A 72089-nucleotide genomic window follows, 5' to 3' on the forward strand; every position below is an offset into this window, starting at 1 on the left:
TATGACATGTATGCCCTGTGAGGAAGAGGAGAACGTTGGAGGGAGCAGGGTCTAGTGGGGAGTCCTGTCAACTGAACTTACTGTGTGAGATGTGAGGAACAGGTCATTGCGCGTGTCAGGCCAGAGTCACCAACCCTGTATCCCAGGAGAGGGCTGCCATGAATTGAGCTGAGTGCCATGCTGATCTGGCTGGAGCCAATGCGTAGCATCAAGTCAGTGACCCTGTGTGCCAGAAGGGACCAGCGATCCCATGTGCTAGGAGGATCAGCGGTGAAGAATTTCATCAGGCAGGAGCCCGTGTGATGTGAGATACGGTGCCCCTATATGCCATAGAGGGTCACCAGGAGCATCAAGAACTGCCATCTGATCTGCCACCTCCTGCAGGAGAAGCGAGGATGCCATAGGAGCACCTACACAGCAGTACCTAGGTGAGGGACCCTAAAATAGGATCCTCACAGACTATCCTCCCCATTGGGAGAATAACAGAACACATACCCACCTGGGGGAACTGCAGAAAGCCTCCGGTTGCTTCAGGAGTGCAACCACGAGTGAGACTCTACTCCCACTGAGTGTAACCGCATGGGCCATTTGATTCCGACTAACCTGAACACAGTTGCAGCCACTACAAGCACCAGTGAATGGGGTGCACTCATACACTCCAGATGTTTCAGGCCTGCCGGTGCAGGTAAGAGTGGCTTGGAGCCTGTCAGCCATGGGGAACTTGTTGCAACGTAACGCGGTAGCGCTGGAACACTAATGACTTTAAATTAGAGTCAAAGTGGACTCTAGAAATGTGGCCTGCTAGTGGGGCATACCCTGGAGGTTACCGATAGTGAATGGGAAATAACCAAAATCGCTAATTTTAGGAGAAAGTGGGACAGGGAAATGCCATGGAAATACTAGCACTTATGAGTGTTGTAATTCTCTTTTGTGCTGATAGCAGTAGGAAATTAAATACTTCTCTTTTTTCATAAAAGTGACTATTTGGCAGGACAGTGATTTATTGCTGCTGCGGCACACATTCTGAGTTGCAAACCTGTGTTCACTATTAGGTATCCACACCTCCCTTCCCGAAGGAGCCTTCGACTGCTCGTACTACGCTTACCCTGAGAGTCAAGTGCAGAATGGGTACTTGTCCCTGTTAGTCAGGACCCATAGTAAGTTGAGCCCAGGGACATCAGGTGTAAAAGGACTCAACAGACATGGTTGGGCCCAGAAACCTCTCTGAAAGTGGGTCTGGTAGTACTCAATGCCTTTATAAAAAACATGTTTAAAACATTAGACACAGTTCCTATGAAAAGTAATGAACTATGGAGGTAGGATGGTCTAAAGTGATTGGTAGCTGCATCAAGGAATTCCTGAGGGAGATACTCTTAGAAAGTTGGACCTTTTGGCATGAAAGATGGTGTGTTCAAAGTCTCTGATTGTTTTTCATGTCAATTACTTAAAGAAGCGGACTTGCTTTCTAAGTATGTGCAAGCACTCAAAAAACCCAGGGCTGCTAAAACACTTCCACTATTGAAGAGCATATAGGCCTTGAGATATCAGGGTGCTTAACAACACTTATAAAATACACATGCTTGCAATAAAATATGAAACAAGCATTGCAAATGACAACAGACCTTCCTATTTTGGAAGAACATATTTTAATTCTTTGAAAAGTTGCAGTCAGCACTTTTCAAATGCAGGCTCCAAATAGACTGTTACAAGGCAATCTGCTTAAAAACAAAACAAAAAAAAAAGTAAGACCTATTGGTTTTGCCAATGCTTGTTCTCTTTTGTATCGTTCAATGATGTAACTAACACAAATTAATTTAAAAGTGCACTGTCCACCACAAAAATAAATTAAAGAAATTAGCAGCAAATTAACAGTACATACCATGGTAATAAATATCCCACCAGTGCAACATTGTCCTGGCCACAAAAAGAAGCAGCGAAGTAGGTATCAATTGTGCAGCAGGTGCAGTGACACCAGGGCCTGTGGTTCCGAGGAGCCCAACACGCCACAGTTATAGGTGTTTTCTTTCTAGCTTACTTGGGTATGGATACACATTTTTCTTGCTTGCATTATGGCCCATGGCATCCCTGTTACGTCACCAGCAGTGGCCCGTGCAGGTAAGAGTGGAAAGGCGGCGGGGCCAGGTGGGGCGGGTGTATTCACCGCTCTCACCTGCATGGGCCGCGGCTGTACGTCACTGATTCTTTTGGATAACAGTGTTTTTTTATTCTGCTCCGTTAATATTTAACTTCACTCTGGGGCCTATGCACACACTTTACTCAACAGTTAGGCGCATTAGTTGAGAACTGCCGACTTCATTGTTACATTTAATGTAGTGACTTACTTTTGCTTTGTTTTGTTGCAAAATCAGGCCACCCGGAGTCCCATTAGAATTTGACGTTTAAGGTGCAGACCCGATAGGCTCTTCTATCTGTTTAGCATAAGAAGTATGATTTTATCTTAAAATAATCCTCTTCTGAGCCATTTCCATCTGCATTCAATTAATTTTCTCATGCTCTGTGGAAGTGGTCAGTCTGAAAGATGTTTTATTACTTTGAATATAAATGTCAGAACAGGTACAGTTTTATTATGTTCAGAGACAGAGTGTCTGTCTGAAATAATGTGAAATGGGTTATTAATAATAGATAAGTGTCACTTACTGCAGCATGATTTACTTAGTGGGCTCTGTAAATGGTTCATACGAAATTCACTTTTCAAATCTCTCAAAGTAACATCTTTCTTAAGTCTTAATTATTCATGTTAATTGAAATAACGAATTTTCATTAGGACACACAATGTACAGCTCCTAAAACAACAGTATCTGCTTCTGAAGTTTAGTGCCTGGTTGGCAACTCAGCCATATAAGTACAATGAAGTTGCATAAAACAGGCACGTGGGAACATAGGTAAAATTAAGGGTTGTATGAGTGACAACGCATTCCATTACCCCGCATGCCGTTACAACGCATACCTTTACCCCGACTTGCTGTTGGGGTGCACTGGAAGTTGGAATATAATAATTTACTATTCCAACTCCAGTGTGTGCAACAGTAGGGAAGGTGTTGGAGTTAAATCCAACACCTTGTACCCCCTGCAGCCAGCCTTTCACGTAGTAACAACATGCGGGGTAATGGCATGCATTGTAACGCATGCGATGTAATGGTTGTTACCCAAAATTAAGTTGCCCAAATAGAGGCATTTCTAAATTTACAATTGTTCTTGGTTCACTTAATCAATTATGGTGGAATTTTGAACATACAGATGAGATTTACTCACATGGAAATTCTGAGTACATGGTCGGTTTTCTCTGTGAGCAGTTCTCCTCAGAGGGGTGGGTTTTTAGGCATTCCAGTGTGGGTCTCCCTTTACAACATGGACACTCACAACAGTTTCTGTTAATTTTTTTGCAGGTGTTTTCCCAACCTACAGATGTTCATAGATTTAATCTTGCCATGGGTAGGAGTAAAATCCCTTTTCGAGATGTTATTCGCGAGGAACCTCCCAACACTTGGTACTGATTTGAATTGTCCCCCAGTTTGCCTAATAGTTATTTTCACCCACTATTCTCTTGGACTGCTCCATTACAAGTACCAATCTTCCATCGTGGAAAAATATGCCACTAATAAATAATCTGCAGTGCTCAACTGAGGATCTGTCTCAGAACTGATATTCTAGGTCACTCAACACCAAGTTAGTGCCAATGTATTGTAGCCTGTAAACAGGAGCTTTGTTTATGCAGATTTATTGTCAGGAAAAGCACAAAACTCTCTAGCTGAAAACCATGTCTACTTATAGAGGAGCATCTGAAACAGGGACGCTTCCTCTGCTAAGTTGGGGGAGCGTCGCCTCACAAGAAAAATAAAATGATAATTACCATGTTATTATAATTTTATTTTTCACTATTCTCTGGTGCTGTAAAGGTGTGGGTGGGGCTGTGCCAGCCGCAGAGCAGGGGGATGAGTGGTTTGCACACTCTAAAGTGGGCATGACTGCTAGGGCCGGCACAGTCATGCACACTTTGCATGTTCCCCACCAAGCTGCTTTACACAGCTTGGTGAGGAACATGCCCAGGCTAACATTCCCCAACTGAGCACTGAAGACAGCGTTGTGATTGGCTAGGGGAGCCTGGGTGCTTCCTGTTCCTGCACGACTCGTGGACGAAGAGAACAGAGGGGAGCCAGCCACTGGGAAGGTAAGTGCCTTTTTCTTTATCCCCCCTTTTATTTTTTTTTAATATCCCTGCCCCTACCCGCCCTACTGCTAATCTCTGGTAGCAGCTGCTACTGATCTGAAAGCTGCTCTTTCATCTTGTTTTAGACACATGCCAAGCACACAGTCTCCCAAAATTTAATGAGCAAGTTGGGATGTCTCAACAATATCATTATAGTGATTTGTGAGAAATGTATATGCCTGTGATGTTCGGAAGCCTTTTTTCTCAGTGATCTGCAGCCAGCAATTGCTCTGAAATCCTTCTTTTGTATGGTTGTACTGGATGCTGAGGATGGGAGTGAAAATCAAAGACGTTAGCTTATTGAACCATAGAAAAATTGCATACAGAACTACCTCAAGTCCTTTGTTATTAACATATCTTTTATGTTTCAATGTTTTTTTTAAATTTCGACATCTGAAAAGCTTGATTTGAAAACATATAAAAACAGTGATGATCTATTAACAAAATCAGTGTAGATGTCATACATGAGGTTTGTATTTAGCATACATAACATTGGGATTATAAATAACAACCTCTTTCCGTTTTATAATTTATCTTTTTGGTATTCTGTTCTGTTTCTTATCATACAATAAAGTGAGTAGGACTTCCCTTTCTTTATGTGTAGTTTCCTAATCCTCTCCTTCTTGAATTTGTTAAACTGTCTGCCCTATCCACATGAAGGCATTGATGCTATCAGGATAATCTCCCCACGATTCAGTGAGTTGTTCTTTCCTTTCTGTAGGTGTGCCAACCATGTAACTTCTCACTGTGTCCCATGCATGCCTGTTGTCTTCTAGCGACATCGTAGCAGATATCTTGCCTCTAGTGTGGTTGTGATAAGGCTTAATTAGTTAGGTGTTTGAGTTTATGTCAGGTGTAGATGGTGTATATGTTTCCCCTTTATTTTCTCTGTATTTGGTATTCATTACAAATTCAGTTATTTCTTTGAAATCCACGTAATACTTTTTCAAATTTTTGTAGGTGATGATTTAATTTGTAAATAACCTTTTTAAATTCAGCTGTCCTTGCACCCCTTTCGGCCATGTGTGGTACGATGGGATGGTTTTCGTTTTCCCGGATCTCAGAATGTCTTCTTTTGCTGTAACTGGAGACCCTAACAGTAATCTCTTCATGCATGTATGTGTATGTCAGACAAGTCATGTAGTAGGGCACGTTTCACAGTTAGAGTTGTGTTTTCTTTGGCTTCTTTTAGCGTTGTATCTAATACTTTATTCTAGTATGTGGCCAGTGGTTGACATTCCCATTACATATGTACTACATCACTCTATTGTCGGACTTGGCCCTTTTTGCAGGGTTATCCCGGAACTTTTTGCCTTCCTCCTGTATTTTTTCTGACCTGTTGTTGGTGGATTTATGACTCTGGGCACTTTACCACTGCTGATCAGTGCTAAAGTGCATATGCTTTCCTGGTATGTTACTGTTATAGATTGGTGTTTCCATGATTGGCTATTTGATTTACTAATGCAAAAACAACAGTTGATGGACAGAATGCATTCACCCCAGTACAGAGATCTGGGCCTAAATCCATTGTTTTTTTGCTCACCATGCCATTCCAGTTTGAACCCAGCCATATGCAAATCAGTCTTGACCCTGTGCCTCATGGGAACAGTCTAGCCCGAACTGCCAAGCCAGGTCCTCCCTGTACTGGAAACAAGCATCCTAGGACCGGTTTCGTGGTTTCACCACTCTTCAGCCAGGATAGCTTGATTCCAGTCGCATGGAGAGCACAGGACTCACATCTGAGCATACCTGTCCCACTCGGGGTGACAAATGCAAAAACAACAGTTGATGGACAGAATGCAGAACAATGTCATACATTCACCCCAGTACAGAGATCTGGGGCTAAATCCATCGTATTGTTTCTCAGCATGCCATTCCAGTTTGAACCCAGCCATATGCAAATCAGTGTTGACCTTGTGCCTTATGGGAACAGTCCAGCCCGAACTGCCAAGCCAGGTCCTCCCTGGACTGGAAACAAGCATCCTAGGACCGGTTTCGGGGTTTCACCCCTCTTCAGCCAGGATAGCTTGTTTCCAGTGGCATGGAGAGAACGGGACTCACGTCTGAGCATACCCGTCCCACTCGGGGTGACAAATGCAAAAACAACAGTTGATGGACACAATGCAGAACAATGTCATACCTTCACCCCAGTACAGAGATCTGGGCCTAAATCCATCGTTTTTTTGCTCACCATGCCATTCCAGTTTGAACCCAGCCAAATGCAAATCAGTCTTGACCCTGTGCCTCATGGGAACAGTCCAGCCCAAACTTCCAAGCCAGGTCCTCCCTGGACTGGAAACAAGCATCCTAGGACCGATTTCGGGGTTTCACCCCTCTTCAGCCAGGATAGCTTGATTCCAGTGGCGTGGAGAGCACGGGACTCACGTCTGAGCATACCCGTCCCACTCGGGGTGACAAATGCAAAAACAACAGTTGATGGACAGAATGCAGAACAATGCCACACATTCACCCCAGTACAGAGATCTGGGCTTAAATTCATAGGGCCCGATTCACAGAACTAACTTAAGACAAAATCCTAAACTTACTACCATTTTGGTATTCACAGAAGGCACTTACTCATTTTGGTATTCACAGAAGGCACTTACTCATTTCGGTATTCACAGAAGTTAGGAGTCCTAACTTCAGGACTCCTAAATGCCTTCTGTGAATACTGAAAGTCTTAAAATTAGGATTTTTCTCAGTTTAGGAGTAGTATAGTTAGGACTCCTAACTTTAGGACTCCTAAATGCCTTCTGTGAATACCGAAAGTCTTAAAATTAGGATTTTTCTCAGTTTAGTAGTTGTAAAGTTAGGAGTCCTAACCTTAGGACTCCTAAACTGAGAAAAATCCTAATTTTAAGGCTTTCGGTATTCACAGAAGGCATTTAGGAGTCCTAAAGTTAGGAGTCCTAAATTTAGGACTACTAAATTGAGAAAAATCCTAATTTTAAGACTTTCGGTATTCACAGAAGGCATTTAGGAGTCCTAAAGTTAGGAGTCCTAACTATACTACTACTAAACTGAGAAAATGAGAAAGTGCCTTCTGTGAATACAAAAATGAGTAAGTGCCTTCTGTGAATACCAAAATGGTAGTAAGTTTAGGATTTTGTCTTATGTTAGTTCTGTGAATCGGGCCCATAGTTTATTTGCTCACCATGCCATTCCAGTTTGGACCCAGCCATATGCAAATCCGTCTTGACCCTGTGCTTCATGGGAACAGTCCAGCCCGAACTACCAAGCCAGGTCCTCCCTGGACTGGAAACAAGCATCCTAGGAACGGTTTTGGGGTTTCACCCCTCTTCAGCCAGGATAGCTTGATTCCAGTGGCATGGAGAGCACTGGACTCACATCTGAGCATACCCGTCCCACTCGGGGTGACAAATGCAAAAACAACAGTTGATGGAAAGAATGCAGAACAATGTCATACATTCACCCCAGTACAGAGATCTGGGCCTAAATCCATCGTTTTTTTGCTCACCATGCCATTCCAGTTGCCACTGGATTCAAGGTAACCTGGCTGATGAGGGTTATGAACCTGAAGTCGGTCACAGGATGCTTGTTTTCGGTCCAGGGAAGCTATGGCTTGGCAGTTCGGGCTGGACTGTTCCCATGAGGCACAGGGTCAGACTGATTTGCATATGGCCATGTCTGAACTGGGGTGGTGGAGTGAGCTAAAGAATGATGATGGATTAAACCCAGATCAGTTGACTGGGGGTGAGTGTTTGATTTGCTCAAACGCTCCGTCCATCACCCCCTTTGGTATCGCTTTGTTCGCCCTAAGTTGGCAGGGCATGTCCAGACGTGGGTCCCTTGCTCACTTTCCCACTGGATTCAAGATAACCTGGCTGATGAGGGTTATGAACCCAAAACCGGTCCCAGGATGCTTATTTCCGGTCCAGGGAAGCCATGGCTTGGCAGTTCGGGCTGGACTGTTCCCATGAGGCACAGGGTCAGACTGATTTGCCTATGGCCATGTCTGAACTGGGGTGGTGGAGTGAGCTAAAGAATGATGATGGATTAAACCCTGATCAGTTGACTGGGGGTGAGTGTTTGATTTGCTCAAGCGCTCCGTCCATCATCCCCTTTGGTATCGCTTTGTTCACCCTAAGTTTGCAGGATATGCCCAAAGGTGGGTCCCTTGCTTACTTTGCCACTGGATTCAAGATAACCTGGCTGATGAGGGTTATGAACCCGAAACCGGTCCCAGGATGCTTGTTTCTGGTCCAGGGAAGACATGGCTTGGCAGTTTGGGCTGGACTGTTCCCATGAGGCACAGGGTCAGACTGATTTGCATATGACCATGTCTGAACTGGGGTGGTGGAGTGAGCTAAAGAATGATGATGGATTAAACCCAGGTCAGTTGACTGGGGGTGAGTGTTTGATTTGCTCAAACGCTCCGTCCATCATCCCCTTTGGTATCGTATTTGATTTACTAGTCAGACCCTAGTACAGTGCACTATGTGTGCCCGGGGCCTGTAAATCAAATGCTGCTGGTGGACTTGCAGCACTGATTGTGCCACCCACAGACGCAGCCTGTAAAATGTAACTCTGGCCTGCCATTGTAGAACCTGTGTGCAGTATGGGACTGCCATGTCGACTTGGCAAGTGTATACACTTGCCAGTCCATAAACCTTCCATTTTCTACATATTAGTCACCCCTAAGGTAGGCCCAAGGTACCCTTGTGGGCAGGGTGCATTGTATGTGAAGGTCGGACAGACCCTGATGTGTGTAGCATGTCCTGATAAGGAAATACTGCCAATTTAGTTTTTCACTTTTGCAAGTCTACCTGTTCCCATAAGAGAGAATGGGGAGTTTGTTTAAAACATCTTATAAACATAGCTGGCCCTGGGAACAAGGTAGAAAAATAATGTTTAGTATGGCTGAACTCAGAATGTTAAAATGCATCTTTTAGTGAGGGTGATTTTTACATTCTGTGTTTGAAAATACCACTTTTAGAAAGTAGGTATTTTCTTGCCTAACCATCCAGTGTGCCTCTGCTAGGTTTGTGTGTTGCATGTCTGGCTTTTGGATGACAGGGGCTGGAGAGGGGCAGTGGCTTCAGAAGTCTGATGAGTCAGGGCTGGGCTGAATAGGCCTGGTCTGCATTTGGACTGGTGGGAGGAGTAGCACCTTCACCTGAATAGGGCTGTGCCTGCCTTCCACAATGACGGCTCCGCCCCTCTGCGGTGTGTCTGTAGCAAGGGCTCACACTGACAATGGAGGATGTTGTGCACTTGCAAAATGCCCCACAGAACTGGTTTTGGCTGGGTACAGACACTCTCTGCCTTCAGAGAACAAAGGATTTTGGGGTAGAAAAAGAGGGGCCCAGACCACAGACTTTTAGATCACTTCTGGGAAATCATGAGGAACCTTTACCAAGGAGAAGTACCGGATAAGCTGAGGAGGAATACTGCCCCTGTGCTGCTTGCTGTCTGGGGTTGGCCTGCAGTGACTGTTTGCTGCCAAGGAAAAGAGAAAAAGTACTTAGCTGTTTGCTTTGTCAACTGCTTGAAGAAAAGATCTCCAAGGGCTTGACACTTGGCGTGCTTCCTGTTCTGAAGTCTCATGGACACAAAGACTTCACCACCAGCTTCCCTGAATTCCCTTACTGGGAATTCCAACCTGCAAAGAGGAGCCTGCCGCTGTTTTGGACCTTTAGAGACTGTTTGTTGCTGGGAGCAGGAAAATCGACGCAATATTGAAGAAGCATGGCGCATTCGCACCTGTTTCCGACGCATCAACGCAGAAACTGTTGCAGCACCTGTCGCGGCTTGAGAAATTGCTGCACGACGCATTGGGTGCTACGATTTCCGAAGTCCGAGATCACGGCACCGATCCCGATGCAAACCTGCTGTGTGGCTGCACGGAGCCATGCATCATACCAGATCGACGCATCGCATTGAGGCACCAAGACTGTTTCATTGTTGGGGGACGCAGTAAGAAACAAATGCATCAACTCACCATGCAGTAAGAAAACAACGCATCACCTCCTCTCAGGTAAGGAACCGACACATCACCTACCCTGCGCTGCAGTAAGGAACCGACACATCACCTTCCCTGTGGCCATTTTGTTTTTTTGCGTGACGCATCTAAGGTACTTTGCGAAAAAAGTGTTGCATTTACAACTTGCATTGAACTGAACTATTTCTACCATTTGAAAGCCTTATTTTTAATACTGTATTGTGGATTTTTGTTGTTAGGTCTTGTTTTGGTTTAGATAAAGATTACTTATTTTTCTAAACTGGTGTGGTGTCCATTTTTTGTGTTTTCACAGTGTTACTGTATGTGTTCACAAATGCTTTACACACTGCCTCTGAGATAAGCCTGTCTGCTCGTGTCAAGCTACCAAGGGGGTGAGCAGGGGTTATTTTGGAAGTGAATCCCCCTTACCCTGACTAGAAGCAAGGGTCCCTATTTGGACAAAGGTACCTACCTCTGCCAACTAGAGACCCCAATTTCTAACATCTATTGATTGTTGCCCCACCACCACTTAGGACTCGGCATCACATGGACGTTATATAATTATCTTTGTGACTAACTTCACCTCTGAATTTTTTTTAATCAGGTCAATTTTAGTCTAGCTTTCCTGCAATAAGCTGTTGTATTCATATAGTATTGTATCCCATTCTTGCTATGAAAATTCTGCCATTAATCGTGTATTCCACCAGTAACACAGGCCTAATGATTGGTATAAGCTTTATTCGATATATAAAAAAATATCATAAAAGCAGTACAGTTTCGAATAAAAAGAGAGACATATTTACAGAGTTATTTTAAAAAACAATTAAACCATAGCCTAAAACAGCTGATACAATACAGTTTCCAATACATATCTTGTTCTTATTTTGTTTTAAAAACCATAAAAATATAAAACTAAGAGTATTGGCTAAAACCCTATGTAAAAAGAGAGACCTGGATTTGTTACCAGCAAATAAATGGACTCTAGTCACAATTCGTGTCTGGACTAATAAAGCAATTTGTCTTCCTTGCCAAAATCTTGCTTCTTATTGATCAGGCACAACCCAGAAATTTGGCCACCCCACATATCAGAATGAGTGATGACGTATCTGTGCATAGAATGCGGAGTGTATTGCAACGACTCATTGGTCCCAGTGATTGGCAAACCGGCTTTAGCCACCTGTTTCTGGCAAGCCTGTATGCCGGGCAGGCGAATAAGAGATGTGCAATAGTCTCATTGTGGTAAGCACAACCCGGACAGGGTATAAGTGTCGTGTTTGACCCTTTCCAACCTGCAACTAGACTGTTGGTAGGGAGTGTCCCAAATCTCATCTTCATAAATAGTACCCTATCTCTGGGGGTCTGGATAAAATCCAAATAAGGTTCCATTATGCAGGTGGTTGTTTTGTGCTGGAAGAATCCCTCAGTCAATTTCCCCAATCCGGGATTTTGAATGACCTGTGTCTGCACCCATTTCCAGTACATTTTTTTTAAAACCTGCTTTGTTGGTGGGGTCTGACTACACCATGCCTCTTTCAGTCCGATGGCAGTTAAAAGTTTCCGAAGATCCGTTAGCCATTTGATCTTACTCCCAGTGTCGGCTACTAACAATTCAACGAGAGCTGCCGCATAATTGGACAATTCGGCAGTCCTTCTGATACGTGCCCAAAAAAGAAGAGGGCGCAGGCGTGCTATATCTTGGATAGAGTGCCTACCTAGGTCAAAGAATAAAGGCTTCAGAGGCGTCGAGGTAGGTAGGGAAGTCATGTCTCTCATGAACTTATTTTCAGATATAGCAAGTTCACCAACATTCTGAAAGCCCCAAAGCTCAGATCCGTACAGGGCCGACGAGAGCGCTTTGCCAGCGTAGACGGCAAGCACCGGGGCCACTGGCCTGCTCCCAGAAAGGCGCTGTTCTCTCAGAATAGCACCAGAGATCCTCTTATGATTTAAAAGCATCTTGGCATGGTGGGGACCCCATTTCATGTCCTTTGCAATGCGAATCTCAAGGTAATCAAAACCCTCCACATTCTCCAACGGGACATCATCCAGGGTGAAATGGTTTTTAAAACGTTTGGCCGGGTTGATGCTCATAATCTTAGTTTTAGTGGTGTTGATTGTCAGCCCATGCAAATCACAAAAGATACCAAACCTATTCAAAAGCCTCTGGAGTCCCCTCGGTGATTTTGACATCAAGAGAGTATCATCTGCGAACAGGAGGGTCGGAGTCTTCTCCCCAACCAGGGAAGGAGAGTCTGCTGGCTCCTGTCGCAGGAAATCAACCACCCAGTTGATATATAGGGAGAACAGGGTAGGTGCCAGCACACATCCCTGGCGGACACCCCTGTTCACAGCGATTCTCTTGGACAATTGCCCTTGGGACCCCCATCTTATTTTAGCATAATGTGTTTTGTTTGGAGATGTTATTCAGTAAAATGAAATAACACCCTGAGACTGTTACTTGTGTTCCCCAACTTCCATAAATGTTTGTAAATAGTTGAGATAACTAAAGGTTGCTATGAGTAGCTAGATTTAATCTCATGCAATATGATATTTGGAAATTTCTCCATTCCTGTGTGTTTAGTCAATCAAAATCCTGTTGAAGTGTCTGGAACAATTTCATTAGACCCTCTTTTATTAAGTGGCCTATGTGTCTTATTTATTTTTCTTTCCATATTAACAAATGTATTTCTCTAACATTGATTAATGTTGAACTGTTCCGCCACACCTGGGCTTTAGTATGTATATCTCCTGGGACTTTCAGTAATTTATTTGGGGAGTTCCAAAAAATTCCACAAAGAGCCAAGTTTTTTCTCTCGAGCAGCTCGCCATCGGTCAGTTGGCGAGCGCTCGCGAAAAAAAATCATGCGCTAGTACTCCCAGCAAGATTTCTCATCACAGGCGGTCGCAGCAGCTCGTGACAGCTCGTGTGGAGAAATCTGCCATTTGCGTTGCGGAAGCTGCTGCTCAAGTAGAATTTCTACTTAAGTAGCAGAGCGCAGCAGCCCCCTCTGGCTTGAAGCGTAATGCGGTTTGTGCTGATTTTACAACTCCTGTTGCTAAAAATCAGTGCAAGCTGCGTGACTTGACAGACCCTGCCACTGGCCGAACTCCGTGGAGCGCACCACAGTTTTTCTGGCACTTCGCGGAATTCTGCAAACTCTGCCCAGGCCTATCATTTATGGACTTTTTCCATGCGTGTTATGTAGAATTTAATTGTTATTTGTGTCTGATTTTTGGTCTTTTTTATAGTCTACAGTTAGGTCGTCTTTGGATTTCAGAAGTTGCTATTTTAAGGCCATTCGCCCTGGAGTTTCTATGTGTGTTTTAAAATCTTAAAACATGAGCTAGTTAATTTGCCAGCCATTAGTCATAGTCATAGAACTCCTGCTGCAGCCGGTGCACAATTTGGACCTTTCAAGTCTCAATTTCTGTCTACTCCAATAGAAGACCTTACTGGTGTTAATAACTGCCTGTATGGCCTCTCCTGTTAAATTTAGGCTATCATACCAAACAGATAACAAAGCCTAGGCATTATATTCATTTTTACAACTTGAATTTCACCCCATCGTAACAATTCTAATGTTATCTATTTTTCACAGTCTCTGGATACTTTTTCCTTTTGCATGACAAAATTATCTCTAAATATGTTCTTTAATCCTTAACTGAGGTAGATTCCAAGGTAGCCATCCTATCAGTGCATGGCCTTTCTTTTTTGTTTCTCAATCAAAAGGGGGTGAGTACTAACAATCTGGAGGGATCTGGGTATCCTCACTATTTTCCCGAAACCCTCATCCAAACTATGCCATTGGTGGGGTATGTAGTCAACACTGTGGTAGTTTGTTGGGCTGCGTCATCATTGGGTTTCACATCTAGGTACTCGCTTCCCTAGGTGAGTACTGCCTCCACTGGAGGGAAATTACTGGTGGGGTCCGTCTGATAGTGTCTAAGATTTCCTCCTGTAATGTCGAAGGATTTTTTTGATGTGGGTAGAAGATACAGGTGTAAGAATAAAAAGAAAACTGATGTTCTAGGATGTGTTATTTATCCATAACATCTTGCAAGGGTGGTCAACATGTTTTGGACTCTAGTGCCCTACATCTAAAGCAGGTTCTGGGCTTTTGTCAGGGCCTTATATCAAACTGACGGGTCCCTTACTGTCTGTTGATCATTTCTCTAGATCTTCTAATTTGACGTGTATGTCATTTACTCAAGTGTCTTAAATCCAAAATGGTATTATTCAGACAAGCAGCCTTGGCTTCTTTGAGCCTGTAATTTAAAAAGGAAAAACTCCTTTAGTGTGTAATGAAGGACACCCTTCTGGTGCACCCTATTCTTATTATTCCATTGATGCTGCTAGCCAAATTCAATTTTAGACAAATTGCAACATTTTTTTTTCATGAATTTCATTAGTGCAATGCAACTCATTATCCAAGTGAATGAAAATGCAATCTTGTCCACTGTGTTTTTTTCAAAAGAACAGTTTTGTGATGAAAAGAGGACTTATTACAAGTGAATAGAAAACATAAATATTAATAATAAGGTAAAGTTATACTGTATCCTTATACATAAATTTAGCTTGCCTCATAGGTATAAGGTCAGGTGGGAAATCTTTTGGCAACCTAAAAAATTGGTTGTAAGTTTGATATCATAGCAAAGACAGACAGTGATTCTTAAAATCAAGAACATTTGTATTATTTTACTATGTTCCTAAGTTCTGTTGTTGCTCTGAGGATTCTGAATAGTTTATATTTCCCATAATACATGGGAGGTCATGTTATCTGTAAATAAATTCTGGCAAGTTGATGAATGTATTACCCGTATCTGTTCTAAACTTTAGGTGACAGATTCCTCTTTGGCAACGTAATTAGAATGTTAAACTTATGTCACTGTAAATGAATTTCCCCTGGGATGTGTTTGCTAGACAAACCATACATGTGATGGTAAAACATGAGTTCAAAATAGTTTTGGGTGTATTCACCTATATGATCCTCCTCTTTCCTGGCTGGAGGAGGGTTAGTGTGTGCAGGATCTTTTTATTACTGGTCTTGGTACATCCTGATTTCAGAAGTGTTTTCCGGTATGGCAAAAAGAGACCTGAACCTTAAAACAACACAACCAAGTGTTCCTTGTTTTCATATAACCAAGGTGATTGATTCTGTAACTCTATTGTTTGTATTAATAGACATAGAGGTTGTTCTTTTTCTGGTGGGGTCCTCAACTAGAGACAACTATTATTTTTTTCTATTTTCTTAAAAATCATGACAATAGCACTACTGAAAGTAAATAAATTATTTATGTAGAGAGGATAATAGTGATGGGTGTGAAGGAGCCCTCTTGATACAAAAAATGATAAAAATAAAATTAAAACTAAAGTGGTCAGCCTTAAAATGGTTTTATCCCTGCTTTCTTGGTCTCAATATTCATTAGATCTTCTTTGTCTTATTCTCAGTGAATTGCCATAAGTGGATCAAGTCATATGTGGATCATGGCACCTAGTTAATGCCAACCAGGGTATGTTGTCGTTCAGCCCTCTGGTGGAAGTTCCTAAACGAAACACTCATCTTTGCTCTTTTTCAAAGAGAATTCTTTCTGGTTTGCTTTCTTACGTGTGTCCAGAATGACCCATACCAGTTTGTTTTCAGTGTGTATTTGTTCCAAAAAGTGAGTACTGATTTGTGTAGTTGCTCTACCGCATCAAATGTTGCTGCAGTGTTCTCCTATACGCATTTTGGCTTTTCTGCATGTCATCAATGTACCAGAGTTGGCGTGGACATGTAATCATGTAGACTTGTATTACAATTAGTGTATGTTCTAATTGCCCAACTCATGTTACTCATTAGATTGATGGTCTTGGCTTTTTTGGTGAGGTGGAATACTGTACATTAGCTGCATTGAAAATGTCCTGTAATGGGTTGTAGACCTCAAATGTTGGATACCGTTTCTCTTTTCTGTGGACATTGCTTCAGTCTGGTGTGTACCAGGTAATCCCATAGATCCTTTCCACGTTTATTTGCAAATCTTCATAGTGACCAACTCAAGTCACCGGAATTGATGATGTTCCAGTGTTTTTTAATTGCTTTCTTCATCTGAGTTGTTGCTGTGCAGTAAGTTATAACACAGGTTATGGTGTTCATTCATAGGGTCTGTTGGTTTCTACCAGGAGGTTCCCTCTGTTTTGGTTCTTTGCATGTTTGTTGCATTTTTTTCAGGATCCGTGTGGGATATTGTCTTGCTGTGTGTTTTTCAGTTAGGCTGTTGGATAGTTCTTGAAGTCTTTTATATTGCTGCAATTGCGGCGAATCCTTAAGAATTGACTGAATGGAAGATTATCTCTGATTAGTCGCGGATGGAAGCTGTTGAAGGGCAGCAGGTTGTTCCTACCCGTTGGTTTGTAGTAGTTCTTGGTACTCAGTTTTTGTCCATCTGAAAATATGGTTATATCTAGGAAGGCCAATTCAGTGTGGTTCGCAGCGGCGTAGGTAGATGTTTTGTCACCCGTGATGGTTACTGTGTTTGCCGCCTGACCGCCTTATGTAAGAGCAGGGGGGGTGTTGGTGAGTCCCGTGATGACCGCACCACAAGGCCACAGGTAAGAGTAGGGGGGTGCCGCCGCCAAAACTTGTGCCGCACAGTGCAGTCTGCCCTTCCACCCCTCCCCCTTTGCTATGCCACTTTTTCGGAGCAAGCTAATTTTAGAAAATTGTCGCTGGCATTAAGCCAGATCATAATTTCTTGGATATTCTCTTCACCTCCTTTCCAGATGATGAAGATATCATCAGTGTACCTTTTCCAGAATAGTATCTCCTTATTGTAGGGATTCGTGTTGTTCAGTATTTGTGTCCTTTCACATTAACTAATGCATATCCTGCTAGGGTTGGAGCAAATGTACTGCCCATTGAGGTTCTGTGTTTTGGAGAAAGAGTGATCCTCTATATTCAAAAAAAATTCCGTCAGGGCTAGTCTGCAACATTCCAAAACAAAGTGTCTAGGAGTGCTATAATGCCAATATTCCCTGAACAGTATGTTTTCTAATGAGCCCAGAGTCGTTTGTTGAGGAAGACTCGTGTGCATGCTTTCAATGTCTAATCCTACCATGACGGACCTGGATCGTGGGGTCAAACTAGATGTTTCCCAGCATGGTAAGTAGGTCCCTGGTATCTTTTAGGTAGGTTAGTGTGCATTGTACTATATGACGAAGGAAGTAGTCAGCAAACTGAGACAGTGGTTCCTAAACTAATCTGATCCCAGATACAATAGGTCATCCTGGTGGTGGTTGTATGTTTTTATGCATTTGTGGAAGTGAATTAGAGTACTGTATCTTCGTATTTTGTACACAAAGGTATTTTGCTTCGTTTTTGGAGATCCTTCTGTTCACTTCCACTTCCTCTGTCATGCTTCCTATCGTTCCCCTGAGTCTGGGTGTAGGGTTGGTATCCAGTGGTTCATAGTACCATATATCAGAAAGTAATGTTTGACATTGGATATGATAATCTCTCTGTAGTAGTAGGACGATTATGCCCACTTTATCTGCTCGTTTTATGACAAGCCCTTTGTCATCGGTCAGTTCCTTCAGCGCTTGTTTTTCTTTATTTGTTATATTGGGGAAGGGGCAACAGGTTTCTTTGTTGATGTTGTCGATTTCTTTGAAAAAGGTTTGTTCAAAGACAATCATTTCAATGGGTATAGAGGTGTTTGGGGATAAAAACGTTGATTTTCTTCTAAGATCTGTATCGCCCTCATTGTCATCCAATGGTTTATCCTTGAAGAAGGCTTTTAATTTCAGTTTTTGGCAGAACTCAGCTGCCTCTGTGTGAAGTAGAAATGTGTCTAAATTAGGAGTTGGGACAAATCCTAGTCCTTTGTTGAGGAAACTGTCAGTGTGTTTCCTGTTAGGTTGAAGACTAATGATTGTTCGTGGGATCGGTTCTTTTGTTCTGCTCCTCATATAGATCGTCTGCTCTTGATCTTCCCATCTGACGCCTCTTTTCTTTTTGCCCCTTTGGGTATCTCGACCACTCCATAAAAAAGTTTGTCTGAAGGGAGAGGGCAATCTGGGTCCTGTTCCTTGAGGGTAAGGGTTCATCCATCCTCCGAATTGCGGTGGAAAAGATTGATAGAATGGAGCCCGGGGGTTCCCATAAGGATGCCCTTGCCAGTGTGGTTGCCTTCCCTTGCCTCTTCCTCTGCCTCTTCCTCTACATCTCTCTCTATTGTCCCCTCCACTGCCCCAACATGCTGAGTCGGAGGATCCGTATTAGGATACGTTGTCTGACTTTTGGTCCCTCGGCGGGGTTGTATTCAGGTTTGATGTATGGGTATATCTTCTCCTTGGAGCACTTTTTGAGATCTTTTTCCAGTTTACATATTTTGTTCTGAGTTAGGTAACCCTTCATTTTGGTCATTATTTTGTTAGTTTCTTTGAGACATTTCTTTAAATGTCATGATCTTTACCATGGTCTTCAGTTTCGTCTGTATGTAATCTCTATATGTTCTTTACTTTACCTGTAGAGATAGCTAGTGAGTCAATCAATAACAGGAACAACAGGGGCAACAGGGGGCATCCCTGACTGACATTACATTAGATCTGGAAATATGGGGATTCAAAACTATTGCATTTTACAGAGGCCTGTGGGCAATTCTAGAGTCATCACACTTTGTCCATAAAAGCATCAACTGATCCCTTTCTCTGCATCATATGAAATCAGTAGGGCCATTTGACATGGACAAATGTCTTTTTTACATCTAGAGAGACCATGAGATAATTGTCATTGTTATTCCATATATGCCACAGTAGATGCATTAACTGTCTGATGTGATTAGTGAAGAAGCATTGAGGCACAAATCCCACCTGTTAGGGATAGATCAGCAATGGGATTCCTCTTTTCTACCTATTAGGTAGCATTTTTATGAGTACTTTCATATCTAAATTGATTAGAGGAATGGCTCTTTAATTTGCACATTTTAGCAGGTCTCTGTTTGGTTCAGGAATAAGGGATATTTCTATTAAATTCGCCTAACAGAATTTGTTTCATATTCTTTGTTAAACACTCTACTCAGCAATCGGCTGATCAGTGGTTTGTAGTGCTATATAATTGATGGGTAGCCCATCCTCCCCAGTTGTTTTGAAGCTGTGTAATCTATTTCTCATGCAATATCGTCTTCGTTAATATTTATGCACACTGAATTTAGGGTGTCCATATTTTGTCTAAATATGTGTTCCTCTGTATAAGTGTCTCATGTGGATAACGTATCCAGCTGTATATCACATGTGGTGAACTTGTTTGCAATATCTGTGGGTTTATTCAGTAACTGATTATTATCATCTATAATCACAGATATGTCTTTAAGAGCTACTTCATGTTTGAATTGGAGGGCTAATAGACCCCTCCATATTCTCCCCTTTTACATTGTCATTGATTTAATCTGAATAAGTCAGCTTCAGCTCGTTCTTCAGTCTTCGGGTCATTACGTTCATAGTGGGGCTGTAGTTAGCCATTCTACTTATGTTTTGAAATGTTCACCCCCATCCAGTAGAGCGTATCAAAGACTTTCACCAGATTATCTAGGGCCTCATGTTCCATTTCTTTCCAATTTATTGTTAGAAGCATAGCTGCTGGTTTCAGAAGTCTTTATCTGATGTCTTCCTTACAGTGGCATGGTCTGAGTGCTAGAAATGTCTTTCTCTTCAGATTCATCTCATAAACTGTCAGCAGAAAGAAAAATGTGTTAATTGTGGTACTGATATGGGCCACGTTTCGTGACTATGAGACCATGAGATAATTGTCATTGTTATTCCATACATGCCAAAGTAGATGCATTAACTGCCTCATGTGATTAGTGAAGAAGCATTGAGGCACAAATCCTACCTGTTAGGGATAGACCAGCAATAGGATTACTCTTTTCTATCTATTAGGTAGCATTTTTATGAGTTCTTTCATTTTTAAATTGATAAGAGGAATGGCTCTTTAATTTGCACATTTTAGCAGGTCTCTGTTTGGTTCAAGAATAAGGGATATTTCTATTAAATTCGCCTTACAGAATTTGTTTCTTATTCTTTGTTAAAAACTCTTTTCAGCAATCGGCTAATCAGTGGTTTGTAGTGCTATATAATTGACCTCATGTTCCATTTCTTTCCAATTTATTGTTAGAAGCATAGCTGCTGGTTTCAGAAGTCTTTATCTGATGTCTTCCTTACAGAGGCATGGTCTGAGTGCTAGGAATGTCTTTCTCTTCAGATTCATCTCATGAAATGTCAGCAGAAAGAAAGATTTGTTGATTGTGGTACTGATATGGGCCACGTTTCTTGACTATGAGACCATGAGATAATTGTCATTGTTATTCCATACATGCCACAGTAGATGCATTAACTGCCTCATGTGATTAGTGAAGAAGCATTGAGGCACAAATCCTACCTGTTAGGGATAGACCAGCAATAGGATTACTCTTTTCTACCTATTAGGTAGCATTTTTATGAGTTCTTTCATTTTTAAATTGATAAGAGGAATGGCTCTTTAATATGCACATTTTAGCAGGTCTCTGTTTGGTTCAAGAATAAGGGATATTTCTATTAAATTCGCCTTACAGAATTTGTTTCTTATTCTTTGTTAAAAACTCTTTTCAGCAATCGGCTAATCAGTGGTTTGTAGTGCTATATAATTGACCTCATGTTCCATTTCTTTCCAATTTATTGTTAGAAGCATAGCTGCTGGTTTCAGAAGTCTTTATCTGATGTCTTCCTTACAGAGGCATGGTCTGAGTGCTAGGAATGTCTTTCTCTTCAGATTCATCTCATGAAATGTCAGCAGAAAGAAAGATTTGTTGATTGTGGTACTGATATGGGCCACGTTTCTTGACTATTGTTATGACCTGATGGCCTTGGTAACTGCGCAGAAAGAATACAAGATCAGTTGAGTGTTGGATCTGGAGTGGGATTTTTCAGCTTTTCACTCTATGGTGTATATTTACTAGGGGATATTGCCACCAGAACGTGACTTTCAGTGATGTTCTGGTGGTGCTAAGCCCTTCTCCATATATACAAGGCAGTGTTAAGCTACTTTTTGTGGCTTGATACAACCTTGTAAATACGGCCCCTTTAGACGAATCACTTTGCGTGAAGGGGGCATGCAATGGGTGTTGCTGTGGGCATTCCACCACAACACCCATTGCATTTTGACGCTGCCCAGGATTCACAAGGATGTGTAAATGTGAGGCAGAGCCAAAAACTAACACCATACAATAGCAGGCATTAGAATGGCAAAACGATGAGAAATAATTTTATTTCTCCTCGATTTGCATTTTCTATGTGTGCTGCATTCTGCAGCTTACATGTAAAGAGCAAAACATCATTAATGAGTGTTTATGTGCAGGAAGGTGTCCCTCCCCTCACATAAACCATCATTAAATGATGACGATTTGCTACTTGTATGTCTGCTGCATTCTGCTGCACACATAGTAGGAACAAATCACTATTATTGGGAGTTTATGTGCAGGAAGGAACACCTTCTTAGACATAACCAATCATTCACTGCAATGCAGGCACACTTGCTCTATGGCGAAAGGGTGCCTGCCTTGGCCTTAGGCAGCTCATTTCAGTGCTAGGGGAAACACAGGTGTGCACTGTATTCTTGTAAATACGGCACATCCTTGCTGTTGGAAATGTCAGAGCGTGATGCTGCCAAATTTGGAAAATATCCATGATCCAACATTTCCTTGTAAATATACCCCCATGAATCTTCTGGAACTACAACTTTGTTTAAAAGGATGTTTTCAGAAGATCAGAGATGAAGGATTGAAGGAAATGTATTATGTCTTTGTTTTGAAGGTTCTCTCGTACTCTGGGATTCCATACTTTTCCTTTCTATTCCTATCCTCCAAGTCTGTTAGCTTCAGCCATACTTGCCAACTCTCTGTGTCCTATTTCAGACGTGTGTATTTCTTTTTTTCCATAACCTCCACTTTGTCCCCTGGGGCATATAGTCTTGATTGGAAGGAGGCTATTACTGTTTTCAGAGATGGCACGTCTGAGGTTGTCTAAATCATCGCAGATTCCACCAGTCCAATGGATAGTCTATTATTCTCTAGTTCTTTTATGAGTGGGTCCATTGTCGATGTAGTTATTGGGACTTTTTATGACATCTCTCCCTGAGGCAGTTTAATTTTGTTTGTGTTGGCTGCTGCTTTGAAAAAGAACAGCTGGAGTGCTGACTTTTCTTTAGATATGGGTGGTAACCCTCGAGTTGCGCCTATCATCTATGTATCATGGTGTTTTTTCCCATTTTCTGGGTTGTCTAGTTTATGGGTTATTGCCACTGATTTTACACACACTCGTTGCTTTGATTTAAGATTCACGTTTAAATTTCAGTTCAAGGGATCTTGTATATCAGTCATTTTAAGCTGAATTACGTGGTCGCGTGGCAAGGAGCATGTGACTTTTGGACCGTGGGTTTACAAGGCTCCACTCTATATATTGTTTCTGATGGTGCCAAAGATTTTTTTTAACGCATTTCGCACTGATTCTATTGGTGGATTTCAGTGCAGTAAGGGCTTGCGAGACTTTGATTATAGCTGTGTTGTGTGATCCTTTGCTAGACACAGTTATGATTTCAAGTCCATGATTTCACTTAGATTTGTTATTGATTTCCTAACACCTAATGTTTAGCTACTGATATAATACCATCACACTTGACATGTAAAGATGGCACTGCTTTGCTGAAGCTTTAGTCACCTTTCAATGTGCATGACCCAAGCCTGTTGGTAATGCCTCTCTGTACGGTCCTGGACACCTGGGCCATCAACACTGGATCAAACTTGCTGCCGCACCTGTAAGCTTCCCCTCCACTAGTTCTCTGCATCATTGCCACCTGGCTCTCTGATGACTCTGCTCTCCTACTCATCCAGCCACTTCTCCAGCTCCTGGGCTGCAGCCACCTTCCAGTATCCACTGGGTCTATCCTTCTTCATGCAGGTAAGATGGCTCTCTGGTGTACAGCACTGATGCCACTCTCCTCTACTCCCAGCATTTCACAGCCTGTACCACCATGCCACCTGTCTCTCTACCATGCCACGTCACTGCTCGGATATGGCGCTGGTTGTCTGCCACTTCACCTTTCTGCTCTCCACCCACTCGCTGTTCATTTCAATTATTGGTGGGGATGTTCATTCTCATGTCCAGCTTCGAGGGGTTGCAACTTCCCTTCTGGTGCCCTGGGAATTCCTTCGGGGTCAGTTCACTGTTCACTCTGTGGAGCTCTAGGGGACTGCCCCCAATCCCGGCTCCTGTATTAGCATATCTTGAAGTGAAAGCCCTTGGGAATCACTATGAATGGTCCTCGCCACATATGATACATTGTTTAAATTCCATTCAGCTTAGATCTATTCTCGTAGCAGTGATGACTCAATAATGTGGGAATGATCAGGGAATATGTGCATGACCTTTAATAAATTTGTACCAAAGCAAAGGAAACTGTGAATATATGCCCTTCATACAATCAGTAGGGATGAATGTGAGCAAAATCTGTCTGAATATAGTTTTCTGTAAGGTTACATTAACTTGTACTTTGTGTAAGAGCACAGACATTATATGGGTCAAAATGGCACTCTCAGAGCACATATGAATTTCACTTTCCAGAGCGGCATAAAATAAGTTATCAGTATTATTATGTGCTGTAGGCTATTACTAAGTGCTCACTTCCAACAGGTATGCCTAACCCCAAAAGGAAATTTATTTTTTGAGCTTGTAATAGCTTAACATTTCTAATGTATGTTAAATCTGTACGAGGCTTTCATAGAGATGAGGTGTGGTTTGTGCCATTTATTGATGTTCTAGTTAAACATTACTTGTTTTTGTGTTGTATGTTTTTGTATATTCATCTCTTTCTGTGTGTAATGAAATGGAAATGTTTTTGTATGTTGTAACGGCTATGCTAAATTGCAAGTCAACTAGATGAAGCCAATTAGCATAAATGGGAATGTTTATTTCATTCTGTTTCTTTATAGGGCGAATAGTTCAACTAGACAAGTGGTTGGAATAACGCTTCTATACCCTCTTTCCTTTGTTTTAGCCAGTTTCATAACTTTTTTTATTTGCTGGGAAGCTTTTTCGGTTAACTGTTTTGGGGGAGTATCAACAAGGAGGCGATATAAAATTATCGCCGCTTTTGCATCCGTTTTCGGATGAAAAATGGCGATAATTTTATCGCCTTATCAGCAAGGTCACGCTATCGCGTGAATCCTTGCATTAGCTCCCTTTCCCGTAACGCACACCTTTGCATCTCTAATGAGATTCAATGTGGGCGTTCCGTCCCAAAATAACTGGAGAAATGTCGCTAACCGACATTTCTCCAATTTCAATGGGCACGCTAACAAGCATAGCGATAATAAAAGTAGCGCTAACCTTGGTTATCGCTACTTTCCTTACGCCTGCTTTTAGTTTGTCTTAGCCATTATATCCAATGTAAGGTGGATATCATGGCTAAATCTGCCCTGCCCTATCAGCAAGCTAGCGCCAAACTTTGTGAGATTATCGCTGGATTTCCAGCGATAATCTCACATTTGGCAGTTAGCACTTGGAATTTTATCGCTTTTGAGATAAGCGTTGCTGACAGCACGCTATCTCAGCGATAAAATTCCACGTTAGCCGGCGATAATTATCCTAGTGCTAAGTGCGCTTAGCGATAATTATCGCCAGTCCTTGATGATATGCCCCTGTGTTATTTGAGGAAGGGAAGAAAACTCAAAAAGTTAATTTTTTAAAAATTCTTATATTTTATTGAATAGGTAAAAAAAATCATTTCATTTATAATAGTTCATACACTTTATCCACGTATCCACATTACAAACACACATATTAAATAATAAGTCTTCGAGGCGGGAACAAAATATATCAAACTGCTAGATACTATTAATATGAAACAACACCATGATTCATAATTTCGTTCACAGATTATCACTAATTCAGCACTTCATATTATATCATAAAAAGCATCATACCTCTGCTCTACAATTGTCTCTTTTTATTCATTGACCATGCTAAGTAGTGACCTACGTGCTCACTTTCCATACAGCTTTTTTTGACGCAGGGGTTTTGATTCACTATTTCCGTAGTTGTGTAGTAGTATTTTTACACTTTGTTGAGCTTGATTTAACATAACTCTGGCTGTGTACATATTAGACGTAATGAAAGCTAAGGTTGGGGTATCTACAGACGACTGCAATTGAATGGCTGATGCTTTCTTTTGTTTAATAACTTGTGCTTTGGTAAAGAGATAGTTTTGCCCCACAAAGAAAAGGGAGAACCAGCACCAAAGTTTCTTTCCAAAAATTCATCTAATGCAATACACATATTCTCAACCCTAATCTCTTTACTTAACAAAGACTTGTCAAAACACTATCTGGGGGGAATTCTACTAGGGTCTTCTAGTATCATTTCAATCGTGGAAGCCGAATGATCGGAAAAGGTACGGGCTAAAATATCGGCAAAAAATATATGATTATAAAACCAGGAATAATTGGCTGAGGGGACATGGATTTAAGATGGGTCTCCTGTAAAAGGATAACACTATCATTAGATGCTCTAATAATCCCATTCGCTTTACCGGAGCCCGAGTTAGTAATTTAGCAGCCATACCTATTTTATCCTCTTAATCTAGGGCCCAGTAAAAATACAAATGACAATATTCTTTCTTTTGGAGAGGCTGATCCATTATGTAGTTCTGTGTCAAACGTAAAGTTTCACTCATGGTCTTCTGATCGCTATCTGTTGGTAAAAGTATAGTGAAGCTTGTCTACAAACGTTTTCTTTCTTACTAAAGTGCATCCCCCTCCAGCAACCCAACAGACCCTCCCCCCTATGGATCCTCCCTGGGTCCAACCCACCATGGCTCCCAAGGATCTCATCCCTTTCCCTCTCCTGCATAATCCCTCCCACCCTATGCTCCCCTTCCCCCTGCCCTTGTGTTAAGTGCCTTGGTATTGCACCCAAGATTGCTATCTCTGGAGGTGGTGGCACCTTACCAAGCATTTAAATGTAAGTAACCACATTTTCAATCAAAATATTTGCATTACATTACATTACATTTCATCATCACCTTGCATATGTTTAATTCCTCCAAAAAAAACTTAATTATGCTTAAGCAAGACATGTAAGAAAGTGCTGTCTTTTTTGCATGGTTGTCTGCACTTTTTGCCAAACTGCTGATGTACTTTAACTGAGTTTGCCCTGGGTTCGTGTAAATGGTACCACAGTTACCAAGGGCACGGTGGCGAGGGAAGGCCTTTAAGGGCTGCAACACTTATTGTGCCAACCTTAGAGGCCCTGTACCTTTACACACACACACACTGCCATTGCAGGTTGCGTGTTTTGGTGCAGACCAAAGTAATGAGTCGACATGGCACACATCCCTGTGTGCCATGCCTACAATCCAGTGCCCTGGCGTAGGTCAGCCACCCCTCTAGCTGGGTGCACTATACCAGTGGTGAGGGCACACGTCCTGAGCCATGCACCTCTACAGTGTCTATACCAATTCTTAGACATTGTAAGTGCAGTAATGCCATTAAGAGTATATGGTGCTGGGAGTTTGTCACTACAAACTCCACAGCACCATAATGGCATTACTGAAAACTGGGAAGTTTGACATCAAACTTCTCAGTACATGAATCCCACACTGATGCCAGTGTGGGATTTAATGAAGAATGTACTCAGGGAGCATCTTAGAGATGCCCCCTGAAAAATGAGCTAACCAGGCATCCCAACTTACCTCTCCAACTGATGGTCACCTCCAAAAGATCTTCGTCTCAGAGACTGCAGTCTATTTTGCAACCGGAGAAGCCCCATTGAAATCCACAGGGCACCCAATGCCAAAACAGCACTCTGAACCCAGCCGCCCCTGCGCCGATGCAGGTGTACTTTGGGTGCTAAATCAGATCCCTCTTTGCCCTGAGCCTAACATCAGGAGCTTTTCTCCCACAACCTTGTGACCTGCTCGTGAGCAGCCACCAATCAGAGGCCCCCTATCCCCCATTGGATAACATTGGGCCTCAACACTCTGCACCCGGCCACCCTAGTGCCGCTGAGGGTGTTTCAAGAGTGCATCCTTGACCCTGGGGGAACCCTGGTTCTAACCCCAGAATACCAACTCCCACAAATAAGTACTTACCTGCAAACCATTAACTTCATTTCCTCCCTTAGGATTGCAATGACTGCTTTTCTTTAAAATTGCTTAAAGTGTGGAGTTGATTTGTATGAAACGTTGAAAAACAGCAATGTGCTAAAAGTGAATTACTTACCTTTTTGTCTAGGAGATATCTCAGTGTGATATCTAAGCATTTCACACTGATTTTCAAAAGTAATCTGCAAAGTAATCTAAAAAGTTAAATACATAGTAATCTGTAAAGTAACTAAAAAATAATATTGAACTGTTCTCTTAACTGTAGTTCATCCAACTGCATTTGAACGTGCATTCAACTGTAAAACACTGCGAAAGATTTTGCAAAGTATTTTTCCACTTACCTGCACCAGGCTTGGCTTGGTTCTAGAAATAAAATAACTAAATAATATTTTTGATTCAAACAAATTAGTCTGAGTTCAGTCTTTGAGTGTGTGACATAATTTCTTCCCTGAGTGTGTACAACACATGCTCTGATAAAGCCTTACTGCTCGTGCACACTACCACAAATAGAGAGTAAGGTACTACCTACTTTTTCCTCTGCCTACCTGTGGGGTTCCACTGGACTCTGTGCACACTATACCTCATATTGGTATAGTATATAAGGAGCCAGATTCCTACAATATGATAGGCAAAACTTGAAGTACAGTAGGGAAAGCCTACCTCCACAAAATGTTATTAAGAAAAAAGTGCAAAATGAGAAAGAAGCAACTGTAGTTCTTCAACTCTTTGAATAGATTATGCTTTCCAAAAATTCAGTGATGTGTGAAACTGACAAAAAAATACAGAATCGTTCGTTGTGGTTGACTTGTTGGACTAAGTCTGCCTGTGCACCAACTTTCCTGAACAGCTCAGTCATAGATTTGAACTCCTTGCATCTCCGAGCAGTAGCTAATGTCATATCAGGAAGGATTAGAAATGAATAGTTATCTGTAGTTTGAAAGGCCTTAGCTTGTAGTGCTTTTGTAAGTATCTGCTCTTTAATATGATAATCCCTGAAGTTAACTAGGATAATTCAGGGGTATTTTGCACTGGAAGGCACAAAACGAAGGACTCTGTGGGCATGCATGATTGAAAGGTTGTGGTCTTAAGCAGACAGCTTTGGAACTACATATGTCTTAATCATGATAGATGCCATCTTGTCACCAGTTTGACCATTGTCCCAGCCTTCCGGTATGCCCACACAGTGGAGATTCGAGCAATGTGCTAGATCTTCCATTTCTTCCAGCTTAGCTTCGATCTAACTTATCTTACTTTTGGATCTTACAGTCAAAATATCGAGCAATATGCACAATTGATGAGTTACACTGAAGTCAGTGAGGGAGCATGCAGGGATCCCTGAGGGACCACAAGCCACACCTACCACTGAATGGGCACCCTCAACAACCACCCTCCAGTGACTGCTGTCTTAAAGAATTGAGTCTAGTACACCACTTCAACGGGCTAATCCTCCCACTCTTGCCACTAATTGCCAACGCATAGCAAATAAAAATCAACACCGCCTGCGCCTTTTCTTTTGGAGCACATATAGCAAAAAACAGTCCCATTTAATATGTTCACCCTGAGAAGGCCAACAAGCTTCAGACTACTATTAGCATTGGCTCCACACCATTTGATTACTACTGCTGAAGCGTGTAGCCATCCATTGAGTGAGGTATCCTTCAGCTCTGACTCCTGTTAATCTCACTGAGACCACCATGCCATGTCTCGCCTCGCTTCTCCAATGTCGAGTGCCATAACATCGAACTTGCGAGCCTCCAAAGTGCTCCACGCACCTTCTCCTCTTACACATTGCTGCAGGATCACATTTGAACGCTGTGTTTCATTTTCTCTTTGAGATGAACCAGCAGCTCATGCTGCCACTGGCTAGAATGCCTTCATCTACCCCTGACGCAATTATTACCCATTGAGTATAACAGGAGCTTCACACAGCTTCCTTCCTTCATTGCTTGTAAAAATGGAAGTAGCTTCTCTTTTCATGTGAATAGTAGTGTATTTCTCCTAAAGTCAACAATGATTCTCACCTAAAGGACACGTGTAATGCATGAGTATTTTGGGCTAACTTTCTCAATTTTTCTAAGTTATTCTTTTCATGTTATTTGCCATATGTGGGGTCAATGAAAGACAAGCATTTATTTATAGATGAAAAACAATTGGAAATGGTGTACTGTGATGAAGATGGGCTCACCAGGAGAGTTGTTCTTAGATTTGATCAGATGTGCTTTGAGTTTACAACTAGTAAGAGTTAGTTGGCAGAGAAAAGAGTTCTTGTCAGATTTAGTCGGTAGAGATCATAGGTGTAGTAGGACAGGATATACTGTGGATGAATATGTTCTGAGGGTAATCTAACAGCGAGGGTTGTGAAATAGTTTTTCACTTTTGGATTCACAGGTAGCCAAGTGGCCTGATGTCAATTGTACTTGACGAGGTGGCTTCATGAGAGCTAAACAAGGATTCATGAGGTGACTTTAATGACTCTGTTAAGAGTAGAGACGAAGCTTAGGACGCCAAATAAAAGAAGTTACTTAGCTCATGTATTGAAGAGAGATTTTACACTATCCGGTTGCATATAAGATTGGAATTGTACAACAAGGTACGAAGTTAAGTGGGTAAGGCTTCCTGGAATAATAATTTTTTCCAAATGGCAGTAGAAAGGAAATAGCTGATTTTAGATTTAGATTCAGATTTAGATTTAGATTTAGATGAGGAATATAGGACCATCTAGTAATGAAGAGTGGTCATATAAACTAAGCTTCAGTACTCAAAGGGCAGATGTAGGAAAACATATTTGCATGTGTTTTGGTTTATAGGTGGGAGTAGATGCTGAAAGTGGTGATGTTGGCACTTTGGCAAGTGGTCTGTAGGGAAAACAGTAAAAAGACTATGACATGTCTTTGGTGCACACTAGACACTCAAATATTTTTACATAAGGGCAGTTAAGAGAAAAGATCAGTAGTGTGCATTCCTATGTACAGGGGTTGTCATGAAAACTATGAAACGTTTTGGACATGTACTGGTTGAAATGGAAAGCTTTAATAACCTAGACACATGCACAATGGAGCTGGAGCAGAAAGTAAGAGGCCAAGAGTGTTGATAATTTGAGGGTGAAAGGTGTCTGTGATAGAAAAGAGCTTTGCCTATCTGGGCACGGAGGAAATCCTGGTGATGGATGCAGAGGTGAAGAATGTCAGTCAAGCAATATGGCACGAATCGTTCATTAATGAAAATTGGAAGGTAAGGAGTTGAGACATAAAAGTACCTTGAGGAGAATTGTGAAAGCATGTCTAATTGCACCGATTGTGGAGGAAAACCAAACAGGCAAATTACTGGCTGAGGGGCTTTGAAGGCTGAACGGAGGCGATGGTGTTTGTGGAATATGGTGATGAATTTCTGAGTGTCAGCATTTATTTACTATATTCCTGTCTCTAATGGGACCTGAAGCTATGCTACCATGCCTGGGGGTCGAGAGAGGTTAGGCAGGTCCCTGCATGTGTAGATAAGAAAGAGTCTGGTATGTGTAACCCATTTGGGGGAAAGCTAATTGAAGCTGCTGGAGATATAATGTTGTAGCACCCTTGCTGAGGCATGAAGATTGTATCACAATGTAGTGACTGAAAAACCAATGTGTGTTTTTTATCAGTGCTAGTAGATTGTATAGTATTTTGTATTACAGGTTATGGCACAGTGAACTTCTATTGTTTTTTATTTTTCTGCTGCATCATCAGACTCCAAACTGAATAGAATATCCCCAGCTACATGATTAAATTGATAGCATGTAGAACCACCCCATACATCTGACATCCATTATGTGATTAGTCATATTATCATAAGAATCAGCTGCTGGTAATTCTGAAATTGGGGAGTGCAATCAGTCAGAAAACAGTGCCGGGCATTCTGATAATTTTCAAAAATGAAAAGAAAAGCAAAATGAGATTAAGTACAGATTGCTAACACACTCCAACACTGCAGCAAACACTGGTACAATTTGAAGCAATTTGAAGCTTACCATGAAACAGTGATTACTCAGAATCACTAGATTTTCATGTGTTGTCAACAGCAGAAAGCCAAATTAAACCCGTGGTATGCAGTGTCATGATGTATTATAGTATTTGTAGATCCACTTCCCCCATTGGAAGGGCAAGATCAAAACCCAGGTTTGTAAAATGTGGTTGCAAAAAAGCAATCTGGAGGTATCACATATGACATTGGGATCTCTTGGCAGTCAAGATGATGAAAAACCTGTTCACAGTACCAGAATAAATCAGAATAAACAAAGCAAGTATAAGAAAATAGATTCTATCCGTACCAATATATATAATTTTGTAAATAGGACTTATAAGATAATCAAGATAAAGTGCCTACACAGGGTAGGGATGGTGTTAACCTCAAGAACATTTGAGGCAATGTGTCCCTAACAGGACTCAAACACAAACAATATAACAAGGATGTTAAGGAAATAAGCCCTCTGGAATCAGCAGTAAGTTCTAAACCATGAAGGTTTAGTAAAATATTAAAGAAACCATTACAGAACTTAAAATATTGAATAATCAAAATGCAAAGTAAATCCATAAACAGAAATAAGATAACACTCAATCCCCTGCAGAAAAGAGTCTGACATGAAGTCAAGTCTCAAAGTAAAATATTCTAAGACCTAAGCAAGAAACAGACTAATGAGGTTCTGCGCTCAAGAGTAGGGGCAAACCAGATTATGACTCACCTCAGTGGTTTTTATAGGAAAATACACAGCAAAGCTGATGTTGTATGCATTAAATGAACCAAATGTTGTATGATTCGGCCAATAACAGTACATAAAAAATATCGAGCTAAATAAAATAAAAATGATTTCTTATGTGACCTAGTTAGAATCGGGATTCCCTAGTTGGCCGAGGTAGGTACCTTAGGCCAAGTAGGGTCCCTTGCTTCCACATCAGGGAAAGGAAGGACACCTTCTCAGATAAACCCCTGCTCACCCCCTTGGTTGCTTGGAACGAGCAGCCAGGTTTATCTTCAAGGCAAATGTGTAAAGCATTTGCAACCACGTTCCCAGTGACCCAATGGTGACACCACAAAAGGCCTCCACACGAGTTTCATATAAAAACGAGTATAAGTTTATATCAAAAGATATAAGATGAGACCACACGATAAAAACCCAACATATGCGTACTTGTAATATACATCCTGGCCGGTTATTAGGTCAGCTAGCTCTTGTAAATTCTGGCGGTATTAATGAGCAATTCTAGATGATCCTATGCAGTCCTAATACAATGCTATGCAGTTCGTAATGCAAGAATCAGGCCCTTTGCAATGTACGAATAATGCAGTTCATTATGCCAACGAATGCAATGCGTAATACAACCATCAGGCAGTTCGTTATGCAGAAATAATGCAATGCGTAATGCAACAATCAGGTAGTTCGTTCTGCAAACTAATGCAATGCGTAATATATCAATCAGGCAGTTTGTTATGCAGAAATAAAGCAATGCGAAATGCAATAATCAGGTAGTTCATTCTGAAAACTAATGCAATGCGTAATACAACAATCAGGTAGTTCATTCTGCAGAAATAATGCAATGCTTAATGCAACTATCAGGCAGTTTGTTATGCAGAAATAATGCAATGCGTAATGCAACAATCAGGTAGTTCATTCTGCAAACTAATGCAATGCGTAATACAGCAATCAGGCAGTTTGTTATGCAGAAATAATACAATGCATAATGCAACAATCAGGTAGTTAGTTCTGCAAACAAATCAGGCAGTTCGCTATGCAGAAATAATGCAATGCGTAATGCACTCCAGCACCGATAACGGTGCTTCAGACGGTCTCTCTGCCCCTCGTACTGACTCGCGGTCAGTTTCCGTTAACATATGCCCCCAACAAGGATGTGGTGTAAACCACAGTGCAGCTCCATGCTCCGGCCCCGGTACTGCCACGCCTTGGCATGTAGAGGCCACGATACGAGCTGGAACAGAGCTTCGCACATCCAGAAGGGGAGAGGCCGAGAGTGTCTGTCTCCGAGCCTGCCCCAGGCGCCGACACATGTTACCTGCGGGGTGCGACCTCGCTGTCCTCTCTGCCTCTCGCGACTTGGGCCTCCGATACGACTTGGTAGATTCTGGGCCGATGAGGATAATGAAGATTTCAGGCGGCAACAGGGCACACGCACACAGCGTCCCTGAGACTCCCTTGAGCCTCGGGTGTGCACGGTCACAGGGCAATCCTCAAGAAGATCTCAGGTTGGGTGAAGCACATGCACACAGCGTTGCTGAGACACACTTGAACTTCTGGTGCTCACGATCACAGGACAATTCTTCTGAGGGTCTCAGGCTTCAAAAAGTACACGCACACAGCATTGCTGAGACTCTCTTGAACTTCTGGTGTGCATGGTCACAGGGCAATCCTCACGAAGGTCTCAGGCTGCACAAAGCACACGCACACAGCATCGCTGAGACTCGCTTGAACTCCAGGTGCCCACGATCACAGGGCACGGCTTACGAAGGGCTCAGGCTGCAAAAAGCAAACGCACACAGCGCCGCTGAGACACTTCTGGAAACTTTTGTGTTCCTGAGTTTCCACAACAGGGAGCCAGCTCACCTCGGGCCCTTGGGGTTAAGTTACTTCAGGTCACAGCACAGCAAAGTTCTTTCAAGCAGGACACAGCAAACAGCAAAGTCCCTTTAGCCTCTCCTTGGTTAAAGCAGCAAACTGCAGGCCAGCCCCAGAACACATAGCAAGGGTCAGTCCTTTCCTTCAGTCTATTCAGCTGCTTCTTCCTTGGCAGAGGTTCCTCTTGGCCACAAAGTAGTTTCAATCCTTTTCAGTCTTGATCAATCCAATTCCCACGTCCAGGGGTTTCAGCTCTCATAGTTATATCCTTCAAAGTCGTTGGAGTCTTTGCGTTCAGGGGGGCACTGACCCCTGTCCAAACCAGTTCTTGGTGTCTTCCTGACAGTGACACCTTTTTCCTTTGATAGTGGTGCTCTGGATCCTTAATCACTCAGCAGGGGATAGGGCCATTGTTTTATAGCTGCAGACCAGGCCTCTTCACCTACAGGAGCTACTCCTCCGCCCTACACTCCAGATGCAGGTCAGCCTGTTGCTGCCTCACCTCATCCCCTGGGTCAAGATATTCTCCAGATCCTATTACTTTCAGATCCAGACAGTCAATCCACAACCAGGCAGAGACACACAGAAATGCTGGAGCATAAAAACCCAGCCACTTCTAAAAGAGTGGTTTCTAAACACACAATGTAAAAACCACCTTCACAAAAAGATGCGTTGTTGAATTGTGAGTTCAGGCATACTAAACTTCACCTATCCATCTTGAGCCTTTGGGGACATAGGCTGAAAACATTTTACACAGCCTCCCACATTCTGTCCTATTGGCAAGATGGCCTTTCAACAGTGAAAAATGAAATGGAGAGTATTTCACTGTCAGGACATGGTACACACCTCAGTACATGTCCTACCTTTCGCATACACTGCACCCTGCCCAGGGGGTACTTTGGGCCTACTATAGGGGTGTATGATGTGCATAAAAAGGAAAGGGTAAGGTCTGGCAAGTGGGTGCACTTGTCAGAACAACATGGAAGTTTAACAAACTGCACATAGGCACTGCAGTGGCAGGCATGAGTTCTCTGTTTAAGGCTACTTGTGTGGGTGGCACAATTAGTGCTGTAGGCCCAGTAGTAGCATTTGCATTACCAGCCCTGGCACCCATAGTGAACTTTACTAGGGACTTTACTAGTAAGGCAAACATACCAATCATGGACAACCAATTACTATTACACATTACACAGGGAGCACTTGCACTTTGACACTGATCATCAGTGGCAAAGTGCCCAAAGCATCTAAGTTGGCAACACATAGTCAGAAAAATGGTCTAGGGAGAAAGCAAAACGTTTAAGGAACTTTAGCTACAAAGGGCCAAGTCCAACATACCTAATGTCAATGAATGTGACAGTACAAATCTAGATACACACAAAACAATGACATGAATAGACCACAAGTGGCAAAGGCAGGAAAAGCCTTGAGTTTGTTACAAACTTTCCTACGGAGTTCTACGAGAGCAGCATATCAACAGAGCATTTCGCTAGCTTATATTTTGCTACGTGAGATGAAGGAAGGAAATTAAAACACACATCATGGCTGGGTTCAGATTAAAGAGGTATTAAGGTCTAGTTTTGGAACTAGTTTACAAAGCACAGTAAATTATATTTTAATGAGATGCAGCGTTTTTGTTTTAAGTGCAAAATGTTCAAAATGTTATGCATACATTTTTAATAATTCAGAAATATCTCTTACATGACCTTCACAAAATGGAATTTTTCAATGCATGGCAAAGCAAATATAATGCTATGAAGATTGTAGATTTAACAGGAGTGACTACCTAAATGATGGGAATGTTTGACTTGTACTGAGATCATAGTAGATGGTATTGCCCTTGAACTCGTCAGTGTGGCACATGTTTTAACACAGAATGTTATGTTATCAGCATTTGTAGAGCGCATGGCTGCCCCCGCAGGGTGCACGAACATTTCTTCTTGATCTCCTCTTTTTTACATGATTTGAACCAGTGTGGAATTAAAACAGTGCATCCCTTGGTTTAGGACAATCAGTCCTTATTGTCATTGAAATCAGTCACACTATCTAGGAGAGGTATGGTGTGGTTAGTTAGATGATCAGCTAATCACACTTTCCCCCTTTTGTCTAGGTTGGTAGGCATAATTGTCTTGAGGGGAAGAATAGAGGTGGAATGTTGTGAGCTCAGGAATGAACTTGACAGTAACATTGTGACAGAGAAAATTAGATGTAAAGGCACAAAGAACAGTGCCATTGTTACAGTCATAAGTTTCAGAGATAGGAAGTGCAGTAAGAATATTGCTGACCTGGTTGAGATGAGCTGGATGGAGTCAGGAGGGAATTTGAAGTTAGATATGTCTGTTATGCTGGAGGGTATTGAGTTGGAGTGATGGCCATCCTGGTTATTGCTAGATGGAAGTGAGAACTATCAGTGGTGGCTAGTGAGTGTGTCCACAGATTTAGGGGGTTCATTGAAGGTTGTTGAGGAGGTGAAACATATTATGAAGTCCAAAATATGAGTTCCCCGCTGTTATTATGGCTCTCCATATGGAAAAGACAGTGGGCCCGATTCACAGAACAAACTTAAGACTAAATCCTAAACTTACTACCATTTTGGTATTCACAGAATGCACCTACTACTACTGGTATTCACAGAGTGAACTTACTACTTTTGCTATTCACAAAATGAACTTAGGACTTTTGCTATTCACAGAATCCATTTCCGACCACTAAACTTACGTCCGCACTCGGGCCGGAATTTCCGGCTCCGGAGCTAACTTTCCGGCTCCGGAGCGGACTTTCCGGGTCCAGAGCAGATTTTCCGGGTCCGGAGCAGAATACCCGCATGCGGAGCGGAAAGTCCGCTTCATGGCCGGAAAATCCGGTCACGGGCCGGAAAGTCCGCATGCGGGCCGGAAAGTCCGCTCACGGACCGGAACTTCCGATTTGGGCAAGACTACATTAACTGTGGCCATTGATCATTTGAGCCAAGGGTAAACACCTGTCCAAGTCCATACCATCCCCCATCGTGCATCAGCTGACACACTCCAGCCAATCCTAGGTCGGCAGCACGTATAACTGCAGAGCAGACACACACACAAACCCTTACAACATGTCACTGAATGTGTTTGTTGCACTGCCCCCTGCCATGCGGCAAAACCACTTGAGGAGGAGGAGGAGGAGGAGAGCAGAGAGGATCTTCAGGCAGAGGATCAACCTATTTGGACTTTCCAGCCAAGATGTAAGGGCCAGGTACCGTTTCCCTCCAGAAGTCATCTTGGATATGGTATGTGAGTGGGAGCAGGAACTTGACTCTGTGACCTGCTGCTCCCATGCAATCCCAGCATATCTCAAGATCCTCTCTGCGCTCCATTTCTTTGCCACTGGCTCTTTCCAAAGGGTCTCCAGTGACCATGTGGGCATATCCCAGGCGAACCAGTCGCGGTGCCTGCATCAGGTACTGAGATGCATCACTGCAAGATCCCACAACCACATACACATGCCACGTACACTGGCCCTGAGACAAAGGGCAGCACAAGATTTCTATCTCATTGCACAATTCCCACGTGTGCTGGGTGCAATTGATTGTACCCATGTGGCCCTTCAGCCACCCCGCCACATTGCACACATCTTCTGCAACAGACACCGATGGCATTCCATCAACGTGCAAGCTGTCTGTGATGCCAGGGGGAGGTTCATCAATGTGCATGCAGTGTTCCCAGGCAGTACCCATGACAGCTTCATATTCCGCATCTCACCTCTTGCCCGGCGGATGGCTGCGGGAGAATTTGACAACATGTGGCTACTGGGTAAGTACCAAGCGTTAGAAATGAGGCAAATGTGTTTTGCAAATGTATGAATGCCCCCCAACATAAACCATTGTACAATTAGAATCATAAAGCTACATACATGGCCCAACAGATACTGCATGTAATGCAGTACAGATCATGTCCTGTGCAAGCCAAAGAGGGAAATGTAACCAACTGCCCTTTCCTCTCTCCTCAGGTGACGCTGGGTATGCACTCACCCCACATCTCCTCACCCCTTACAGGCGTGCAAATACTGTACCACAGCGTAGGTACAATCGGGCACACATACGGACTCGAGCCATCATAGAGCGCACTTTTGGTCTGTTGAAGTCGCGATTCAGATGTCTCGACCGTACAGGGGGGGGTGCTGCAGTACTTCCCAGAAGTCGTGTGCAAGATCATATTAGCCTGTTGTTGTCAAGATCAAGCGAAAGAAAGTACCACGCACCTGAAATTCCCTTCCGCCACGGGAGCAGCTGGACTGAGGACCTGGACTCTATTGATGATAACTTCCCAGCTCCCCTGCCTCGCTACAGCGAATTAAATTCACTTCCAGCAAGAAGGGGGAAAGGGGAATTGGATAAAAAGAGAGACTCCACTGTGATGCCTGCTTCTCCTGGACTAGAGTGGGTTACGCTGGCATCTGTAATTGAAATTAACAGAGGATTACTGAGATGTCCCCTTAACAGGCCCTCGCTACCCACTCCCTACGCCCTATCCTTTACCTGACTTTTACTGTGGATTAGCCTCTCTCTGTTCGGTTGCTGTTTAATGGACTCCTCGCTGGGCAGACGCTGCTGTGCTTGATGATTGCTGCTGCGCTTGAGGGTTACTGCTGCGCTTGAGGGTTACTGCTGCGGCAATTGGTGGTAAGCAATATATATATATATTTACATACTAGATAATGAAGTGGATTCTTTTTCTGATATCTGAACTGACGAAGAATGTTCCTCATAGAAACTTGGAGCTTGAAGCCTGATCTGTACTCTCTTGCAATTTCTGTCAGTCACCCAATCCAGGGAATAAGTAAGTCTATGGGGACTGCAACTTGTTCTACAGAAGTGGAATACTAAAAGCCCAAACAGTCTCAATCTTGTTGAATGCTTCACTACGCTCAGCTGCTCTGTAGCAGCGCGTTTATGCTTCACTACGCACTGCTGCTCCTGTACTGGCGCGTTTAAACATAGTAGTCACTCACCGGGGAATGACCGTAGACTTGTTCTCAGAGATATGTTCTTGCCTTGATAATCCTTCCACAAAGGCGCCGCAGGACGAGACTCAGGTGAATTTCCACAAGCTGGAAACAAACTAGAATGTTCAAGTGACAAGAGCTGAGGTAGAGGGTTACTAAACTCCACCTCCGGAATCTGTTAGGCAGCGGAGAAAAAACTATCTCACACTCCCAACGAATACTTCAGGAAACTCTGTGAGAGGCGCGAACGACACAGCCTCCTCACAAATCTTTACAGTTGAAGTGCGCCGCGGTCAGGGAACGCGCGCACGTTCAAACAAACTGTCTTTCAAACACTAGACCGCTAACCTACAAGATCGCCCCGAGAACGGGCGCCCTGTTGGTAATGGTCTTTAGCAGACTAGTCTTCTTTTTGGAACGTCTGAAGGAAGGAAAGTGAAACAGCTTACTCCAAGGGTAATTGAGCACTTTTCTTTTGCGATCAGACCTGGGGGAAACCGTGTAGGAACACGTATTGCCGTTCTTGACAGTACCCCCCACCAAGAACTCCCTTCCTCTCTCTTTTGGTTTATTGGGATGTGTCCTATGAAATTCACGAACCAATCTGGGGGCATGGACATTTGAACTGGGCTCCCAAGAACGATCCTCTGGACCAAAACCTTTCCAGTCAATTAAATAAAACACTTCCTCTTTCTTCAATTTTGAGTCTAGAATCCTCTTAACTTCAAATTCTTCTCCAGCCTGTCTGTGAATTGGAGCTGGAGGCAACTCCATTCTCATGCCCACGGGGTTTTTCTTTACTAACGATACATGGAACACTGGATGTATTTTTAGACTAGTGGGAAGCTTGAGTTTCACTGTAACTGAGTTTATCATCCTTTCTACCTCATATGGACCTACAAATCTAGGCTGGAATTTCCGATTCCCCTTGAGGCGCATGTATCGAGTAGATAACCAAACCTTTTCCCCAGGCTCAAAAACGGGATTCTTCCTTCTTTTCTTGTCTGCCTGCACCTTCTGTGTTGCCTTTGCCTTAATCAGATTCTGAGTTGCTACCTTATAAGTCTCTTGTAATTTATGCACCTTCTCTTCTACAGCTGGTACTAGACTTTCAGACTTGTTCACTAAGGTATTGGGGTGTCGGCCTGAATTCAAAAAGAACGGGGAAAATCCAGTAGAAGAATGAACTGCGTTATTATATGCAAATTCAGCTGCCCAAATTAACTCTGGCCAATCTCCCTCCTGATCCATCAAGAACAAGCGCAAATATTGCTCCAGCTCTTGATTTACCCTCTCTGTTTGCCCATCAGTCTGTGGGTGAAAACTGGTGGACAAACGAGAATCCACCCCTAATTTGTCTAGGAAGGCTCTCCAGAATCGTGAAATGAATTGAGGACCCCTATCGGATATGACCACCTTTGGAATCCCATGTGCCTTGACTATGTGCTGAGTAAACAGAGTGGAAAGTTGAGTTGAAGTTGGGAGCGATTTCAATGGAACAAAATGAGCCATCTTGGTGAAATGATCTACCACCACCCATATAGTGGATAACCCTTGGCTGGAAGGGAGATCTACAATAAAATCCATTGAGATTGTGTGCCAAGGAGCTGGTGCTATGGGCAAAGGTTGGAGCAAACCTTGTGGGGCCTGTCTTAAGGCTTTTCCCTTGACACAACTGGCGCAAGATGCCACATACTGTCTCACCTGAGCTTCCAGACCGGGCCACCAAAAGTCTCGTTTTATCAGTTCAATGGTCTTCGTGACCCCTTTGTGGCCAGCCAAAAGATCATCATGACAATGCTGTATGACTCTTCTTTGTAGATCAGCCTGTGGGACGAACAATACTCCGTGATGATAAGGTTTCCCATCTCTGCTTTCTCTCTCTGGGTCCTCATTTATCCATCTTGCCAGGTCTTCTTGCGACATTGAATCTCTGATCTTCTCTTCCAATTCTGAGTAAAGTATTGCACCAATTATCTTTTCCTCAGGAATTATGTGAACTTCTCGGGAAGTTTCTCTTTGCTCACTTGAATTCAACCGAGACAAGGCATCTGCCTTTCCATTGTCTGTTCCTGGCTTATATGTCAAAACGAAGTTGTAATCTGCGAAAAACAATGACCATCGCAGTTGTCGTGGCGAGAGTGTTCGAGCAGACTTCAGGAACTGCAGATTCCTATGATCTGTATAGACTGTTACTTCATGCTTGGCCCCTAATAAGTAATGCCGCCAATCCTGGAAAGCATCCTTCACTGCCAATAGTTCCTTGTCAGCAATGGAATAATTGACTTCAGCCGCTGTTAACTTCCGTGACCTGTAAGCAACTGGATGAAGTTGGCCAGTCTCTCGATGTCTCTGCGACAGGATTCCTCCAATCGCCTGATCGGAAGCGTCCGCCTCCACATAGAATGGTTCTTCAATGTTTGGATGCTGCAGGATTGGAGCGGAAATGAAGGCCTTTTTTAAAGACTGGAAGGCTTCCTCAGTCGCTGGTCCCCACACAAAAGGTTCTTTTTTCCTCAAAAGGAGAGTGATTGGACGAACCTTCTCAGAAAAATTAGAAATGAATCGCCTGTAGAAATTAGCAAATCCAATGAACCTTTGTATTTCCTTGACATTATGTGGTGGGGGCCAGTCTCTTATTGCTTTTACCTTGGAATCGTCCATGGCCACTCCTTCAGGAGACAAAATGAATCCCAGAAATTCAACCTCTGTGGTGTGAAAAACGCATTTTTCCAACTTGACAAAAAGCTGATGATCCCGCAACTTCTTCAAGATGGCACGCACATGTTGTACATGTTCTTCCAAATTAGCAGAAAAGACAAGGATGTCGTCAATATAAACCACTGCAAAGCGGTCAAGAAATTCTCGAAGGATATCATTTACAAAATGCTGAAAGGCAGCTGGGGCATTGCACAGGCCGAATGGCATTACCTGGTACTCAAAGAGGCCGAACCGCGTCCGGAAAGCAGTCTTCCACTCATGCCCCTCAGCCATTCTGACCAAATGATAGGCTCCGCGAAGGTCCAACTTAGAATATATGCAAGCATCCTTCACCTGATCCAAAAGTTCCGAAATCAGTGGTAGCGGGTATCTGTTCTTCTTTGTCACCTGGTTCAAGGCGCGATAATCTATGCATGTGCGAAGCTTCCCATCCTTCTTAGGAATGAAAAATAAGGGAGAAGATGCCGGAGACTGAGAAGGCCGGATGAATCCATTAGCTAAATATTGATCCAGATACTCCTTCAGATGAACATTCTCGGCTTCAGAGAGGGCATAGATTCTACTGCACGGCAAAAGCGCCCCTGGTTCCAATTCAATAGTACAATCGTACTCCCTATGTGGGGGTAATTTATTTGCCTCCTTTTCATCGAAAACGTCTCTCAAATCCAAATATTCACTGGGAATCGCTGGAACCTCCAAAGCGCAGACCACCAAGGACGGCTCCGCCAATAACGTTGCTTGGGAGGGCTGGAGATTGGTTTCCTCTCCTTGAAAGCAATGTTCCTTGCAATAATCTGAGCTCATTTCCACCGATCTTCTAGCCCAGTCAATCCTTGGGTTGTGTTCCGTGAGCCAGGGCAAACCCAATATCAGCTGAAACTGAGGGGCATCAATCAAAGCAAACTTTAAAATGCTTCTATGGCTCCCTGGACCTTCCACGATGATTTCTTCAGTATCCCAAGTGATGGGGCCAGAAGAGAGATTTGTGCCGTCGACTGCCCGCACCGGCTCTGGCTTGATCTTGCGAACAAACTGGATTCCTAAGGATTTGGCAAATTTGATGTCGCAGAAATTCCCTGTTGCCCCAGAATCAATCATAACGGAAATGTTTTCCGTAGCTTTTATTCCAAATTTAATTCCACAGGGAATAATCAAATGAGGAGCCGCGGACTGAAGAGTATTAGCAAGCATTTGTGGCTCTGGAGTTGACTTATCTCCTGCGCCCACCAGAGCAACTCCTCCTACTGGTGGGGCTTGTCTTTTGGCCCTGTGCCGTTCTTAGGCTTTCGTGGACATTCTTTGACAAAATGCCCAGCTGTTCCACAGTACATACACAGCTTCCCATTACGTCGTCTCTCCCTTTCCTCCTTAGTTAATGGGCCCCTAACTGACCCAATTTGCATAGGTTCTTCCCCCGACGTTGTCTCAGACGACTTAACCGGATCAGAGGAAAGGCCGCACCTCCTTGCGACGCTCACTCCGCCTCTCATTCTGTCTCGAGTCGATCTGAAGAACAAGGTCCATTAATTCTGAAACATCTGTGGGCCTCCTAGGAATTTGTGCCAACCCATCTTTTATTTCATCTCTCAGTCCTCGATAAAAAATTGCCGCCCTCTTTTCCATAGGCCACTTGGTTTCCACTATTAATTTGTTGAAGTGGGCAATATAAGCTACTAACTCCCGACTCCCTTGTCTCAGATCCAAAAGTTCATTGTCTGTCGTTTGTGACACAGTGCGACGATCAAAAATGCGAAGAAATTCTTCCTTGAATTCCTCAAAGTTATACAGAATTGAGTCATTGCAACTCACAAGCGGCATAGACCAGGCTGCCGCATCTCCGCTCAGGTAAGACAGTACAAAGGCCACCTTGGATTGGTCCTCCTTAAAAACTATTGGCTTGCAAAGAAAATGCAAAGAGCATTGGGTGAGGAAAATTTGCGCCTTATGGGGGTCCCCTGTAAATCTTTCTGGGGCTGCCAAAGGTATTGTGGGAGACATGGCATGGATAATCTGAGTGGTCAGTTCAGATGTAGATGGCGTGGGCGAGAAATGGAAAGGTTTTGGGGCCTTAAACTCAGCACTAGCTCCGGTAACAAATTCTTCCACCCTCTGTCTAAGGAAATTCGCTTCCTGACTAGACTTCCTGACCTCCTCACTGAGAGTCTTATTTGCCTCCATGGTGACATTTAACTGTTCCTGAATTCTTTCTAGCACTACCGCCAATGTTTTAACATCCAGACCCTCAGCCATACCGCTCAGGTGGGAATAAGTTGAATGGCACTTCAATCTGTCAAAATCAAGCGAAAGAAAGTACCACGCACCTGAAATTCCCTTCCGCCACGGGAGCAGCTGGACTGAGGACCTGGACTCTATTGATGATAACTTCCCAGCTCCCCTGCCTCGCTACAGCGAATTAAATTCACTTCCAGCAAGAAGGGGGAAAGGGGAATTGGATAAAAAGAGAGACTCCACTGTGATGCCTGCTTCTCCTGGACTAGAGTGGGTTACGCTGGCATCTGTAATTGAAATTAACAGAGGATTACTGAGATGTCCCCTTAACAGGCCCTCGCTACCCACTCCCTACGCCCTATCCTTTACCTGACTTTTACTGTGGATTAGCCTCTCTCTGTTCGGTTGCTGTTTAATGGACTCCTCGCTGGGCAGACGCTGCTGTGCTTGATGATTGCTGCTGCGCTTGAGGGTTACTGCTGCGCTTGAGGGTTACTGCTGCGGCAATTGGTGGTAAGCAATATATATATATATTTACATACTAGATAATGAAGTGGATTCTTTTTCTGATATCTGAACTGACGAAGAATGTTCCTCATAGAAACTTGGAGCTTGAAGCCTGATCTGTTCTCTCTTGCAATTTCTGTCAGTCACCCAATCCAGGGAATAAGTAAGTCTATGGGGACTGCAACTTGTTCTACAGAAGTGGAATACTAAAAGCCCAAACAGTCTCAATCTTGTTGAATGCTTCACTACGCTCAGCTGCTCTGTAGCAGCGCGTTTATGCTTCCCTACGCACTGCTGCTCCTGTACTGGCGCGTTTAAACATAGTAGTCACTCACCGGGGAATGACCGTAGACTTGTTCTCAGAGATATGTTCTTGCCTTGATAATCCTTCCACAAAGGCGCCGCAGGACGAGACTCAGGTGAATTTCCACAAGCTGGAAACAAACTAGAATGTTCAAGTGACAAGAGCTGAGGTAGAGGGTTACTAAACTCCACCTCCGGAATCTGTTAGGCAGCGGAGAAAAAACTATCTCACACTCCCAACGAATACTTCAGGAAACTCTGTGAGAGACGCGAACGACACAGCCTCCTCACAAATCTTTACAGTTGAAGTGCGCCGCGGTCAGGGAACGCGCGCACGTTCAAACAAACTGTCTTTCAAACACTAGACCGCTAACCTACAAGATCGCCCCGAGAACGGGCGCCCTGTTGGTAATGGTCTTTAGCAGACTAGTCTTCTTTTTGGAACGTCTGAAGGAAGGAAAGTGAAACAGCTTACTCCAAGGGTAATTGAGCAGTTTTCTTTTGCGATCAGACCTGGGGGAAACCGTGTAGGAACACGTATTGCCGTTCTTGACAGTTGTGTCTTGCACAACATTGCCTTAGCGCATGGCTTACACATACCGCTGGAACCTCGGCTAGCTCTGAATCTGGGAAACCGGGCCATGGCACATAACCGAGGTCAGGGCATGCAAGTCCGTGAGCAGCTCGTTGCCACATTTTTCACATGAGCAACCTGTAGTGGAATGGACTAAATGTGGATTGCTGTCTGTTGCCAATGATGAAACTTGGATATACACGACTGTGTCAATAAATTCCTTCCTGAGACAACTTTGCAAGCCGCACTAACTGCATGTTCATCACAGCTGGTGACAATAGTCTAAAGGTTGAGCGTGCTGCAGCTCATGTGCCCATGTCAGCGATCAGTGTAGTGGATGTCCCGAAAGAATCTATTGACGCTGATGGAAAATGATACATGTACTGAGAGACACATCCGGACCTCATGAGGATGGGTCACTGAATCAGAAAATGCCCTAACCATAGCATTGGTGGGCCTGTGCCATCAACAGATGTGTCTCACCCCCAAAAGATGCGCCTTCGACGTGAGTGATGTCATGGGTGAATCAGACACCATGGGGCAGATGAATACGCCCCGTGCACCACTTTTGCGCCCCCGTTGCGTCACTTAAGTGACGCAGCGGCGGCGCCGACACAGCGTCATGCTGCTTGCTATTTACAACGTGACGCATCTAGGGAGATGCGTCACGTTGTCAAGCTTGCGCCACATGTGGGCGTACCTGCACATGGGGGGGCCTCTGGCACAGGAATGCCTCCGAAAAGTGGCTGATTGAAATCCACAAGATTTCACTCTGACACATTTCAGGCCATACTGCGTCAAAGCCCTGCACCTGCTTGAAGCAGGCTTAAGGATTGACGCAGCATGTCAGGGATAGGGGCACCCCGAGCCGTGCTGGAGCTGTGTGGCTGTTGAGACGCAACTCCAGCAATGCGCCAACCTTACGCCGGCCAGATGCATCACGCATCTGCTTGTCCTTGCGCCACGATGCACGGCATTGTGAATGCCGCGCTTCTGCGGTGGTGCAAGGGAACACTTGCGTGACGCATCTCCCATGGCGCATCCCTGCTGATCTGCAGGGATGTGCCAGGGAACATAAATCTGCCCCCATGTGTCTGTGATATATCCACACTTCTCCACTCCAATGTTACGTAACACATCACACAACTCTGCTACCCAATATGGACTACATGTACCATGATGCAAAGCATGAGAAAGTGAAACAGGGGTTTCATGTTGTGTCAGCCCCCCCGCCCATTAGTTCAGAAATGTCTTTAAATGGTCTCTTCCCCCTCTTCTTACATTTTAATAATGCACACATGCACTGTCTTTTCTTTTTTATCCACAACAGAACAGCAGGATGGCAGTAGATTACATTCATGATTGGGGATGGATATGGATGAATACAAAATGGCTGCCAACTATTTCCTGTGATGTATTTCCTGCCTCCCACTCCCTGTCAAACATATCCTGTATTAAAAAATCAGTTCCGGGTCATTTTCGGAGTTTACGGCACAAAAGCGGAAGTCCCGATCACGGAACGTACGGCCCGTGCGCGGACCCTCCGCTCCGGAATCAGAAACTGCGCTCGCGGGCCGTAAACTCCGAAAATGACCCGGAACACATTATTTCAGTCAGGAAATGTTTTACAGGAAGTTGGAGGCAGGAAATACATCACAGGAAATAGTTGGCAGCCATTTTGTGTTCATTCTGAGTCATCCTCACTCACAGATCAGATCCTCTGACAGCCTGCTGCCCCCATCATACTTATTATCCCCATAATGGCTGAGGGTTATGAAGAGAAGGCACCCCCTTTCACTGAAAGTGAGTTAGACATCTTGGCTGAGGGGGTGCTGGGCAAATATCCTCAGCTATATGGGGACCCTGAACACCCGCTGAGCAATGCAGCCCGGGCCAAGCTGTGGGCCAACATCGGGGAGCGCTGCAGTGCAGTGGGAGTCCACACCAGGAGTGCGAGGGCATGCCGCAAGCGCTGGGAGGACCTGAAACGGTAGTCCCGGCACAAGGCTGAGGAGATGGTGGGCCAGTCCTCCCAGCACCATGTGCATCGTCCAAGCCTATCCTCACTGTACAGGAGGGGCCTGCGAGCAGCTTGGCCGACCCTCCATGCTCAGCTGGAGGAGCATGAGCAGCAGGGACATGGTAAGTGCATCATAAGCCAAATGTGTCTAGGAGTATGATGTGAGTGAAACAGTGCTGTACCATTGTGTGTCCGATGCTTCCATCCACTGATTCTGTATCCATGCAGCAGTCACCAAGCATAAAAAGGCACACTGTGGCATATGGACTGTACAGGGCAGAGTGCATTTTGGGAGTTGTAGTTTCGTCATGACAACTGGCTAAATGGATCTGATAGCTAGGGGTATACCCAACTATTACACCATCCATTATCTGGCTAAAGAGAACACAATATATGAAGAAACGTGGTATGGAGGAAAATATATAACTATATTTGTGAACAAGGACACATTTCATGATCCTTTCACATGTGATTGAATTCACTTCTCATTTTCTTTGTATTTGTGCTGAGCATATACAAAAACATATATTTACAAAACATAACCTCTGCACATATGACACAAGTACACTACTGTCCTAAACATTAATTTTCTATTGTGGCTCCCCCCTTCAATAGTGTGGACAACCCCAGAGGGCATATACATTGCATGAGAAGTATCAATGTCCCCATAAATTCTAAGGCAATGCAATGCTAAGGCTACGCGAGTTTGTTCAGGAGAGCACTATCTGCAGCATACGCGGCAGATAGTGCTCTCCTGAACAAACTCACGTAGCGAGAGTTAGCACCGATAGATGCGGAAGAGCTATCAAGGAGAGGCTAGAGAAGCAAGCGTGTAATCACGACGGAAGAAATCTTGACTTTAGAACACGAACAGGGGGCCCAGCTGAATTTTCAATAAAGAGATGGAATAGGGCGTGGATCCCCTGCGTCCCACTCCGGGCTATTGTACAGCACTTACGCTTGGTATGCTGAGTAGAGGGACCAGCCTAAGATTGCTGCGGTTATCCTTGTCCTGAAGAGGCCAAAAGGAATTGATTGGCTGAAACGCGCCCACGTCGACATTTTGGTTTTACAGAGGGACCCATAAGAATTTGATTGTGTTGGGATTCAACAACCTTGCATTGCCTTAGAATTTATGGGGACATTGATACTTCTCATGCAATGTATATGCCCTCTGGGGTTGTCCACACTATTGAAGGGGGGAGCCACAATTGAAAATTAATGTTTAGGACAGTAGCGTAGTTTTGTTATATGTACAGAGGTTTGGTTTGGTAAATATATGTTTTTGTATATGCTCACATGTGAATGGATAATTAAAAGTGTCCTTGTTCGAATATATTTGTATATCCTTTCCTCCATACCTCGTATCTTTAGAAACTGGCTAAATGAGCCATAATAGTGCATTAATACTGAAATCTGCTCCTCTCGCACCACTACAATTGGCACTAGGAAATCATGTGTGCATTGGATGAGCAATGGTACAGACACTGTCCAGTGTGAGCATGGCAGGCCAAAGGGCATTGGATGCTATGACTTGCATTGCATTTGTAGAGTTTGGGTTCAAATTGTGACAAATCTTCATGTGCCATGGAGTCAAGACAGACTTTGACATCCTTGCATCACTCCTAAGCGCTTCTAAATTTGCTAGGGGTGTCCACTGACAGACGTCTCACCCTCAGTGGGCTTTTTGACATTTCACATGTACAGGTAGCTGTCACAACAAACCCCACTGTTCAGCGGTGTACTGCATTACCATATCAGTCACCAAAGACAATATGTGCCACTGGATAGTCAGATCATGTGTGGGGACAGCCCAAGGCTAGACTCACAATGTAGCTACACAAATAGCCCAGAGCCTCAGTGGATGTGTGACCCCCATTCCCCACTTGTCTTGTCCCATACAATGACACAAAGCAGCTGACACTTGTCCAGACCTTAAATAGTTGCGACTCCCTAGGAATGGCCATAATTCCGAAAAATCTGGACTCTTCATGTTCTCCATTGGTGGACTGCTTTTGGAACCTGCACATTTAGCAGTGGCAGGACACACAGATCACCAGAATGCCAGGTTGAGGGTTGGGCAATACAGTTGTGTAAGCCACAAACATCCACGTGAGATGGCCATGTCAGACTAAATCCAGTAAATGACAGTGAACATACACGTAATGTGAGCTCATAGACGGTGACAACTATAGAGTGTGATCAGAGGAAAATAAGTCTGAGCTTGGCTCCTCTATGTATGTGTCTCGTCCTGCATGACACGACCATGACATTATGATTTTGCTTACATTTCTGCAGGAACAGCTGGCGAAATGGAAGGGCAGCAGGACAAGGTCCGGAGCAAGAGGCCACCAGTGCGGCGGCGGCTACACCCTCTTTCCACCAGCGAGGAAGAGGAGGATGAGGAGGGACCCTCAACATCAAGAGACAAGGGGATTGCGCCCACCCGGACTGACAAGGGACACCCTGATGCTGGTGCTACATCCCGGGTGGAGGCTGAAGACATTGAAGGGGGGGGTGAACCCGACACCTCGGACCATGATGTGTTGGGAAGCTACTCTCCCCATGACACTTCACCTGTGGGCCCTGAAGAGGGGACCTTGGGGCAGGCCAACACACAACCTGGGCCTGCCATCAGCCCCTCCCTACCTCTAGAGTCCCCCATGCCATCGGGGGCTCCAGCTGAATCCCCTGCAACAAGTCCCCCTCATCGTCGCCGCCAGCCCCACAACATCATTGGCTCCGGACCTCAGGCACCACATCCTCCTGTCCCCCCAGACCTCTCCCGGTGTTGTTCCTCCTGTGGCTGTGCCAGTGGACTTGATGTGGATGTGTGAGGGTCAGCCAGACATGTCTGCTCGCATCCAGCTACAAGTGTGTATGGAGGTACGCATGATGCGAGAGGACATGCTCCGATGTATGGCCACCCTCGCCACCAGCATTAATTCACTGACCACAGCCATGTCGTCTGTTGTCTCCCCAATCCCTTCCCATACCACCGTCAATGTCTCCCCCTGTACGTTGCCCCACACTGTTTCCCCCCGCACTCCTTGTGTGTCACGAACACATGTGGTGCCTGTTACTGCACCTGCCAGACTTGTGCCTGTGTCGGACTCTGAGGATCTGGACATTGTGGTCCTAGAGGATGACCAGAAGGACACTTGACTTTTGACGGAGACATTGAAGTGAACAATTATTTCAGTTTCCCCTTGTAAATAGGCTGTTTTCCCTGACGTGTTATATTTTTGTTGCCCAACCCCAATCCAGGTTCCATTCTCCCTCTGCATCAAGACCATCATTTGTTTTCCTTCTTCCCTTCCAAACGGACGGTTGTTCTGTTGAATCCTAAATATATTTGAGGAATCCTACTTACTTCTACTTGTTTGACTTCATTTAGAATGTCGGGTTCTGAATCAGGACACATATTTGGTGAGTCATCTGCTATGCACATAATGGCTTGTTGCAATGAAGGGTTACACTTGTAACTGTGTCACACACACACATACCTTCTCACATCTCGAGGCCACCTACATCGTTACACAGGACATGAGACACAACAGAGTTCTTTATTTTGAGGTCTTTATTTGGTGAACACACAATCACGTGGTTACATAGTCCTGGGTTCCTGTCACCGGGGATCGAGCTTGCGACGTTGCAATTTGGGGGGGGGGAGGACCGCTCGGAGTGCTCAGCTCTGGCTCGCCGCCTACGTGGAGGTGGGTACTGTCCAAGGGACTGTCCAGGGTCATCTATATGTGCTGGTGCAGATGGTGTGTGCACACTTGATGGTTGTGCCTGGACAAGGGCCGGTTGTGCAAGTGGTGGGAGTGCCTGTACAGGGGGTGGTGGTGGTTGTGCAGGTGGTGGGAGTACCTGTACAGGGGGTGGTGGTGGTTGTGCAGGTGGTGGGAGTGCCTGTACAGGGGGTGGTTTTGGTTGTGCAGGTGGTGGGAGTGCCTGTACAGGGGTTGTTGGTGGTTGTGCAGGTGAGGTTCTGGACTTTTAAGAGTCCAGAGGTGTCAGGGAAACAACACCCCTGAGTTCCCCCTGTCCCGGTGCACAAACAAACAGGGACACGGGCTTCTCGATGGCGGCGTCAAAGACCAAGGTTTATTTACTGCAGGGATACAGAAATCATAGGAACCACACAGAGGCAGAATCTAGGAGACTGTTCGAATTGTATTAAGTGGGTTGTTTCTTAAATACAAGAAAAATGTCTTGGGGCAACATTACACGAAATTTTCTCATGCCCAACCCGGTATCCCAAACAGATAATAAATAAACATCAAACAATGATTAGTTGTAGGTTTTCGGTATTCGATCAGGCTCTCTTGTCAGTTCTTCATTCTCTACTTGATCCTCCCCATCATAAAAATCGTAACCTCCCCATTGTAAAAGCCCAGAAGGAAAGGAGCAGTGCCAGGTGCAAAGGATTGAAATGCAGGATAAGAGGTGTTTATGGATCATAAACGGGCAGGGCAATCGTCTTCGGCCTTTCAGTCAGGACAACGGACACGAGAACCAGTATAGCAGGACTGGCCTCAGGCAAGGGAGGCAGCTTGATTCTGCCTAGTCATGTAGCGTCAGCCTTTCTCGGGGCTCGAGCTTACGTGTCCTTAACAAGGTGATCTTGCCGGGGTCATCGTCCGTTCATTGACTATGTGAGGGCAAGAAACAAGATGGATGCCGTAACTAAAATGGATGCCGTGATTTTTAGAGAGAATGCCCTGGTTTCCAGTGAATTCGTGCTAGTTGCGCAGCGAAAACATTGTCACGTATACAATGGATCATTTGCGGTTCATTGGTACCAAAATCGTGTCAGTACTATGAAATCGAATTCACGGGTTCGGATCGCTACAGAACCTCAGACCGTCCTTTTGCCCTTACATAGGCAATAACTCACTCTATATCAGAGTCCATTTCTATGTTCATGGGGAAACAGAAATATGGGGAGATACTGTAGATATAACAGGTGCAAAGATCAATTGAATACCAAAAATAATTCCGCCTACTAGAGTTATAAAAACAATCAGAAGTGTCAGAGCACATTGCATTAGGAAACATTTACTGTACAATATGTCATATAATTTTGTCTTGTGTACATTTATGACTTTAACCCGTCGTGATTCAGGAAGCTCCATCTTCTACAACCGTTCGCAACGGATGGTTTGTACATGTTAGAAACTTACCTCTGTCTATCCTGGGAGTTCCCAAGACAAACAGAAGAAACCGACCTAATGTCTGATTCCCTGTAAATTAAAACAAGGCACACGTTACGACCCTACGGTAACCCAGACGGCAAGGCAAGAGGATAGCAAAAATAAAAGCAAACTTCCTGACTGTACGGGATGCAATGCGATCAAAACAGTTTTACAGTTATCAAACGGAAATGTAATAATGCAATGTCATCAGTTCATCACATGAGAACGTAGATTATATCTGTATTTTCCAGGTCTTGTTTGGTCTTGAAATAGCTGGTCCACAGGTGTAGAAATGTTCGACTCCACAGGTGACAAGTGTTCACTTTGTGCAATACTTGGTTCAGGATTCAAAGGAACGGTTTCTGCTGAGGTGTCAAAGTTCTGCGTTTCAGTTCGTGGATGGTCCGTTAGGTACTCTGCATCACTGAAAGGGATGTGCCTAGGAACAGGTTCTGTCTCGGATACACCAATTCCCTGTCTAACCCAGTTGTCATAGGGAAGTGGAAGAGGGACACGCTTTGTGTGGCTGGCATGCACCCAATTTTTCCAGCCAGCCAGGCGTACTGCAGTTCTGGTTACAAGGAGGACCTGGAACGGGCCTACGAATCTTGGCTGAAGGTTTCGGGTGCGTTCAAAGTTCCGCACCACTACCTGGTCACCGGGTTTCAACGTATGGCCTGGACTCTCCGGCAGTTTAGGCAAAGATTCGAATACCTGTTGATGAATAAGGCTCAGTTTAGCAGTCAGATCATGAAGGTAATCAATCAACATTGGGTATTCTATTTGTTTAAATTCCTTTGGCCTAGGGACTCCCCAAACATTAGCAGGGCGGCCGAACACAATCTCATATGGGCTAAGCCCTACTCGAGAGTGTACAGTCACTCTGGTGGACAGTAAAGCTAGAGGCAGTGCGTCTGGCCAAGAGAGACCAGTGGAAGCTTGAATTTTCGCAAGTTTCTGCTTCAGGGTGCCATTGTACCCTTCCACCAAACCTGCTGACTGTGGATGATTCGCACTGTGGAATTTTTGTACAATTCCTAGACCTGCACACACACTCTTCATAACTTTCCCTACAAACTCACTTCCGTTGTCTGACCAAACAATCCGTGGCATACCATACCTAGGGAAGTATTCTTTGAGGAGGATTTTGGCAGTGGACATGGCAGTGTTATCCTTTAATGGGTATGCCTCAATCCATCTTGAAAAGGCATATACTACCACTAGGACATACTTAAGATTGTTACACCTGTCCATGTGGATATAGTCCAATTGAATCACTTCAAAGGGACAAGAAGGGGGAGCAAAATGACCAGTTGGGGTTGGGGTTCCCTTGCCAGGATTATGCATCAGGCATACCATGCAGTTTTTCACCACTCTTTCCGCACACTTAGTTATTCCATCGTTCTTCCATACTGGAGCTAACAATTTACAGATCCCTTTCGAACTGATGTGCGCTGCTCCATGCGCCATCGTGACTACCGCAAGTACATACGCGTCAGGTAACATCCAACGTTGCTGCTCAGACAGATCAATCCAACATCCACTTGGATCCATTTTACCCGTTTTCTCCTTCCATTCATTCTTCTAAGTTTCAGTTGCCTCATTTTGGATTGCTTTCACACTGTCAATCGTATTCTCACACATTCCTGATTCAGCAATCCATCTTGCAGACGTTGCAACATACATTCGGCTCGTCATGTTCTTGGCCGTTTCTTTAGCGACCTCATCAGCAAACGCATTCCCTCGGCCAACATCATCCGTAATCTTTCGATGTGCACTGCACTTCACAATCGCAACTTCATTCGGTAGGGTCAGGGATTCTAATAGATCGTTGACTAATTGTCCATGTTGGATCTTAGTTCCATGGGACGTGAGAAAACCTCTTTCTTTCCAGAGACGTCCAAAACTATGTGCAACGCCGAAGGCGTACTGGCTGTCAGTAAACACATTCACTCTCTTTCCCTCAGCTAAAACACACGCTCTTGTCAATGCAATTAATTCTGCTGCTTGGGCAGAATTCTGACTCACTCTTGCAGCCTCAACAATCGTACTCAAAGTCGTAACTGCATACGCGGCCGTCACATCACCATTCTGGAGTTTGAAGCAGGACCCATCGACATATAACGTGCCGTCTGGGTCTGATAACGGAGTATCTTTCAAATCAATTCTACCTTTTGTCTCTTCCTCAGTTCTGAAACAATCATGGGGCTCTGAATCACTCGACTCCTGAGCAATCGGCAACAGTGTTGCTGGATTCAATATGTTGCATCGCTTGATCTGAATGTGACTTGCCAAAAGCGTCAGCTCGTAGCCTGATAATCTAGCACTGGTGAGGTGCTGAGTTTTCGTTCTATTCATGAGTGTATCCACAGCATGTGGAACCATGACTACTAACATGTTGTTCATGACTAGTCCAGCAGACTGTCGAATAGACACTGCGGCTGCTGCCGTGGCTCTTAAACAACTTGGCAATGCTCTGGCTACCGGATCTAATGTGGATGAAAAATATGCACAAGGCCGTTGTTTGTCGCTGAATTGTTGTGTTAATACACTCAATGCACAACCTTCTCTTTCATGGACATATAGGTGCCAATTCCGATCCGGTAAAAAAATTCCCCGTCCGACTCGTATCCGGATTTTTTTCCGTCCGAATCGTCAAAGTAGCGTACAAACTGCCAAGTACGATTCGAACGGAAAAAAGTCCATACGAATCGCATTGGGAAGATTTCCCCACACGTCCTCGGGTCGGGAAAAGTCACCGACACGTCCCCGGGCGAGAAACCCACCGTGCGGAAAAATAAAGTCCGACTGCGCAAGTACGATCCCTCCCGTCCTCCCCATTTCACAACCGTACGCAAAAAACACCGTCCGAACCGAACTCCCATAGCAACCATGGAGACATGTGCCCGCATACGCGCCGAACACCCCACCACCCCCCGCCCGCGTATGTACGCCCCGAACCCCCACCCGTGTATGTACGCACCAAACACCCACCCGTGTATGTACGCCCCCGAACCCCCCCCAGCCGTGTATGTACGCACCGAACCACCAGCCGTGTATGTACGCCCCCGAACCCCCCCCAGCCGTGTATGTACGCACCGAACCACCAGCCGTGTATGTACGCACCAAACCCCCCCCCCCAGCCCTGTATGTACGCACCGAACCACCAGCCGTGTATGTACGCCCCCGAACCCCCCCCAGCCGTGTATGTACGCACCGAACCACCAGCCGTGTATGTACGCACCAAACCCCCACCCCAGCCGTGTATGTACGCACCGAACCACCAGCCGTGTATGTACGCACCAAACACCCACCCGTGTATGTACGCCCCCGAACCCCCCCCAGCCGTGTATGTACGCACCGAACCACCAGCCGTGTATGTACGCCCCCGAACCCCCCCCCAGCCGTGTATGTACGCACCGAACCACCAGCCGTGTATGTACGCCCCCGAACCCCCCCCCAGCCGTGTATGTACGCACCGAACCACCAGCCGTGTATGTACGCACCAAACCCCCACCCCAGCCGTGTATGTACGCACCGAACCACCAGCCGTGTATGTACGCACCAAACACCCACCCGTGTATGTACGCCCCCGAATCCCCCCCCCAGCCGTGTATGTACGCACCGAACCACCAGCCGTGTATGTACGCACCAAACACCCACCCGTGTATGTACGCCCCCGAACCCCCCCCAGCCGTGTATGTACGCACCGAACCACCAGCCGTGTATGTACGCCCCCGAACCCCCCCCCAGCCGTGTATGTACGCACCGAACCACCAGCCGTGTATGTACGCCCCCGAACCCCCCCCCAGCCGTGTATGTACGCACCGAACCACCAGCCGTGTATGTACGCACCAAACCCCCACCCCAGCCGTGTATGTACGCACCGAACCACCAGCCGTGTATGTACGCACCAAACACCCACCCGTGTATGTACGCCCCCGAATCCCCCCCCCAGCCGTGTATGTACGCACCGAACCACCAGCCGTGTATGTACGCACCAAACACCCACCCGTGTATGTACGCCCCCGAACCCCCCCCAGCCGTGTATGTACGCACCGAACCACCAGCCGTGTATGTACGCCCCCGAACCCCCCCCCAGCCGTGTATGTACGCACCGAACCACCAGCCGTGTATGTACGCACCAAACCCCCACCCCAGCCGTGTATGTACGCACCGAACCACCAGCCGTGTATGTACGCACCAAACACCCACCCATGTATGTACGCCCCCGAACCCCCCCCCCAGCCGTGTATGTACGCACCGAACCACCAGCCGTGTATGTACGCCCCCGAACCCCCACCCAGCCGTGTATGTACGCACCGAACCACCAGCCGTGTATGTACGCACCAAACACCCACCCGTGTATGTACGCCCCCGAACCCCCCCCCAGCCGTGTATGTACGCACCGAACCACCAGCCGTGTATGTACGCCCCCGAACCCCCCCCAGCCGTGTATGTACGCACCGAACCACCAGCCGTGTATGTACGCACCAAACCCCCACCCCAGCCGTGTATGTACGCACCGAACCACCAGCCGTGTATGTACGCACCAAACACCCACCCGTGTATGTACGCCCCCGAACCCCCCCCCAGCCGTGTATGTACGCACCGAACCACCAGCCGTGTATGTACGCACCAAACACCCACCCGTGTATGTACGCCCCCGAACCCCCCCCCAGCCGTGTATGTACGCACCGAACCACCAGCCGTGTATGTACGCCCCCGAACCCCCCCCAGCCGTGTATGTACGCACCGAACCACCAGCCGTGTATGTACGCACCAAACCCCCACCCCAGCCGTGTATGTACGCACCTAACCACCACCCCACCAGGGAATGTACGGACCGCACCCCCACCAGTGCATGTACGGACCGTACTGACGCCAAAAAAACACGTACTGAACCCGGACAAACCATATTTACACAAGGAGAGTCAAGTAGAGTTTCCCCACACCACCAAACAGGCCCAACAACCCCACAAACATCACATACACTCACCTGCAACTGCCAAACTGCCAAACAGAGGCCCAAAACTCAATCACTCCTCATAACACACCCACACAAATTTCAAACACAGCCACACCCACAAATGGACCAATAAAAATGGACCACACACACAAACCATGAGCCTTTGCAACAGACCCACTGCTGCCAGAGCCCACAGACGACCCACACCACCATACTTGAACCTCACACTTGCATACCTTCACACAACCACCTACACAAACACCCCCTCATCACATTCACACACACACCTCCACTACCACACCCACACACCCACAGCCATCCACACCCACACCCCCACAACCACACCCCACGCCATGTCCACCACCAAGAATCCAAAGTTCACAAAGGAGGAGCTGGAGATCCTTGTCGACGAAATCCTCAGAGTCGAGCCACAGCTCTTTGGGACATTGGTCAGACAGACCAGCATATCCGAAAAAACCGCCATGTGGCAGAGGATCGTCGATTCTGTGAATGCTGTTGGGACAACCAGAAGGACCAGGCACGAGTGCCAATCCAGGTGGTACGATCTGCGGAGGACGGTCAAGAGGAAGATGACTGACAATCACAACCAGGGGAACATCACTGGAGGAGGGCCGCCCCCCAGACCGGTACAATACCATCCCTGGGAGGAGAAGGTGATGTCCACGCTGGCGGTGGAGGGACTACACGGACTGCCAGGACTCCCAGACCCTGGTGAGTACACAAACAACTCACCTCACATGGGGGGGATGCCATACACAATCAATCATGCATGCCACCCCCCCCAAGCCACCACCGGACACAACAACACTCCACAAACACACACATGCCACTGGCACCTCCATGCCCCATGCATCAATCAGGGCCATGCCAAGTCACAGGCCACACAAAACACCAACACAACACAGGATGTGGTCGATGCTGGGAGTGGGGGCAGCAAAACTAACATTGAGCAACTCACAAGCACACAACAATGCCCTCAGCCCATATGGCCCAGGGCACAGCCATACAAACTGTGTGTACCCACACAGTACTGTCTTGCCTGCAAATGATGGCTGCCATGCAGGATGCCATGGGTCTGAAGGCACAATTTGCACATAACAGCAGACAATGAAGATGCATCGCTCTGATAGAGTCTCAGCACACACCGCCACAGCAGCAGCCTACACTCAGACACACTGCCCAATGGGTGCCCGGAGAACAGGGACTAACTCACATGAACAAGCCAATGGCCATTCAAAGACCGGCTAACTGTGTGTGCCCAGGAAGCTGGCCTGAGGTGACAGAGAGTGACAAAGAGAGGGAGGGAGAGGGGGAATGAGAGGGAAGGAGACAGAGGGGGGACACAGGGAGACAGACAGAGGGAGGGAGTAGGGTGACAGAGGGAGACCGACAGAGGGAGGGAGGAGGGTGACAGAGGGAGGGAGGAAGGGAGACACAGGGAGACTAAATCACCCTTGGGTGGTGTGGCCATGTCCACTCGTCAGCCGGTGGACTGTGTGCATGCAGACCAGGTCTGGCAGTGCCTCAACCCCCCCTTCCGTAGATGAAGACCGGTCCATGTGTCAATCTGTGCACGAGTCCATCCGTGCTGCAGGCACAGACCTAACCACACACCCAGTATACCCACCCACCGTGTCGGTAAGAACCCTGTCACAAATGCTTCAGTCCCCTACCTGCAACATCAAATTGCCTTGCCAAAACACCATTTGGCCACGTACAGTGCAACACGTAAGGCGCCTCTGCATGGCTCGCTACGCCCGCACACCACACTGCTGACTGTGTACCCAAATAGATGCATCAACTAAGATTGTGTCTCACACATGCGTAAAGCCCTGACAGCTGTGGCCAAGGGACATAGCCATGCACAAGTGCACTGTGAGAGGAATGCAGGACAGATCCAACTACCCAGAGGAAGAGTGCCAAATCAGAAATGCATGCAACATGGATGCCACATGTGACACTGTTAACATTGTCTCTCTCACACACAGGTCAACGTCGACGAACACCCCCCAACACTGGGGGGGAAGTCACACAGGACCAGGCTCCGCGGGATGATGACCCCACCGCCAGCGATGACTCTCACCACTCCGTGGATGACCCAGACCAACCTGGCCCCTCTGGTGTCCAACCACCTGCAGCACCTGCGTCAGGTACAACTGTGCCAACCACCACCCCCATTCCTGCCACATCCCAGGAGACGTCCAGGAGCCCTGCCCGCACACGACCACCCAGCCAGTCTGCCCAGGAGGGACACGGTCCTCCGGGCACCCAGGAGGAGGCAGGCGGCAACGCAGATGCCATCCCTCAGGGGTCCCGGAGACCCGATGCACCCACAACGGCAGGCCAGGTGCACGTGGGCAGGGGTGGCGGGAGTGGAGGACGGCGGAGGCGCGAACCTGACCAGGCAGCTCAGGACCCGGTAGTGTCCCAGGTCAGCAACATCCTGGATACATACCGGCGTGACACCAGGGGCATGGACCAGATTGCGTCCACCCTCAATGACATCAAGGGGACCCTCCAGGAGATGAAGACCCTGCAGTCCCAGCAACATGCCTGTCAACTGCAACACCAAGGAAGGATGGAGGATAGACAGGCTGAGCTCGTGGCGGTGCAAACCCAAATGACCGGTGTACTCCGTCGGATTGCCGACAACATGGGCAACCCTCCCTGTGGCACCAGGCGAAGGCCATTACCAGACACAGGGAGGGATCAGGAGGAGGAGGATTCATCCGACGGAGCGTCACAGACATCGTCACGGACTGCTTCCGAGGGTCCCCGCAGGAAGGTGGGTCGTCCACGAAAAAGACTGTGAGAGTCAGCAGAACATCACCATCTCCCAGGTCACCTTGCCTGGCACCTGGCCCTCTGGCCCAATAGCAGCACATGACATTCTCTGCCACATGGACTTGCTGGTCACTGTCTGACCTATGTTGACGAAGACTGTGGCATGGACTCTGACATTTTGCTACGACAAGGATACCAACTCCCCCAGTGAACTTTGGATTCTACACTCCCGCTGTGCACCTCTTGTCATCCCCACAAACCCGTACCCCACCACAAATAAATTAATCACACTTACAAGATGATGCCGTGATTCTACATTATTACAATACATGTGTGTGTCGTACAGTCAAAGCATGCCTGATCTCAGAATTAACTCCAACCATCCAAACCGTGGGGTCGCAGTCTTGCCCAGGACACACATGGGTCCCAATGTCTCATCTGATACAGACATGGAGTACCAAACTCACCTGTGCTGGGCCCAACCAGCTGAGTGGTTCCCGCACAACTGTGGCTACAGACACATTCAGGGGAGCAACAGTCATGCGCAGAGGTCAGGGATCATGTGGAGTGACCTGGCTTGCCGCTCCCAGGTATGTCTAGACATGTGTCCCTACAATGTGCAGCATGCTTGCGTCAGGCGGATGTTGAGAATGGTGGCTAGGCCAAGGTTGGATGCATGGAGATGCCAGAATGCAGTTTAGGATCACTGTGCCACATGGTTGTGTTGGGGTTGTGGGCTGCATCATGAGTGTGGGCGTGGATCTAGAAGGTCATCCTGCAGCTGGCTGTGAAACATTCCCCCCATCCCGTTAGGACGTTGATGTGGCCTGGTTGCCCGACGCAGTAGCAGAGCTGTGCAGATGCACTCCGGATATGGACAAGTACCATGGGAGTCGTGAGGCACATGTCCGTAGACTGCAGGGTAGGATTCTACACAGATGTTGTAGTTTCCCTGGGGGATGGTCTCTCTTGCCTTGAGGTGGATGGAACTGTGCATCTTGTGCATAATACAGTTCCCACTCCCTGACAAACCCCTAGCATCTTGTCACTCTACACATAGACACATATGCACCACCTATGAAAACTATGCCAGACCTGCGGCACGCACAGTGGCAACAGGGCACCATTGACAGGGAAGAGGCACCTTGGAGACAGAGGGACAAATTTATTAGTCATGTGTGTTGGAATGACAATGATACTCTGTCAACACATACACAGGTCATGTGGATGTACATGTGGGAGCAACACTGGCACCCCCCATTGCAACACAGATGCTGGCATCCCATTGACCTGGCACACAAGTGACGGATAACAGCTAAACACCCCCTGCTGCCACGGAGAGGCCGCTATACACCATTGAGGCCCTGATGGGGCAATCACACACCATGTCAACCCGGTGCAACCTGTATGTTTCCGAGGCCAGTGTTACACACAATGATGGCCTCATCACAATCCCCAATCCCCTGCCACATGACAGTCACCAAGTCTGAGCATGGCTCCAGGTGAAGCCTGCCCCATGTCATGTTCCCCATGTAGGATCACCATGTATGCAAATGGAACACACATGAACCGGAGAAGTGCACACAGACTACAAACAATTCACACACCCAAAACGACGTGAGGCATCCCTTACCCTGAGGAGATTTCAACACTTGCCCGTGCATGTGACGCTGAATCAGCACATGTCGCTGTGTTCATGAGGAGTAGCAGGAGCACAACAATGCCACCAGCAGACAGCATGCACATGGACCTGTGGAAGAGAGACACACAAGGATTCAGCACAAAGGAGCACATCCGCAAGCATGTACTTAACACGTATCATGTTGTTAACATGACAGGTGACAATGATGACCCTCAGACAACATCCTTCCATTGCGCCATCACTTGAGTGACACTTCAATACACACCACTGACTCACTTGGCAGACATGCAGATGGACACACACATTGCAACACATGCCACACACGGCCCAATGCGTGCACACTCAGACACTGGAACTCACCACTAAGCAAAGAAGTTGCGTATGAGCCGACTCCGCATGTCCTCCACAGCCTCCTCCTCCTCCACATCACTTGCCCCGTCACCAAGCCCTTCATCCTCCACGGGTGGATGGTCCTGGTCATCTTGATCCAGTATGAGTGGAACAGCTTCCTCCACTGCCATGTTGTGCAGCATGCAGCAGACGATGATGATCTTGCACACCTTCACCGGGGCATATGGGAGTGCTCCGCCGGTCTTGTGGAGGCACCGGAATCGGCTCTTCAGAAGTCCAAACGTCCTCTCAATGACTCTCCTGGTCCGCCCATGTGCGTTGTTGTAGAGGTGCTCGGCAGCCGTGCTGGGGTTGCGGACAGGCGTCATCAGCCATGGCATGTTGGGATAGCCAGCGTCCCCTACAAGGAAACATCATGGACAGAAGTGTGTCAGCACAGGCAGTGAGATTGGAAGATGACGCCAAACACTGAACTGCCAGAGTCTACCCACCAACAATACATGCTCGCTCGTTCCGCAGCTGCAGCATCATTTCTGGCACCCTGCTACGCCTCATGATGAAGGCATCGTGTGCTGATCCTGGAAAGCGAACACAGACATGTGAAATCACCATGTTGGACAGACACACCACAAGGGCATTAATGGAGTGATAATGTTTGCGATTCCTATACACCACCTCCTGTGCCTGTGGTGGTACCAACGCAACATGTGTCCCATCTATGGACCCAATGACATGGGGCATCCCTCCCAGGGCATAGAACTCACGCTTGACATCTGTCAACTGCTCACGATTTGGGAATTTAATGTACTCATCCAGGTGAACCAACATGGCCTCTAAGAAATCATGCAGAACACGGCTGAACATCGTCTGGGACATGCCCCCGACATCAGCAATGGTATGTTGGAACGTACCCGTGGCAAGGAAATGTAGGGCTGCCATCACCTTCAACTTGGGTGTCAGTGCACTTGGATACCTGTGGCGCGGGAGGAGTTGTGCTTCCAGCCGGCCAGTCAACTCATCAATCAACCGTTGGCTGAATCTGTAGCGGCGTATACAGTCCCGTTCATGCAGGGCAGCAATGTCTGGCATACGTCGAGGGAGAGGCGGAGCCCTGCAGTGAAATGGAAGGAACACCTAAGAGTGAGCACTGTACAACAACATCGTCAATGCACTGAGCACATGTTACACAGCCAATACACATATGCCACGTTGTGAGTCAGGTCTGTGCCACAGTTCCTGGACACGAACGCCAGTCAGGTTACACTCCTACCAAGGGACAGCCACTAACGGAGGGGGGCAAGATCACGATGACATGGCATGAGACTAGCTGTGGGCCAGTGTAAGTGAACATGCACACGCATCACAGGATTCACAGACATCCACACATGTGCAGAAGTAGTATGCGTATGGTACAGACAGGTAGTTGGATGCGATATGCACTGGTCACATGTCATAGGAATAGGACAGGCCACACACATTGCCTTTGAGGAGTACATGTCGAGACAGAACATACATAGGGAGCATGTGGATATGTACTTGTGTTGATACTCCGTGTAGTTGGATACATACACACCTCATGGCAAATCACATATGTGGGCTGGTGTGCGGAACAGTGTGCCATGCCCATCGACACACAGACACATGTTGGCAGCAGCAACTGCTGACACATTGAATCACACACCTACAGCAAAATCATGGAAAGACATGCCACACACATGACATGGTTGCAGCATGCAACGCAGCCATACACGTGTCATATGTAATATTCCGTGTACCTGGCATCAGGGGACAGGTGCGGGTGTCCGTGACTGGGACATGCAAGTGACTCATGGCTCCACTAGTGTGTACGACATGCACACATGTCAAAGGAGTGCAGGGGATGTGTGGTACAATGCGCACCATCACACACGACATGTGTACACAGCTCATCGTACATGTGCTTTGCCCACACCTCAGGGGTAAAGTGCCACATCACATCCTGACACACCTGTGTCACACACAGGTGGTATTGCACAGACAATGCATTGGTGTCCACCCTTGGCAATACCTGTCCGCTCCATTCCTGTCTGTGTGCCGCCTGTCACCACTGACAGTTGTTATACGCACCGTACATACGCTCGGAGCGCGTGTATAGGGTCCCTGGGCCAATATTGCCGCTGGCGTATGCGTACGCCACAGTAGTACGGACTGTACACGCGCTTGTACGGTCCGGATCACAATATGGGCGCTGGCGTATGCGTACGCCACAGTAGTACGGACTGTACACGCGCTTGTACGGTCCGGATCACAATATGGGCGCTGGCGTATGCGTACGCCACAGTAGTACGGACTGTACACGCGCTTGTACGGTCCGGATCACAATATGGGCGCTGGCGTATGCGTACGCCACAGTAGTACGGACTGTACACGCGCTTGTACGGTCCGGATCACAATATGGGCGCTGGCGTATGCGTACGCCACAGTAGTACGGACTGTACACGCGCTTGTACGGTCCGTACTACTGTGGCGTACGCATACGCCAGCGCCCTTATTGTGATCCGGACCGTACAAGCGCGTGTACAGTCCGTACTACTGTGGCGTACGCATACGCCAGCGCCCATATTGTGATCCGGACCGTACAAGCGCGTGTACAGTCCGTACTACTGTGGCGTACGCATACGCCAGCGCCCATATTGTGATCCGGACCGTACAAGCGCGTGTACAGTCCGTACTACTGTGGCGTACGCATACGCCAGCGGCAATATTGTGATCCGGACCGTACAAGCGCATGTACGGTCGGTATCACTGCTTGTGGGGTGCCCTAGGGCGTGGAACGCACCGTACCTGTGTGTAAATGTATGAAAACACATAGGGGACACATGAGGGACAAGTATAAGGGCCGAAATGCCTGATGGTTGCCATGGAGACTGAGTTAAATTTTTGAATTTGAGCACCAGGTGCACAGCAGAAGTCAGTTTGAAAGAATCTACATTGTTGCAATGTGGATGTTGACTTGACATCATTATCAAAACTGAAACCATGCAAAGCCACACACTGGGGTAGGTTTGAAGGGATTGGATGAAACGTAGGATGCTAATGTGACTGACCAATCAATCTGTACTCCTATACATGAACAGGCCAGCCAGGCATATATAAGGCAGCCAGGTCCCATGAGAGAGCACTTGCCTGCACATCCATTCATCCATGACCACTGCTGCTGATAGTGATTCCTCTGGCACCATGTCCAGGACTGTGGAGAGGTCACAGCCATTCACCCAGGAGGAGAACCTTGCCCTGATAGATGTGATCCTCCCACAGTTCCAGAGCCTGTATGGTCGACCAGGGGTTCAGGTGAGTGCAGACTCCACTAGCTTAGACTGTGCCCCTTTTGTGTGACAGTGACTTCTGGCATTGTGTCCATGTGTGACAGACATGCACTGTTGTTTGGAGTGGGTCCCAGGGTGTGGAAGGCCTCATGTCACCCATGCAGAGCATGCTGTGTTTCCTGTGTGCACTCCTCACTTGCATAGTGCCTACTGTGACAATGAATGCAAGGTGCATGCCACATTCTGCCTGCATACTCCTCCTGGGGATGTTGTTTCCACAGTCCTGATGTGATCCTGTGTTCCCCCCAGTGTGACAGGTGTCAGTACCCATGGATGTGTGTTTGTTCAGTGTACCTGTGCTGTGAGTGTCCAAAGGCCGTGTTCGTCCCCTGCACATTGGTGTGTGTGTTAGTCCCCTGTCATGTGGGTGAGTGCATATGGGGAGTGTTGCACACAAGCAGCATGAGGGATGGATATGGCCTGGCCATCGGATGTGAGCAGGGAGCAGTGCTGTGTGCATGCCGTGCTGAGCCAGCCCCACACCTGTGACACCCCCGTCTACTGGCACATGGGCAGAGTGAGGTGTGTACCCGCAGTTGGCAATGCCATGTGATTGTCCTGTACCTGTGTGTGTCTGTGTACTCTGCTGAGGTAGCATCAGTGTGCTGGGGCAGGTGACTGCTGTGAGGTGCTGTACATAATCCTGGTGTAGCCTGTGAGGCACAGTGTGATCCCTGGTCAGTGAGTGTGTGGTACCCCTCATGCCACCCGTGTGCTTCCACTGGCACGTAGTGCATTTGGCCTTCCACAGTGGATAATGTCCCTATGACAAAGGTGCAATTAGTTGCATGCATACCATGGCCTGTTCATAATGAGGATTGTTCTATATGTGTGTCTCTGTGTCTTTGCTCATGTGGATTAATGTATTCTCTCTTTTGCATCCTCACAGGTAGGCGCCATTGCCAAGGGGGAGATCTGGAGGGAAGCCGTCAGTGCCGTGAGGGGTACAGAGGGTCGGAGGCGGAGCCTGTCTCAGGTGAGGAAACGCTGGCAGGACATCCGGTGCTGGACGAGGAGGATTGCACGGCTCCTGCTGGGGGACTCACCTGAGAGCCGTAAGAACCGTGGCCGCCGTCGTCTGACCCACATCCAGAAGCGTGTGCTGGCGGTGGTCTTCCCCGATATGGACAGGCGCCTACAGGAGAGGCAGCAGCAGGAAGGGGGTAGGTACATGTGTGTCAGTTGTGTGTCCCCAGCCAATGTAAGTGTGCAGTTGCATGGATACACTGCCAGGGTTTGATTGTGCAGTGCGTCAACTTCTCCACAAAGTAGCACAGTGCTGTTCTCACTCCCTCCCTTCCCCTCCTTGCAATGTGTTCCCTGGTCTGTCGCCACTCTTGCACAAGGTTATTTATGCAGGCAGTTCATGCAGGTGCCCTATGCTATCAGCATCATGTGTGGGGGTGATGTGCCACAGGTATGGGGACCTTGCGTGTGCCATGGCCAATTTCAGTCATTGTGGTGTCCATGTCACTTGGCACTGATTGTGAATCACGACATAGGGGTGTGTCTCCAAAATGTACAGCCTTCCAGCATGCATGTCCAATTGTGTGCCCTCTGACATGATGTGCCTGAGTGGGATGCCTGCTAAGTGCAGGGACGGTTGCTTAATTTGCAGTCATGTCCATCCTGGACCATGGAGGAGTGTGGGCACTACTGTGCCCTGGGGCACCTCTTCCTAGGTATCATGTGCGTCATCCAACAATATGGCCATTCACTGTGTCTTTGCCATGGGTTGCGTAGGGTGGCATTGTACCCTGGGCTCAACTGTTAGGACCTACAGGTTGCTACATGTGTCCACTGTACAGGGGGACCCATTTTGCTTGTGCATACTCACAGTGGGCATTACCTGTGTGTGTTGTTGAGACAATCTGATGATGTTTGCCTGTCAATGATGTGTGGACATGGCCACCAGGGGCTGTGTGTTTACAGTCATGAATTAGTGGAGGCCATGTGTTTCCATCCCAGAGTAAGAGGTGTACATACTTTCTCCGTCTCAATGAGATTGTCTCAGGTGTGGGTGGTTTGTGCGTACAAGGCCTACATGTCAGAAGCTTCATCCTCCTTGCTGGGTTTAGCCTGTGTGTGATGTTTGACTGGACATACGCTCAAGGTGCAGTGACCCTGTCATGTGTGGCCTGGTTTCATGTATTGCCTTTGCAGCATGCGGCAAGAGTAAATGGATATGATTCATGCTCATCCCTTTTTGACGACGCAGTGTGGTGCAGGTGCTGTGCACATTTGTCCCCAGAGGCTGACTCCTCTCTAAAATTTCAGGTGCAGTGATTTGCTGTTGTGTCATGATCTCCATTGTGTCTCAGTGGCATGGTGGGTAGAAAAACTGTGTGTTCCATGGCCTACATGTGTACATTGTTTTGTAGGTGTTACTCCTGTTGCTTTTCAGGCTATGCAATGTGACCTATGTATATTTGACTCATGTGACATAAGTGTACAGGTGTCTGATTTTCTCCTGTCTCTTCACCTTGCCCACAGCATCGCCGGGGGACACGGAAGGAGACACTAGCACGGACCGGGAGGAGAGATTGAGCACCAGTACCAGCAGTGCTGTCCTGTCTGGCACATGGAGTGGCACGGAGGCCGAAGGGAGTGAGGCGGAGGACCTGTTGACTGCCAACACAGACTATGACGCAGACGGGTCCGAGGCTGAGCTCCCAGAGGTGGCGGAGTCTGCCCCCCCAGCTGATGGCAGCCCTCCACATCCCCCCGCCACCTCAGGTTCCATCACCGGCCTCCCACATGCTCGTGGCCCTTCCCTCCGTGCTCGGTCCCCACATGTCTCCTTCCTGCCAGGCACCGCACCCCCTGCCCCTGTCACCACTGCTGCGGTGAGTGCGGAGTCTGTGGACATCCTGAGGCAGTTGCAGGTTGGTCAGACTGCGATGCTAAATGTCCTCCATGCCCACACCCAGGTGCTGACCCAGATGGAGGCATACATGGAGGGCATGTCGGCTGCGCAGTCTGACCAACGGCAGTTGCTGAGGTCCATAGACTCCACACTGACTGCAGCACTGGATCTCCTGCAGCGCTGCGTAACACCCCCTACCCCTGCCCCATCCACAATTCCCACTCCCGTGCCTGTCCCACGCACATCCAGACGTCAGCGTGCACGCACCCCAACAGACACAGGCACCACACCACCAGGGAAGTCGAAGCGCACACCTCCTGTCACGCACACACAGGGTGAGGAAGGCACACCCACTGGGTCGGGGGGGAAACGTAGAACACGCAGCCACAGTGGGAGTCCGCATTCCACACAACCCACTCCCTCCAAATCCACTCCCCTTAGCTCTCCTGGCCAACAGTCAGTGACAGCATCATCCACTGCGAGTGTGCCCCCCAGCCCCAGGATGACACCACCCCGCAAGCGGTGGAGGCGGGACCCGGCCAGGGGAGTTGAGTCCCCCACCCTGTCCACACCCTCCCCCAGTGGCGCTGCGACCCATCCCTTTGCCCCCCCCCCCTCCTTGGGGCCTGTGGTTGGATTGGGTACGGGGGAGTCGCTGGGGGAACTTGCCGACGTGTGCAGCGCCATTCTGTCCTCCACCTTTGGCGCTGGCACCCCCCCTGTGGCAGATTCATCCCTCCCTGCACCCACAACACCTACCCTTTCCCCTCCTGTCCCTGCGGTGCCTGTTTCCACCCTCCCCCCTGATGCCCCCTCTTCTGTGGATGAAATGGACTTGTGAACTGTGCAGGCAAGCTAGGGGACACACGTCCCGATGTGTACCCCCCCCCCGGACATTGCTGCTGGGCTGGCCCATGGCCCTTGTACATAGTGGACATTTTCTCTGATATATTTTCCTGCTGAATAAAGCCTTTTCTTTTTGTTTTGCACACTGATGCTTTCCTGGACTTGCTGTTGGTGCTGGTGCTCCCTGCGTTGGGGTGGTGATAATGTGTTAGGGGTCTGTGAAATGTTGGAGTGTGCTGCTCATGGGGTGTACCCTGCCATCTGCGTGCCATCACAAAGGTCTCTGCAAATGGTATTTGGTCATGTTTGCTCTCACTGTATGGTGACATTGTCCCAAGGTGTGTTCCGTCCTCTGTGGCCCAGGCCATTTTTCCTGCAGGGTGTCTCCCAAATGCTGTGCTGTGCTGTGTCTACATTTCCTGGATGTGTGAGGGTTGCCTTTCAATATAGCCATGCTGGCTCAGCGATGGCTCCGCCTGCATCTGGGGTATCACCCTTGTAGGTCACTGAACTTGTTGATGGGGTATATTGTCCGATGTCTGGGCACTGCTGGGAGTGATAGGTACACACCCCTCCTGTGTCTGGGCACTGCTGGGAGTGATAGGCACACACCCCTCCTGTGTCTGGGCACTGCTGGGAGGACCCTGCACCCACCCCTCCTGTGTCTGGGCACTGCTGGGGGTGTTTTGCACACCCCATTCTTATAGCAGGTTCGGTGCGTACATGCACGGGTGGGGGTTTGGTGCGTACATACACGGGTGGGGGTTCGGTCCGTACATACACGGGTGGGGGTTCGGGGCGTACATACTCTGCTGGGGTGGGGGTTCGGTGCGTACATACACGGGTGGTGGTTCGGTGCGTACATACACGGCTGGGGTGGGGGTTTGGTGCGTACATACACGGCTGGTGTGGTGGTTTGGTGCGTACATACACGGGTGGGCGTTTGGTGCGTACATACACGGGTGGTGGTTTGGTGCGTACATACACGGCTGGGGTGGTGGTTTGGTGCGTACATACACGGGTGGGGGTTTGGTGCGTACATACACGGGTGGTGGTTTGGTGCGTACATACACGGCTGGGGTGGGGGTTCGGTCCGTACATACACGGGTGGGGGTTCGGGGCGTACATACTCTGCTGGGGTGGGGGTTCGGTCCGTACATACACGGGTGGTGGTTCGGTGCGTACATACACGGCTGGGGTGGGTGTTAGGTGCGTACATACACGGGTGGGGGTTTGGTGCGTACATACACGGCTGGTGGTTCGGTGCGTACATACACGGCTGGGGGGGGGGTTCGGTCCGTACATACACGGGTGGGGGTTCGGGGCGTACATACTCTGCTGGGGTGGGGGTTCGGTGCGTACATACACGGGTGGTGGTTCGGTGCGTACATACACGGCTGGGGTGGGGGTTTGGTGCGTACATACACGGCTGGTGTGGTGGTTTGGTGCGTACATACACGGGTGGGCGTTTGGTGCGTACATACACGGGTGGTGGTTTGGTGCGTACATACACGGCTGGGGTGGTGGTTTGGTGCGTACATACACGGGTGGGGGTTTGGTGCGTACATACACGGGTGGTGGTTTGGTGCGTACATACACGGCTGGGGTGGGGGTTCGGTCCGTACATACACGGGTGGGGGTTCGGGGCGTACATACTCTGCTGGGGTGGGGGTTCGGTCCGTACATACACGGGTGGTGGTTCGGTGCGTACATACACGGGTGGTGGTTCGGTGCGTACATACACGGGTGGTGGTTCGGTGCGTACATACACGGCTGGGGTGGGGGTTTGGTGCGTACATACACGGCTGGTGGTTCGGTGCGTACATACACGGCTGGGGGGGGGTTCGGGGGCGTACATACACGGGTGGTGGTTTGGTGCGTACATACACGGCTGGGGTGGGGGTTCGGTCCGTACATACACGGGTGGGGGTTCGGGGCGTACATACTCTGCTGGGGTGGGGGTTCGGTCCGTACATACACGGGTGGGGGTTCGGGGCGTACATACTCTGCTGGGGTGGGTGTTAGGTGCGTACATACACGGGTGGGGGTTTGGTGCGTACATACACGGCTGGTGGTTCGGTGCGTACATACACGGCTGGGGGGGGTTAGGGGGCGTACATACACGGGTGGTGGTTTGGTGCGTACATACACGGCTGGGGTGGGGGTTCGGTCCGTACATACACGGGTGGGGGTTCGGGGCGTACATACTCTGCTGGGGTGGGGGTTCGGGGGCGTACATACACGGGTGGTGGTTCGGTGCGTACATACACGGGTGGTGGTTCGGTGCGTACATACACGGCTGGGGTGGGGGTTTGGTGCGTACATACACGGCTGGTGTGGTGGTTTGGTGCGTACATACACGGGTGGGGGTTTGGTGCGTACATACACGGCTGGGGGTTCGGGGCGTACATACCAGGGTGGGGTGGGGGTTCGGGGCGTACATGCACGGGTGGCGCTTGGGTGCGTACATACACGGGTGGGGGTTCGGGGCGTACATACCAGGGTGGGGTGGGGGTTCGGGGCGTACATACACGGGTGGCGCTTGGGTGCGTACATACACGGGTGGCGGTTCGGGGCGTACATACACGGGTGGGGGTTCGGGGCGTACATACACGAGTGGGGGTTCGGGGCGTACATGCACGGGTGGGGGTACGGGCCGTACTTCCACGGGTGGGGGTACGGTCCGTACATACCCCTGCCCACGCTCTGCGTGCCTGGGTACGGGCCGTACCCATGCCTTTGGTGTGTGGGTACGGT

This window comes from Triturus cristatus, chromosome 2_2 (assembly GCF_964204655.1).
Source record: "Triturus cristatus chromosome 2_2, aTriCri1.1, whole genome shotgun sequence".
Lineage (NCBI taxonomy): Eukaryota > Metazoa > Chordata > Amphibia > Caudata > Salamandridae > Triturus > Triturus cristatus.